This window comes from Cervus canadensis, chromosome 22 (genome assembly GCF_019320065.1).
Source record: "Cervus canadensis isolate Bull #8, Minnesota chromosome 22, ASM1932006v1, whole genome shotgun sequence".
NCBI classification, from domain to species: Eukaryota; Metazoa; Chordata; class Mammalia; order Artiodactyla; family Cervidae; genus Cervus; species Cervus canadensis.
Window position 1 is genome coordinate 36,989,489 of NC_057407.1, and position 72,089 is coordinate 37,061,577.

Genomic DNA, 72,089 nt, shown 5'->3' on the forward strand with positions numbered 1-72,089 from the left:
GTTAAAGCAATTTAACTTAGATTTCCTTTCTACAGGATGTTTTAGAACCGTTAACAGTGAAAGACTGTTGTAAATCTATAAGAAAGGAGTAATGCAGTAATATGAAGCTTTTAGAAAGCACTTTGCCAAAAATAAATCATTCTTTTTTAAAAAAGAGATTTTCAGGTAAAATAATGTTCAACCTTTAGCAAACTCTGTTCCAGAGAAAAACTTAGGGAAAACACCCCCAACACACACGATCTTAATGATCTGATGCTGTCAAGCTTTCTCCAGCACAAGCTCACCATTCCTTTTGCTCCATCCTAAAAAACTCCTGGAGGTTTTTCAGATTTATTCATCTTTTGCTCCACCCTTCTCATACTTTTTGCTAGACAAATTTCTAGCCTTTCTTCAAACATCTACTCAAAAGACAACTCCTCCAGGAAGCCTTCCTTGCTCATCTTCTTACCTCTCCCACCTGCCACATACCCCATAATTTTCTTTACTTTGACCACAGTAGTGTCATCCTGTTTATTTAACTTATACACAGAGCACATCATACAAAATGCCAGGCTGGATGAGTTATATACTGGGATTAATATTGCTGGGAGAAATATCAACAACCTCAGATATGTGGATGATACCACTCTAATGGCAGAAAGTGAAGAGGAAATAAAGGGCCTCTTGATGAAGATGAGGAAGAGAGTGAAAAAGCTGGCTTAAAACTCAGTATTAAATAATAATAATAAGATCATGGCATCTGGTCCCATCATTTCATGGCAAATAGAAGGGGAAAAGGTGAAAGCAGTGACAGAATGTCTTTTCTTGGACTCTAAAATCAGTGAGGATGGTGACTGTAGCCATGAGACTAGATAATGATTGCTTCTTGGCCGGAATGCTATGACAAACCTAGACAGTGTGTTAAAAAGTAAAGACATCACTTTGCTGACAAAGGTCCATATAGTCAAGGCTATGGTCTTTCCAATATGGATGTGAGAGCTGGACAATAAAGAAGGCAGAGTGCTGAAGAATTGATGCTTTCAAATTGTGGTGCTGGGAAGACTCTTGAGAGTCCTTTGGATAGCAAGGAGATCAAACCAATAATATTAATGGAAATCAAGCTTTGGGAGAATTGATGATGAAGGTGAAGCTCCAATACTTTGGCCACCTGACACCAACAGCTGACTCATTGGAAAAGACCCTGATGCTGGGAAGGATTGAGGGCAGAAGGAGAGGGGGGTGACAGAGGATGAGATGGTTGGATGACATCACCAATTCAATGTACATGAACTTGGGCAAACCTTGGGAGATGGTGAGGGACATGGAAGCTTGGCATGCTGCAGTCCACAGAGTCACGACAAGTCAGACATGATCTGGGGACTGAACATTACAACATTACAACAACAGTGTAATGTCTAATTCACTTAGAGTCTATCAACAGACTGAAAAGCCCTCAATGATGAAGGCTTAAGCAAACTGATAGAATCAGAGTGTAGAGTGCTAGTTACTAAAGTGGCTGTGGACTGGAAGAAATAATGAGATGTTGGTCAAAGGTTGCAAACTCCCAGTTCTAAGATGAATAAGTTCTGAGAATTGGATGTACAGCATGTTGACTATAGTTAATAATAATGTTTTATACACTTGAAACTACTAAGAGGGTAGATCTTCAACATTCATAGCAATCATATGACATGATGGAGGTGTCAGCTAAAGCCTGTGGTGGTGATCATTTTGCAATACATAAGTGTACCAAATTAATACTTTGTATACATTCAACTTAAAAAATTAATAAAGCTAGAAAAAAATGTGAACATAAAATATGACATTAATAAATGCATACTGGCAATGGAAAAAAATAAAATTTCTAATAAGAAAAAATAATATTTTAATGTTATAAAATCTTAAGTATCATTTGTTTTTATATGTTCAAGGACCTGGAATATAGGAGATAGTATTAAACATACTTTTGGATGAAAAAGTGGATGAAACTAATAATGAAAGAATGTCTTTCTTTACAATAAGCTATAAAATAAGAGAAAGTCACTACTATATTGCTAGCAGAAAAATTATTATTTAAAAGAAAAATAAAGTCAAGAGTTCTCTACATGAAGGAGATTTGATGACTAAAAGTATGGTTACCTTAACTATGGTTCATGTATGGTTACATTAAGTATGGTTTTGGGATTTCAAATGGTTATTGTGAAATAAAAAATTTGAGTTGAATGCTTATTTCTCATAATCATAAATCCTACTACACATTTTTCACATTAGGATGTAAAGTATGCCTTGTTTCCACTGAGAAAAGGTCCTGTCAGCAAACATGTAGGAAGTTGTTGTGGATTGAATTATTTATCCTAAAAAGATACATTTAGTCCAAACCCCCAGTAACTGTGAGGGTGACCTTACTTGGAAATAGGGTCTTTATAGAAGTAACCAAATTAAGATGGGGTCACACCTGATGGGGGGAAGGGGGCTCTGATGCGATGTGACTGGCATCCTTACAAACAGAGGAGATACAGAAAGAACACCATGCAAAATGGAAGCAGATTAGAGTGATTCATCTATATGTCCAAGAACTTCAAGGGTTACCTACAACACCAGAAACTAAGATAAAGGCATGGAACAGTCTCCCCTGGAGCCTACAGAGAGAGCATAGCCCTGCTGACACAATCTCCTGGCCCCCAGAACCGTCCAAGAATAAATGTTTATTGCTAACACCACCTAGTTTGAGGTACTCTGTTATAGCAGCCTAAGAAATTTACACAGATGTTCACTGCACCATGTAATTTATTTAAATCAGTGGCTCTCAGAATTTTGATTTCAGGTTAAATTTCTATAGCATCAGATTGAGTAGATCTGGGGCAAAGTTCAGAAACATATAATTAATAAACTCCTCTGGTAATTCCAATAATGATGGATTACAGAGAAAATTTAACAAAACATTGATTTAAACTGCCATGGTGTTTTGTTTCTTCCCTGACTTTTATCAAAAGCCAGGCCCTCCCTCCCGTGCTTTTTCATAAGAAATCTGGAGAACAAAAAACATACATGTGCCTTTGGGTCAATACTAACTCAAAATGGTCAACAACAATTTTAATAATAAAGCACGCATCCCCTAGGGCATTGGTGTATAAAAAAATAAATAAATAAAAATAATAAAGCAGTGCTAGCTGAGCTGACATACCATGTCCCAAATTATAGACCAGAGGGAAAAGAGTTGGCCAAATGGCTCTCCCACTGAATAGGGGAAATGATGGAAATTCTGATAGACCCTTATTTTGCACCAAAGGGAGCAGGTGCTGCAACAATACAGATGACTTGTGTTGCCAAAAGCTGTCCCCTCTCGCCCTGGTGGCTCACTTCGAATGTTTCAGGGTGTCCTCTGGCTCACAGACCACCTGCAGCATGACCAGCATGACAGCAGGGGGCTATGGGGCTCATCAGAGATTTGTTGCTCCCACAAAGCCCTGACCTAGAAGCTCAGAGCATGGTTGGCCCCAAGTTCCTTGCCTAAAACTAGTCAAACTGACCAGATGCTAAAGAATGTGAGAACCATATTTTAGGTTGAACTGGTTAAAGCTCAAAACTAACAGCATCAGGACCCAGATCTCAATACTGGTCAGATCAGTTAACGTGTGTGCGTGTGCTCAGTCATGTCCAACTCTTTTTGACACCATGGACTGCCAGACTCTTCTGGCATTTTCCAGGCAAGAATACTGGAATAGGTTGCTATTTCCTACTCCAAGGGATCTTCCTGACCCAAGAATTGAACATGTGTCTCTTGCATCTCTTGCATTGGCAGGAGGGTGCTTTACCACCATGCCACCTGGGAAGCCCTGCCATTCAAATCAACAGGCAAACCAGTCTCGACAGGTCAATCACGGGCTGTAGGGCCTGGGACTTGTCTTAGACATATCTCTACTTGGTGTGTGTCTTTAGCCCAAGTCATCTAACTCTTCTGAACCTCAGCAGCCCCATCTATAAAGTAATGATAATTCCTGCCTCCCAAGGGTTACTTGGAGATTGAGTAAGGCAGTGTATGAAAAATTACCTATCAAGCACTAGTTAGTATGGGTAGGCAGTCACACATATGTTCTTTGGCCATGGAATACACCATCAGCCCTAGGTGCCTACTTCAGAGAGCGAGCTCAAAAACACCTGCTCAACACACTGCCATCACTGGCTGTTCCCAAAAGAGTGTGTGCTGTGGATAGCAGGTGCTTCATGTATCATGGTAGGTACTTTAGACAGCAGAAACCCTCTACTGTCATCCATTGTGAACAGACAGGTGGTGGGTCAATTAATAAAAAAATACAGGTTAAACTGTGAAATCCTTAAAAATGATGCACATATACCTTATATTTATATTGCAATTTAAAGGAACAAATCAGATTCACTTCTAAGCTCTGGCTGTAGGGCAAGTTCTGGTGCTCTGGTTGACTTAAAAACAGTACAGGGATCAGAGTTCACACCACCTCTCCTGCATAAACAACTCAAACTGTGCGTCATCTACTAGAATTTCCAGGTTTACTTTCTATAAAGCAGAGTGAGAAAGTAAAGACCTTTGTGAAACAATCTCAGTGCAGGCTCTTCTAGTTTTTATGATTCCCTCCGCCCCCAAGGTTTTTCGAGTTGTCTCACCCACATCTAATTCCACAGCACTTTTAGCAACTCAACCTTACTGTTTCCAAAACATTCACTGAGTCAACAACTCTCTTTCTGAACTTATATTAAATCAGTTGTGAAACATTTAATTGAAATATGTAATTACATAACAAACAGAACTGGCATCAGTAGATATGGGCAGCAACACAGCTGACTCTTGGCAAGTAGACAACTGCTCTGCTGGGAAGAGAAGAACCAGGATGAAGCAGAGAGCAGCCCACTAGACGGGAGCGACCTGCATTCTTCAGGCCTTAGGCACCGTTTTACAGTAGGAATAGAAAGCTCTGGTAGATCAAATGGGTAGAAGGAGATTGGTTAAGAATTTCTGATACAGCAATCTGTCTAGTAGAGAAGCACTAGACTGCCAGCAAAGAGAGTCTCTGAGGCCAACAGAATGGCGTGAACCTGGCAGAGGCCATGGAGAGCTGCCTTCCTGGTGTCTTTTATCAGAGGTTAGGCAGAGAGCTCTGGAGCTCTTGGTAAATTCTGTTTAACAAATGACTTATTTCATTAGATCCCTGGATACTGAGAAATTTGGTCCTTGATGAGGCTTCTGCCCATCCTGACCTAGGAAGAAAGAAAGCCCCAAAGTATCCTGAGTATCAGACTGTGAGCACTGGCAGACAGCTGAGCCTCCCTCCCTCTTACTTGCAGCCCCAGAAGGAGTACCCAGGAGGAAATCCCCTTGCATTAGACCACAGGGCTCACCCTCAACCTGGGCCAGACTAGCTCTCTCAGGACAGCTTCTTCAACAAACAAACTCACCAGAGTCAATAACAAGAGCTCTTTCTTATGTTCAGTCACAACACTACGTGCTGTAGATACATTTTCTTACCTAAGCTTTACGATAACCCTATGAACATACTATTTACCCCCTCTCACAAATAAGAACACTGAAGATCAGGAGAGCAAGAACTTATGAACATACAGCTGGTATATTTAAACCTTAATCTGTCTTACATTGGGACAAACGTTTTTCATTACATGACAGAACAAGGAAGAGACAAAGGTGTGGTGATTTATTGGAACACGTTATTCTTTTAAAAACAACAGTTGTACATTTGTAATTATTCAAGCAGCATCCCTGAAGGCAGAGAGAAGCTTAAATTTCTAAATCTTCAAACTACAGGTGATGCAAAACTACAGAGTGTCCTGGGCAAGACAGGGGTGAACATCATTCTCCTGATGAGGAAATCTGGACTAATCAGTTTGGAATGATGATGATGACATAGTGGGGGGAAAAGGTACACGAAGAAAAGGAAATGTGTGTGTAGGGGGGATGTTCAATATCAGGCAGAAAAGTAGCCACTCCAATTTATTATTTTTGCTGTTCTGCCTGAGAAAGTCTCATTATAAAATGTTGCCCTAAAACATCACCTTGTCACTAAGTGCCTTCATAGCATCTCTCTCACTATGATCAACAGATGGGACCCTTATCCCTGGAATCACGTCAACCACAAGTTAAATGCTTTGGAAAAGACTTGGTCCTATTTAAAGAAAACTCACAGACAAAGGATTAATCTCAAAAATATACAAGCAACTCCTGCAGCTCAATTCCAGAAAAATAAATGACCCAATCAAAAAATGGGCCAAAGAACTAAACAGACATTTCTCCAAAGAAGACATACAGATGGCTAACAAACACATGAAAAGATGCTCAACATCACTCATTATTAGAGAAATGCAAATCAAAACCACAATGAGGTACCATTACACGCCAGTCAGGATGGCTGCTATCCAAAAGTCTACAAGCAATAAATGCTGGAGAGGGTGTGGAGAAAAGGGAACCCCCTTACACTGTTGGTGGGAATGCAAACTAGTACAGCCGCTATGGAAAACAGTGTGGAGATTTCTTAAAAAACTGGAAATAGAACTGCCATATGACCCAGCAATCCCACTTCTGGGCATACACACTGAGGAAACCAGATCTGAAAGAGACACGTGCACCCCAATGTTCATCGCAGCACTGTTTATAATAGCCAGGACATGGAAGCAACCTAGATGCCCATCAGCAGATGAATGGATAAGGAAGCTGTGGTACATATACACCATGGAATATTACTCAGCCGTTAAAAAGAATTCATTTGAACCAGTCCTAATGAGATGGATGAAGCTGGAGCCCCTTATACAGAGTGAAGTAAGCCAGAAAGATAAAGAACATTACAGCATACTAACACATATATATGGAATTTAGAAAGGTGATAACGATAACCCTATATGCAAAACAGAAAAAGAGACACAGAAATACAGAACAGACTTTTGAACTCTGTGGGAGAATGTGAGGGTGGGGTATTTCAAAAGAACAGCATGTATACTATCTATGGTGAAACAGATCACCAGCCCAGGTGGGATGCATGAGACAAGTGCTCGGGCCTGGTGCACTGGGAAGACCCAGAGGAATCGGGTGGAGAGGGAGGTGGGAGGGGGGATCGGGATGGGGAATACGTGTAAATCTATGGCTGATTCATATCAATGTATGACAAAACCCACTGGAAAAAAAAAAAAAAAAAACCTGAAAAAAAAAATAAAGAAAACTCACATGTATATTGTATCACTTTCTCCAATATCCCGGGGGGAATGGGAGAGAAGGTATTAAGTGAGAAGCTCCATTTTTGCAAAGACAAGATTTGCTCAATTTCACAAAGCTACTTACAGATACTAGAACCAGTTGTTTTCTCTAGGTACGCATTTAGTTAAAAATAAGAGGGCACAGGAGGAAAATAAAGGACTGACACAAAATGAATATTTCCTACTGATATTCTCCTAGTTAAAACTAAAACTTAAATAATAAAGAGATGACCACATTAACATTTTGAGATGCTTGGTGGAGGAAAGGCACATCACAGAAATTCAAAGTCTAATTTGGCACATTCATTAAATATGTGCTCATTAAACACCTGCTACGTACCTGTCAGAGTGCTGCGTATCAGGCACACGGTGGTAAACATGAGCGCAAGAGCTCTGCCCACGGCCCCTCACTGCTCTGCAGCGTCCAGCTCGTACCAACAGACCAAATTCTCTAAGACAGGTCCACGGCTGGCAGGTCCATGGCATCGACTAAACCTTGAAAATAAAGACAGAGCTTCGGTTTTTTTTGTGTATTTACTTTTCTAAGGAAAGGGTTCATAGCTTTTATTTATTTCCCCGATTCTTCACTTTAAAAGTTAACAACCAACGGTGAAAGAACCATGATTGAAATCAAGGAATGAACAATCAGGTAATATAAGTGGAGGGCCACTCTGCTCCTCTCCCTGTCTCTTCATCCCACCCCAATCTCTGGTCACATCTTATCTGAGAAATCCCAAGAGCCACTAGAGTGTAACTGTATGATACTTGCCTTGTAGTCTCTAAAGTACTATACATAGATAATAGTTAATGCTATGGTCATTATTGCTAAATTTGTAGGTTTCTTCCTCCAACGTTTTCAAAAAAAGTCAAATATTTCATGACCAACCACTGTCTTTCAAAGACACTACCTTGCAACACTGGTCATTTATGAAGTAAGAGAAAAAAAACCTGGCATTCAAGCTACTGCACTGGCCAGTTAAGTTTGATCTGCCTTTTATTTTCTCTTCTTACTTTCTATCCTGCCTTCCTGACTAGGTTTCCTTTTGAAGGATACAAAGACAATGAAAAACTTAGGTTTTACAGGATTTTTAAATGGTTATTAATTCTGGATAATTTTAAATGATATTAGTGTATCCTGAAGCTAAATGGGACCAAGTGGCTTTATGAATACAATAAATAAAGAAAAATGCATTCCCCAAAGAGCTGGGAATAAATACCTATGTTCCAAAACCCTTCTAGGAACTAAGGGAAATTAATGTTTTTCATCATAAGAACCCTGGGCAGTGTTCAGACTGCATCTGGAACTGCACAATGGTTGGCTAGATTTATCCTTCTCCTCCATCATTTGTTATACACTATAGTAAAAATCCTCTGAAGAATTTAAGCAAGCATTGTCAGATAATTGCAGGCTTTGATGACAGACACCTAAACAACAACCACATACACACACACGCACACACATATATACTGCTTTCTACAGCTTACATTTCCAGACTGCATTGCCTATAAAGACGGCTTATTTTTTAGAAAAATCACACATAATTTGACTAGTTTTGCTTTTTTAAGACTGTGTAGTTGTATTCACTGCAAAAGCATTTGGAAATGGTTCTATTTGTTTCTTCTATCTCAGCTCAGGCACTATCAGTTCATCTTGTGATTATGATAGAAATAAACACCCCACAGGAATCCTCTATTTTCAAAGTCGGGTAGGTGGGTAATGTCTCCAGGTTTTTCAGGATTTAAAGCAAAGTATAGGGTCGCAAAGATTTGGACACGACTGAGTGACTAAGCACACAGGACATATCTAGAGAAAGTGCTCCTGTTAAATTGAAAGGAAACTCGGTTATTTGGCTCTGCAGAACACAAGCAGTCCCCTTCCTCTGACAGCTCTTGTAACAGTGGCTGGGATGGAGGTAAGATCTTCAGGACGTGAAAATCAAATTCTATATAATCCGCTTACAGGGGAAGCAAATTAAAAGCTATTTTTGTGAGTTTTTGAGCCCCATACATGGTCTCCTCTGCAAGAGGAATGTGACACTCAATCCGTCCCTAACATCGGCCTGAGGAATGTAAATCTGTCAAGAAGCTTAAAGTTAACTAACAAGTCCACAGGAGCAATAGGCTCCCCAGCCCAAATTTAAAATATTTGCTTAAGCTTTCTAAACAAAATCTGTTTCCTACTTTTGGTTGGTAGTTATCCTGCAAATCACTCAGCCTTTCTAGGTTACTGTATTATCTCAAAAACAGCATAACTTTCTACCTTTCTCTCTTGGTCATAAGATATTACAAAGTCAAGTCTAAGCCAAAAACATAAGCCTGTCTGAAAGCAGCTCTGCTGAGATGCTATCATTTTGTTGTTGCTGTTACACTCAACCATGGAAGAGGCAGCAGATGAGCGCTGTGGCCTTCCTCAGGAGCTCCGGCCTTCCTCATGACGACTGTCTGCTGGCTCACTGTGCTGGCCATATTGCTACAAACCACACGAACCATTTAGAAATACAAAAGGCAAGTTGGATTATTTTAACCAAGCAGAAATTTAACTGGAGATATTAAAGATTTATTTTATCTTATTTCATTGGGTACATACTGAAAAGCAAATGTTTCTAAGGGTATAGCCTAATGGTTAAAAGTACAAGTTTTGTCATCAAATAGAATTGCTTCAATTCCACCCCTGTCACTAGTTAACTGTGTGGCCTTAGGGAGGTTAACTACACTTTTCTGTGCACAGTCTTCTATGTTTATATGAGAATAACAATGGTATCTCTCTCATACAGTCATTGTGAGGAACAAATTATATGATTCTATAACCCCTCCTTCTTGGGTTGTCTTTGGAAATTAGACATTCTCCAGCCTTATCAAAACAGTTTTAACATCAACAGAGGAATTAATAAAGAAGATGTGGTACATATATATACTGGCATATTACTCAGTCATTAGAAAGAATGAAATAATGCCATGTGCAGCAACATGGATAGACTTAGAAATTGTCATATTGAGTGAAGTTAAGTCAGACAGAGAAGCAGAAACACCACAAGAGCCTTTATATGCAGAATTTAAAAAGCAATGATATAAAGGAATTTATTTACAAAACAGAAACAGACTCATGGACTTGGAAAATGAGCTTATGGTTGCCAAGGGGCACGAGTTACAGAATCAGAGAGAAGAAGGAGCAGAGGATAGGAGTAGGAATCAAGGAATCCACTCTGCTGATGGACATTGTGATGTCAGAGAAGTGCTAGATCCCTCCAGTATTCACACTATATCAAAATCTCTGAGAGGGTCAAGTTCATGGCCAATGTTCTTGTCTCCTCTATTCACCCATGAATCAATATGATGAACCCTTGGATCCTTAAGGTAGCCTTGAGTGTCTCTTCCCTACAATCACATGCCTTCCAACACACTGGGCATTTTGTCCTCATTTTGTCCTCCCTGAAAGTGACTTTCAGGGAGCAGCAGTGGACTGTATCTGCATTTCTTCCTTACAAGGTAGCTGGGAACCATGCAGTCATCTTCAACTGTGAGCACATTCATGGCTTCAATCAGAGCCCTAGCAGAGGATGTCAGCTGGCATACATCCCTCCTTGAATCTCACTACTTCCCTAACATTTCTCCACTCCACTCAAAAACAAGAAATAAGTGGGAAAGAGTTGTGTAATCCTTGTTGGAACCCCTGCTTCTCAAAACTGCTTCCTCTAGTCCTAAGGAACAGTCCCCAAGGAGAATCACTTGAGCTGTCTCAGTCTACAGAGATCCCTACACCTTGACGACACAACTCTCCTGCCCTATTCTCAATCAATTCTTGAGCAGTTGGAATGGTGAGCTTGACTTCATGAGCTTGACTTCAACTCACCATTTCCTTGACTTCTTCAGCTGTTAACTACAGCTTTCCGACCCTGGAACCAATCGCTGTGTTAGTCTTAGCACATGTCTGCAAACTCCACACCCCGACGGCTTGCTGTGATTCAGCCTTCTCTACTGTCTGAGCCTAGGCTACCTATCCAGATTTCTCCACCTACCTCATCCCAACTGTAGAAGAGGGTGAGATTCTACTCAGCTTCTGCTCTAGATACTCCTCAGTTGCAGATAATGGCTCATATCCTCTTACCCAGCCCAGGCACCGATAATCAGTTAAATCTGAAATTTTCACATCACTGCACTAGGAATCAGAAAATCCAGGGTTTAGTCCTGAATCCATTCTTCTAGAATCTCCACAGTGGCCTCTTGATATGAAGACACTTCCTAAACCTCATTGATGTATTAATTTGCTAGGGCTCTTAACAAAGTGCCAGAACTTGGGTGCCTTACAATATTCCTTAGCTTATAGATGACCATCTTCTCTGTGTCTCTTCCCTCTATATGTGTTTGTGTTAAAATTTTCCCCTTCTATAGGACACCAGTCACATTGGGGTAGTGACCCATCCTACCCCAATATGACCTCATCTTAACTAATGACATCTGCAGTGAATCTATTTCTGAATAAAGTGACTTGCTGAGGGCCTGTGGTTTAGGGCTTTGATTTGTGAATTGGTGAGGCTGGGGAGGTAACAGGAGAGACAGAATTCAATCTATACCAACTGGTGATCCCTGTTTTATCTTCTTGCAAGATTGACGTGAGAGAGACTGAATATAAAAGCATTTTGCCAACTGTAAAGCACTACACAAACACAAGGAATTATTAAGACTTACAATAGTTAATGGAGTTTGTTTTTTGAGAGTTACAGCACACATCATCCTACTGATTATTCTGTATACAACAACAGTCAAGAAGTGGTCATGCTACTTTCATGAAAGAAAATTTATTTTTTCTGCAAGTGATGTTTCTTTCTCATTTGATTTGCATAAAATGCTGCTTAATGGCTTAAATATTTATATTATATGGACTCAGTAATAGCTTAATTTCCACAAAATAAAAAGGTACATTATCTCTCATTGCAGACAGTCCTTTTTTCCAAGACATTTACATTTCCTTCCCCCCCAAGACAGAACTTATGTAAATGGATGAGTAGCACAGAAACAAAATATAGTCTTTGCAGAGGAAAATTTGACTGGAAAGAGGGCTTGTACTTTGAAACTGAATCTTCACTCATAAGAGTTTCCCCAAAGCATAAGTGGGTAGAGGAAAACTTGAAAATCAAACTACCTGAAATGACAGAGATTTATTATTTCACCTAAGGAGGAAAGAGAGGGAAAGCTTTCTGATTCTATCTGGGTGCTTATCCTAGATGTTAGTTTTGGCCTGATTTTCTGCCTAGGGAAGGAATGATAATAATCAACCACCATTTTCACAGAGAAGCTAAAGAATTTTTTTTACACCTTTGAAAATTGTTTTTTAATTGTAGAGTAGATTAGTTCCCTGCAGCTGCTGCAACAAGTTACCACTAACTTAAAACAACAGAAATTAATTTTCTCACAATTCTGAACACTACAAGACCAATATCTTAGCAGGACTACGGTCTCTCTAGGGGCTATAGAGAAGAATCAGTTCCTTGTCCGTTCCAGCTCTTGGTGAGTGCCCCAGCTTTCCTGGTGTGTGGTGATATCACTCCAATCTCTGTCTTTGTCTTCACTTTGCCTTATCCTCTGCGTGACTGTTTCTCCTCCTCTTCTGTCTAGAATCGCCCTCTTCTCCCTCTTGTAAGGACAATTGTGATGGCACTCAGGGCCAATAGGAATAATCCAGAGTGATGTACTCCTCTCAAAATCCTTAACATAATCACACTCTCAAAGGCCTTTCTTTTTTCCAAATAAGGTAACATTCACAGGATGCAGGAACTTGAGGTGGGTATTTTCTAGTGGCAATGGGGCCACTTTTCATGTATCACACGCAAGTAGAAAAAGGAAAACTGCATCATATTTTTCAGTTCATTAATTTGCAAGCTTTTCTCAAGAAGCCTTATGGCTGCGAGATGGAAGAGCAGGAGTTGCAGAGGAAGGTGAGCTGTAAGCAATCCTGACCCCATCTCCCCTCCATCAGACTGAACAGTTCTGCACTTCTGTTGAAAAATGGCACCCCGTGAGAAATACCATCTCAAGAAAGGATTCAGGGGCTTAAAAGCAATGCTGAAAACTGTTGTTCAATATTGGTGACACTGAAAGTGCTTTTCTGGCTACGTAAAATTCACGTGCAAAAGAATTTTTGTAAACAGAACATGTACTCCATCATGGGAGCGTCTTCTTTGCTGGTCAGATGGGGAGCCTTGCAATCTATATTCTAAGAGGCACCACAGTGATTTGATTTCCTCACCAGGATTCGGGGTCACACAGATCCAGGTAAATCAGAGTCTTCATGAGCCTCTTCTTGATCCATTATTTGAAATTGTTGGCAACAGTGAGAGGGATCTCCAGCACCCAGGAAGAATAAGAGAGGGCTGGGGAGGCCATTTCTGTGATGTGAACATTTCAGGGCACTGTTTCTTAAAGGAGTATTGCCATTTGTTTAAAAACATTACAGTTCCCCACAAGGAAAAGTACTGTATGATTACATTTTTATTCAGTACTTAAAATAGCCCACTTTCATAGAGAAAGAAGAAAGGTGATGCCAAGACCAGGGGAAAGGGAAGACTTAAAAACTCTAGTTTCATAGGTACAGAATTTCAGTTTTATACGATGAAAAGAGTTCTGTGCATCGATGGTGGTGATGCACAATATGCCTGTACTTTACGCCACTGAACTGTACAATGATTAATGGTTAAGATGTGCAATTTTATGTTATGTGTATTTTAACACAATTTTTAAAAATATCTTATGAAGCAAGGTCATGGGCAATGCTGGTGCTCCACTTAGATCCCACTTGATTTCCGTTTAACCTACACGCACCCTTTTCCTGTAAGATTTGGATTCTAACAAGCAGAACCCATAACGTATCTCTGGAGAGCTTCCCTTAGGCTATAGTGAGCCACGCTTCACTCATGAATGCCCAGAAAGTGAGTGGGTGGCCCTTATCCAAATCAAGGGTACTCACTGATGAGGACAACTCTAAGACACAGTTTATAAGCCAGAGTTCCCTTCAGGGTCAGGATGAATGAAGCCTCTGCCAGATGCTGCTTGGAGACCTCACTTTTGCCTGACTTCCTTCCATAACAAGTCCCTGTCATACTTGAGAGCCTTTCCTTATGCACTTATGCACATGGACACACACACATACACACACATATACACGTGAAACAACATTACTGTTTGCATTCTGACTGAGTCTGAGAGAACAAATTCATGCATCAGGACCAACCATATGATTCATTCACTGAAAAGTATAAAGAATTATTCTGTCTTCTGGAATTTGTTGAGATTTTTTTAATGTTCATAAATGTCATCAGGAAGTATGTTAAGAATGCCTTAGGACTGATACAAAATGTTAAGGCACTTCAGTGTAGGAGGTAATAATTCAGGCTAGAATAACCAAGAATGGCTGCATGGAGGAAGAGACTGGCCCTAGGAAGATAAGAAGGATTTGGTTAAGTGAGGATTGGGGGATGACAGCTCAGAGAGTAGACAATCATGCCAGAAGTGAGGATGGGAAAATAAAAAATGTATTAGAGGAAGGTCCATGAGAGAAAGCATGTTACATGCCATGCTTCCCCAAGTTACTCGGCCCATAGGCATTATGGAAGAAGTCTGAGATCAGAAAGCAGTAGGTTATTGCAAGATTGAGACTTAAAGGTGCTAAGCTGGAAGAGATGGGAAAGCCCAGGGCTAGAATTGGCAGGCCACAGGGCCTAGATGCACAAGTATATGAAGAGACCAAATTCATAACAGACTTGAAACAAAATGAGATTCTGAGTATGAAAGGGTAATTTTTAAGAAAGAGAAAAATCATGCTTCTCCTGCAAATATAAAATTAAAATGCTCCAAAGATTTTATTTATTTCATTAAATAATGAGAGAACAAGATGTAAAAAACGAGTTCAAAAGAGAATTCAAAGAACATATATAGGCAGTCACGAATGCAGAAATAAAATTGCTAGCAGATGCATCTATGCAATTCCACCAGAAAAAAAAAAGTATATTTGTACCTCAAGAACAAGAATCATTTGCATTACTATTAGTTGTCAACAATTTGCAGATATATAAAATAGTTTGGTCAAGGACAGTAAAAGACCTAGACTCCTACAAAATCAAATAATCCAAAGGCTAAGAGGGTTAATGCTTCATATTCAATTGAAAGGACACCCAGAAATCTTGTGGACATTTCAAAGCCTTTCAACTTTTCCTGACAGTGATCAAATAAGTTTGAGAAGCACTGAGTTAAACAGTTATCAAGTGTCTTGTCTCAGTCTTTAATGGGTAATATACATTTAGAAACAACAAAAAGAGAACATAGTAAAGACTATTTCCCAAATGTATTTGTTCATGAGACCCTTTATCATGGTGCTCTTTTTAAGATATTATAAAATATCAATATAGAGCTGCTTAGGAAATCTGCACACAAGTGCTCTAAGCTCTTAGAGCTAACAGAAGGAAACAGTGGAGGACATCACTTCCTTAGCCTGAGGATCTTCATGGTTTTCAGAGTTTTTCACTCATTCCTGAGTGAGCAAATAGCTCCAACAGATTTCCTGTAACTTGCCCTTATCTTTTCTTGCATTCCCACCTTCCCATCCCACCACATGGTACACAACTTCAAAGTAGCACATGAAGGACTGAAAGGATTAGATCGGAGATGCTGGAGAGAAAGTATGCTTGTCCTTTCCTCCTCCCAATCCCACTTTTATATCGACATCTGTTATTTGTGTCTGGTGTGACTTGGGCTTGATTACAGTTGGAGACATTTCTCAAAAGAAAGGAATGGTGGCTAGGGTACACCTGCCACATTTCTGTCTATCAACTTAGCTGTCTATTTTGAGCCTGTAAGAGCACTCACTGAAGAGTGAACAACTGTTCTTGTCAGCAGTAAGCTGTTTGGAGACAAGGATATCTTCTTCTAACCTGGCTGAGAAAATAAAGCAAAGGCACCTAGCCTTCTTTCCGGGACAAACAGAACTCTTGGTCATTCTGTGGACCAGGGGACAAAGCTTGGCATTTGAAACCAGAAGACTTAAATTCAAGTCCTAAATTCCTCTTTCCTTAATTGTATAACTTGAGCCCCTCTTGGAGCTTCTATTTTTAGAAACTTGTTTTATGTTTCAAAAAGCAAGTATAAAAATAACAGAGTTCAGAGGGTTACTGTGAGCATCAAACTTGACATTGAGATAACATATATGAAGCACCTACTGTAAATCTGGCATATAATAATAACTCAATAAACAGCCCTCCAACTTACTACATTTACTTGAATACAATAAATCATTGTTATTTAGAGAACAAGCAGATGGTGTGCCACTGTTGATGGTACACAGATGGTTTTACTTGATATATATATTTATTTTTATACATAATGTGAAAAACAATACTTACCCTTTAAACCCATAGTTTCACAGATAATTCTGTTTAGGAAAAAACTAAAGTATCTAAGTTTAAAAAAACCAAATCAACTATTAATAAAAAGAAAATATTCAGTTGATGGAATTACAGGTAGAACATAGCTGCTGCTGCTGCTAAGTTGCTTCAGTCAGGTCCAACTCTGTGCAATCCGATAGACGGCAGCCCACCAGGCTCCCCCGTCCCTGGGATTCTCCAGGCAAGAACACTGGAGTGGGTTGCCATTTCCTTCTCCAATGCATGAAAATGAAAAGTGAAAGTGAAGACATTCAATCGAGTCCGACTCTTAGCGACCCCATGGACTACAGCCTACCAGGCTCCTCCATCCATGGGATTTTCCAGGCAAGAGTACTGGAGTGGGGTGCCATTGCCTTCCCTGGTAGAGCATAGATAGAGTACAATTGCAAAAGTGGTGAATCAGTAACAGAATTTTGTGAAACACTGATATTATACATGCTGAGTGCCACAAAGAAGTTCTAGAAGCAAAAGGTGGAAGCTTCTGGAATAGCACTTCACTACAGAAGAGGTTTCTAGGATACCTGGACAAAAATAGACTGGACCAGATAAGTACTCTGCTCTTAGAGACATTCCAGCGGAGGTGAGCAGACTTGTTGGCAGAAATGGCATAGCAGGGATTTACATGTCAGATGGACGATTAGAACACACTCCCATTAAGGCCCTTTTGAACCATATGTGTCTGTGATTAGAAGGACTTCTGCTGCGGAAGCCTACAGATCACAAACAAAAATACTTAATAAGGGACTCCTTGGAAAAGGTAGTCTTTGGTAGTTGAGGGCTTGGAGGAGGTTCTCTGCTGTGTCCTGAGGGTCCCGCTGATGCAGTCACTATGGCCTGCCTCCATCTCTCTCTGCATGCCAATTTCCTGTGAAGGTTTTGCACTTTCTATTCACTGAATGCTTCCTTTGAGAGTCAAGTCCAGAACCTCTGCTGCAGCCATTTCCTTTGGGTAAGAACTATGAGAAGGCACAGGGTAATTAAAGCCCACACTTGCAAGCCTGTCTGACTGACTGATGTGTACGCCCCTTTGACTGGGGTCTGATTTGAATAAGAATGCCAGCTGGCAGAGCCGAGAGAAAGCAAAGGCAGAAGGAAGCCTTTAAATTTTAAAAAGGAAATGTCAGACCAGGACCGGGTTGGCATCTTCAGCCACACTCCTCCACCTTCTGCCCATAAGACCGCACACACTCAAGACTGAAGACTTGTATAGTATTCCTGGGAGAGCCTCTACAGGAAAAAAAAATATATATATATATGTATACATATATACATATATATGTATATATATGACCTCCTGACCTAACTATCCATACAAAACACGTTTTATAGATTGTCGGAGTAGACAACTGCCCAAGTGGAATGCTTTCCAGGAAGCTAGAAAAACCCCTCAGATATCCCCTCCTGACTGAAATCCCTTTAACAACTAACCACATCTTTATAAAGCAACTGTCTCCAGAGAAACGAAATGCCATGATTGAAATTCAGGCTAAGGTGGAAATGACCAACTTGATCCTAGACCAGATATGATTTACACTAGGAGTATTACTGCCACTGATGCTACTACTAAGAGGACACGCCGGACACTATCCTAAGAAACGCTTCCTTTGCACTGACCCTTTTTGCACTCCTGCCCAAGAGGTACAGGCTTTCATTATTCCAACTTTACAAATGAGGGACTTCAGAATTGGGGAAGATGAGGGCTTGTCCAAGTTCACACACCTAGAGATTCTTAACCCGACCATCTGCCTGCAAATCTATCATTTTAAACTAAGAAAAATTAACAGATTATTCAGACCAGTCCCTTTCTTTTAAAAATGAGAAACAGACGTGAAACTCTAGAATTAATGTGTCCACCAGGGTGCAGCCAGTACGTGGAAGAGCTGGAACCCAAATCTAAGTATTTCAGGAAAATCCTAATTCCAGGTTCTTTCTAATAAGCAGGTGAAATGGGTGAGAGGCAGAGACATCAAGAATTCTGGGTGCCTGACATTTAGAAGCCAGAAAAGAGTGACACTGAGAACAACCAGCACGTAACACATCTCCCTGACAGTTTTGCCGTGATGGCAGGGCAGCGCCCTGGAGCCGAACCTTCTGCGCCTTTCCGGTTACATGGCAGCACCTTTCTAAGAGGAAACCTTGCGTTTTGGTATCAACAGAGGCACAGGCTAGAACTCCAGGCGTGCCACGTCATCCACGGGGCCTCAGGTACGGTACTTCCCCCGCTTGCCTGCAGGGGGAGCAGAGGCTGGCAGAGCGGAGGCCACTTGCCCACAGTCACAGGACCAGGGACCAGGAGCACACCAGTTCATATCTAGGTTTTCTGTTTACAGCAATTGGGAAAATAGAATGGAGTAAGTAATCAGAGTTTCAGTTGTTGCTGTTTGGGTTTTTTGTTATTTTTGCTCATTTTTATCTGAGAGTCAGGAGAGGCAGAACAGTGTGCTGGCCTTCCAGACACCATGGCCTGGCTGTACTCTCCGGAAATGGCTGAGCCCTGTGGCCCAGCAGCGGTGAGCCCACCTCCCTGGCCATCCCCAGGCACCTGGTGCCACTCTCCCCACCAGCCCAGCTCTCGTAAGGAGCGGCCTTTCTGACTTCCCGTGGGAAAGCCTGCCCCTGTGACCTGGAACAGACAAAAGGGTCACTTGGAAAATGGAACAATTAGCTGCCGGGGTTGAACTGCTGTCCTCAGTGACCTGGTAAGTGAAGGCCAAAGAGCCCTTCCCCCATCCCAATACTTCAGCCTTCCGGAGGCAAGCTGGGCCCGGAGGAGGTCTTAACCACTTGGAAGCTGACAATCCTAGCATCTGCTCTTACCCATGATGCCAGGTCCACCAGCTCTGCTTTAAGAAGCAACCCATGTGTTCCCAGGTCTTGCTGGCATTTATGGGGAGTGGATTTGCTCTAAGTAAGCAGCTGGATTGGAGGGATAAATGCCTTTCGGGGCCTAGGACAGGTCTAGGTCCCAGGGCCTCAATTCTTCACGCCAAGGTCCCATGTGAGGGACTGTAGCCGTTAATTAGACATCTGGACGATGTTCAGGGCCCCTGACTTCAATCCCTGTTAGGTCTTTTTTGTTTGTTTCTTACTTTTTTTGATTGTTTTTAAACAAATCAAACCCTTCTGAAACTGTCTGCAAATGGAGAAGAAATGACTAAAGGAGAGGCAGGTAACTAAATGGCAGAGTTCTAGCTCTGAAATCTTACAAACCTGGGTTTGAATCCCTAGTACCTCTCAACTTGTGTTGCTGTTGGGCCACTTCTCAATCTCTAAGCCTTGGTTTCCTTATATGTAAAATGAGAATAATAACACTTCTTATTTGTATTAGAATTGTTTTGAGACTACACAATAAATGTTAGCTGTTATCATACTGTAATGCAATTCCCTATTCTTTTGTCTGTATTCCCATGAGTAATGAATCAGGTATATAAGAGTAGAAACCACAGCCTCTCTGCTTACCACTTGATGTAGGCTGAGTTCCCCTAAAAGTCATCCCTTAGACAAGTATTTGAGAGCAAGTAGTTCATTTGAAGCTAATCCCAGGAAGCACAGGTAGCAAAGGAGGAAAATAGGAAAATAAGGCAAGAATGGGGGAAGGAGCTGATAATGAGAACGTGTATCGTCTAACCAGGAACTGACAAGGGCAGCTGAGGTTCCATCCTATTAGGAAACTCTAGGAAGTCACACCTCCATGTCCCACATCTCAAAGGGTGGGATTGGGGTGCTCATCCACCAACAACCTTTGGATGAAGGGAAGGGCTAAGCAGATGAGGAAACTGGGCTATTTATGCACTAACACTAGTCCACCACTGAATGAGGGCTTCTCCCAAGGGGCATTAATTCCCTGGCACTCTCTCCTGCTCTGGGCGCCGGGTAGAAAACCCTGGGGCAGAGAGTTATGGAGCTTCGTATGACAGCATCACATGGACTGCAGCAATGGATGCCAGAAGTCATGCGCAGGGCACCAGCAGTGTCTGCTACTCCTCTGTTACCTGGCCTTTGGTGCAATGCCTGACACATGGGTGGTGTTTGGTAAATACTAAATGAACGAATGGCAGAAATAGACACAGATATTGACAACTGTAACACAAGACAGTAACTGATCAGAATCATAAAAGAGGCAATTAAATTAGCAAGGAAGGTCAAAGGGAGATAAAATTTATTTTTATCTAGGAGTTATTTGAAGGTAAAAGGAGAACGGGGTGGCAGAGGATGAGATGATTACACAGCGACACTGACTCAATAGACATGAATTTGAGCAATCTTCGGGAGATAGTAGGGGATAGAGGAGCTGGCATGCTGCCTCCAAGGTGTCGCTAACAGTTGGACACAACTGAGCAACTGAACAACAATAGGAGTTATTATAAAGGTTTTGAAGAAGAGATAGCAACTGAATGGGGGTACTTAAGGCTATGTTATGTGCAGAAGTGTATCCCCCAAGAAATTCGTACATGAAGTCCTAACGCCCAGTACCTCAGAGTGTGATTGGATTTGGTGATAGAGTATTTAAAGAGGTGATTAAGTTAAAATCTAATCTATCATCAGTCTAATTATGACAGATGTGCTTAGAAGACAAGGAAATTTAAACTCAGACAGTTACAGAAGACAAGACCACGTGAAGACACAGGGAAAAGACAGCCACCTATAAGCAAAGGAAAGAGGCCTGGAACATATTCTTCCCTCATGAACTTCAGAAGGAGCCAATCTTATTGACACTTTGATCTCAGACTTCTAGCTTCCAACACTGTGAGGATAAAAACATTTCTGTTGTCACACCACTCAGTTACTGGTACTTTGTTATAGTAGCCCTAGAAAACTATACAGGATTTGTAGCTGAGATTCTGCAAGATTGGGTCTCAGCATAGCAGATTGCTTACATATCATAGAGGCTAAAAAACTTTATTCTGTGATGAATTTAGCTGAGTTGCAAGTGGAGGAAAGGGATTCTAACAGAGGCAAGTGCAATATAACGGCATGGAGAACAGAAAGTGTGGCAGCTGCTAGAAACAGCAAGTTCAGTTTGGCTAGAGCCTGAGTGTGGCATGGTGTTGGAATGCTAGATTGTGTTCAGAATGAAGCAGTACCATATTAAGGAGTGTTGTTTGGCCCCTAGGTCAAGTTTGACTCTTTGTGATCCTGTGAACTGTAGCCCACCAGGCTCCTCTGTCCACGGAATTCCCCAGGCAAGAATACTGGAGTGGGTTGCCATTTCCTTCTCCAGGGGGTCTTCCCAACCCAGGGATCGAACCCGAGTCTCCTGCTTTGGCAGGTTGCTTCTTTACCATTGAGACACCAAGGAAGCCCCGGTAAGGAGTGTGGACCTCATTAAAGGGTGTTGTAGCAATGACCCCCTGCGACAATTTACAGCTTCTTGGATCCCTCTTTTGATTCTGGGCTTGACTAGGTGGACATTAGCAAGTGTGGTACAAGCCAAGTCTTAATAAGCCCTGAGACAGGCGCAATTCAGACCAGCTATGCCAGGTAAGACGCCTAGACCCACCAGCCTACTCACATCCAGATACGTGACTGAAGCCATCTTTAGACATTCCAGCCCAATGGAGCCAACCCAGACCAGAAAAACAACCCACCAAATTGCTAAAAGTAATAAATATTGACTGCTTTAGTCCACTAAGTTTTGAATGGCTTACAGTGAAAGCCACTTGATATAATAGGAAAGTCACTGAAGGTTTCTGGAGGTGGCAAGGGGGTATAACTGAGGTTTTATGATTAATCTGGAAATAGTGTGCATGATTTAGAAGGCAACTGTTATAGCTCTTCTCTAATAGGATTAGGTAAATCAATCTTTTGCTCTGCCTTTGGTGAATTTCTCTGGCACCAAGACCAAGATGGGGCCAAGCACTGGAAACCTTGATTATATAATGGACCCGTCATCTAGAGCTACAGTTCACAATGACTATGAGATCTGCTTTTTTGGACCTAAATTTCTCAAGCAAGAAGCAAATGTCAGAGGTGGAATTCCAAGGTAACAGAACAATAGAATTATTATCAAATGCCAAAACAAGAAGGAGCAAAACAAAATAATGTAAAATTCATAGTGTCTGAACTGCAGGGGAAAAACAGTCTCAGCTGGAGTTTGGGTCAGACTAAAAGAATGGATCTCACAACTCAGAGACAGAGCACAGGTCTGAGCTGACTGTGGCAGGTTCCTTAAAACTGCTTGGTCCTGACTCTTTCAACCTTGGGAGACAGCCAGCACCACTTGGCATACCTGGAATGTGATGAAGATTTGGGGGATTATTTTTACTTCAGAACTATGACATAAGGCTAAGTGAGAAAGGAGATGGGGACTTCCTAAAGACTCTGCCTGTCAATGCTGGAGGCGCAAGTTCAGTCCCTGGGTTGAAAAGATGCCCTGGAGAAGGAAGTTGCAACCCACTCCAGTATTCTTGCCTGGGAAATTCCATGGACAGAAAAGCCTGGTGGACTAGGGTGCATATAGTTGCAAAGAGTCTGACATTACTGAGTGAGCACGAGAAAGAAGGTATAGATCATTTCCTGATATTAGCCATCACATTCTTCTCCCTAACTTTTCTAAGAACCTGATGCACTGTGTCATGCAAACAAATTCTACATAGAGACAGGATTCCATAATAACAGCGCTCTTCATTTTTGAAGACCACCATATTTCTAATCAATCAGAGTACCCCTCCCAGCAATTTTGTCTTACAGTGCTGGACTATGTGTTTCTGGTATTTACAAGCAACCCAACCAAAGCCATGGGGACAGTGTGACTTCCCAGAGGGTCAAAGCAAGCCAGAAGCAGAAGCTAAATCAGAAACCATATCTCCATAAATCATACCTCCTGTGTGACTTTATCCACAGAGCCAGTTCTACCCCAACTTAGCTATTCATAATTCCCCCAAAGATGAGAGTGAGGATAATTTATGAAACTAGAGAAACTGCATGCTTTGTTTTCCACTAAATTCCAGTGTACTCTTTAGCATGGCAAACCACAGGAGACCTCAGCTGAGATGCAGAGCAGAGAGACTGAAAAATTTGGGTCTAGCTCTGCTAAATTTGTTTCACCCTAAAAAAAAAATCATAATCCAGTTTAATTATGATAAAGGACCCAGAAATGATTCTCTTTCTACCCCAAATTCCCTCTACACACACATTTTTGAACTTCAAAGGAAGCTGATCCTCTGATTACTGGTAAGCAACATCACTGACGCATGTGTTGAAAGCATGAGTCTTTGTGTCTCTATGGAACCAATTATCTGCAGGGCTGGAAAATTAAGAAGTTGAATTATGTTTCCGTGGATGCATGTTCAGAGGCTAGACATTAGTGCAGAATTGAGAGCTATAATAATCCTCTTCAGATAAATCCTCATCAAAACACAGGACTTCAACAATCTGCTGTCTTCATTTGCTGACGATGTAGGGCTTCAGGTTCAGGCCAGTATTATGCACAAGGCCTAAATTTAGTGATATTTTCATGAATTTTCTCTAACAGAGTTTCACACATGTCTCACACAGATTGTTAAGGGCACATTTCCTTTAAGTGGGTACTAACTGGTTTCTGAACTTGGCCAGCTGCTCACGTATAGATATCTGATATCATACTCAGCTTTGAGTGAGATTGATAGGTTTTTGAATCTGTGACAAGCAAGCCCCAGCTGAAGCATGTGCTGTGCTGAGCTTAGTCCTTAGTTGTGTCTGACTCTTTGAAACCCCAAGGACTGTAGCCTATCAGGCTCCTCTGTCCATGGGGATTCTCCAGGCAAGAATACTGGAGTGAATGGATAGCCTTTCCCTTCTCCAGGGCATCTTCCCAACCCAGGGATTGAATCCAGGTCTCCTGCAATGCAGATTCTTTACCAGCTGAGCTACCAGGGAAGCCCCAAATGAAGCATAGTAGATGGATAACAATAGAGTCTTATGAGAAAGGAAACAACAATAGCCCTAAGTTTTATTATTAATATTATAACATTAAATAGTATGGCTAATATTATAAATAGTAATAGCAGATAATATCTGTTGAGCTCTTAGTAGGTGCCTACGTCCAAATACTAGCTTCATTATTTACTGTTGGTTTGACCTAGAAAACTTACTGTATTAGTTTCCAGAGTTGTTGAACAAAGTATCTACCTGGGTGGATTAAATACAAATTTATTGTCTGACAGTCCTAGAGGCTAGAAGTCTGAAATCAAGGTGCCTTCAGGGCCATGATCTGTCTGCTGGCTCTAGGGGAGAATCCTTTTTGGCATCTCCTAGCTGTTTGTGTTTGCTGATGATCCTCGGGATTCTGTGGTCTGTAGATGCATCACTCCAGTCACATGGCCACCTCCCCTCTGTGTTTGTTGATCTCTGTGTCTAAATTTTCCCTTTTTATAAGGACACTTGTCATACTGAATTAGGCCCCACACTAATGACCTCATTGTAGCTTGCTTAGCTCTGCAAAGACCTTATTTCCAAATAAGGTCTCATTCTGAGACACTAATAATTAGGACCTTAACATATGTTTGGCCGAGATGGAAGGGGACACATGTCAACCCATAACAGTTACCTAACCTCCCTTCTACACTCATTTCCCCTTCACAGAATGAGGATGCGATGAATACTGACCTCCCAGGGCTGCTGAGAGGATGAAATGAGATAATGTATGTAAAATGTATCTACTATATGCATAATGCCTGGCATATAGCTGGAAGGCAGAAAATGTTAGCTATTATTATCATCAAAGTGGGGATATAGATCCTTAAAGCTCAGTTTGTTTCACTTTGCTTTACAGAGGAGAAGCCCACGCTGATAATATTCTCCTCCAACTCTAAAGGCCATAATGATTTTTCATAACAGTATGAGTTGATTTTGACATCTCATATTTTACCAATGTGTTTGCAAAAAAATTTACTTTTTATTTGAATAATGCTATCTATTCAAACTATGATAAAATCACTTTGAATAAATACCTTACTCCTGGCAAGTAAATAAACTTTAAAGGTTAAAACTCTAATCAATTTTGAAAAGGTTAGTAAATCTTCTAGATTATCTCTAAAATATGAGAAATAAAGGCTCTAAAATGTAATATTAAGAACTTCCATTCCCCTAACAATGCTGATATATGTTAAATATATTGCAGATACTGGGAGACTGCCTCACAACACTGAAAACAGCATGACTTTTAGGTTCAAGTATATCTGTGCTCACCTTGTAATGCTACTGCTAATGACTCTTTTGGGACCAGGGGGAAGTTACTGAACATTTTTTATTTCTGGTTTCATCATCCATGAAATGGGGATAATAACATTCTCTCAAAAGTAAGACAGCCTAACCACTGATGGATAATGGATAAACAAAACGTGGTCTGCACCTCTAATGGAATATTATTCAGTGTTTAAAAGAAGGACATTTTGACACATGCTACAACATGGACGAAAGTTGAGGACATCATATGAAGTGAAATAAGCCAATCACAGAAAGACAAATACTGCATGACTCCACTTATACTATTCCATATGGATAATCAAATTCCTAAAGACAGGAGGTAGAATGGTGGTTGCCAGAGGTGGGGGGGTGGGAGGGGGTGTGGGAGTTATTATTCAATGGGAATAGAGTTTCACTTTTTCAAGATGAAAAGAGTGGAGATGGATGGTGGTGAAGACTACACGACAATGTGAATATACTTAATGCCACTGAATTGTACTCTTAAAAAAAAATAGTTAAGATGGCACTTTTTATGCCAGGTGTACTTTACTACAATTTTTTAAAATACATTTTCAAAAATTAAAAAGAAAATGTTAGATGGCCCAAGTAAAGTCACTGATTAGTATCTGGCATATATTTATAGCAGGTAGCAATAGACACATCCCATGATTAATACTCTCCTTCCTCCCCACCAACAATCCTTGCAAAAAGAAATGGTGTGTGTGTGCCCATAGCAAGGGATTCAGTGTAAAAGACTGCAGATAATCCACTAACATTTGATTTTAAAATGAACCTAATTAAGTAGGCAGAAGACACTGGATAAGGTGATAAGAAAACTAGTCCATGTGCTACTATCACCTCATTCTGTGACTGTGAGCAAGTCACTTAGCTTCTTTGAACCTATTTTCTCATCTGTCAAATAACAGGGTTGAACTAGGTGATCCATATTACATCCCAGTCCTTAGAAGTTTTCATTACATAAATAAAGCCAAGACATGGTATTCACAAATGAAGAGTCATAGCTTAGTATGCTAATATGTCCTCTTCATGAGGAAAATAGGAGAGGGGAAATAGATACCTTTTGTCCTGCTAGCGTGGTAAATTGACCAGAGGAAGAGAAATTGATTTAAAAACAGGATGAAATGAGCAACCAATGGCAAAATGTTATGCTACTTCAATGTTACTGTATTTAAAAGAATATAGTTTTGCAAGATGAAAAAGTTGTAGAAATCTTTACCCAACAAAATACATATAATAAACACCACTTTACTGTGCACTTAAAAATGGTAAAGATGGCATTTTTTTTATTAAGTATTTTTTTTTTTTTTACCATAGTTAAAAAAAAATAAAATAAAAAGAGTGTGGGCATATGATTTTCTTTCTTTGACCTCCCTTCTCACAAACAATACCAATGGCTTACAAATTTTCTTAGGCAGCAAATTCATTCTTCAAAGGAAGTTTTATGGGAGAATAAATGTTAAAAAAAAAAAGAAACTGAAAATGGAGTACTAGCTGGAGTGGGACTAAACTTCTCAGTCTGGGTCTCCCCTCCTTGTTCTCCGGCCTACCCCTGAGCCCGCTGAGGAGTCCTAGGTCTGCAGCAGGTGAGTTTGGAAATCAATGCTGTGTCCTCCATAAAGAAATGTAGACGCCTTCTCAGTGCACTCAGTTTGGAATTAATCAATAATGGTAGAGCTTTACCAGTCTAAGCCCTACAATCTATCTAACCATTTACTGTAAATAATGATTAAGTGAACCTGAGAGGAGATATTTTATCTGTTTCCATGAAGAGAGTTCATGGATGTAATGGAGGGGAAAGGAAAGCATCAGTGTCTGCTGCGTTCACTAACCCCAGAGTTTAGCACATACTCAATAAAGATATGCATAAATGATTACATTCCAGAAGAGACCCAAGCTCTAGTAAAGATATATCTAGAAAACAAGTGCATTATTTATTAATTCATTCAAAATAAATTATTTCTTTACCATCGACTATATTCCAGTCAGTTGTACACACTAGGGATAAAAACGTAAATCAGTTTCTACACAGAAGGAGCTCAGTGTCTGCTATGAGAGACGTGTTTCAGCAGATCATTCTAAAAAACTGTGGGAAATTCAAGGATAATCATGCACAGAATGTTATGGCAGGGCCAGACCAGCTGAGGAGGCGCCAGAGAAGGTTTGCTGAAGTAAGGAGAGCAGAGCTAGTAGGCCAATGATGGAGAGAAGATTGGGTGGCAGGCCCTACACATGAGTGCATGTGAGGGAACCTTGGAATATTGGGACCACAGAACATACAGAGAAAGAGAGAAATGGGAAAGATGAAGCTGAAGATCTGGGTTGTGCTGAGTCTGTGCATGAGTAGGGCTCTGACTTTGCCTGGCCTCTTTCATCCATCCTAGGGAACCTCCAAGTGATACTTCCATGAAAACTCAGAATTCTGTAATCCATAGTTTACTTGTACTACATTCAGTATGCAGGGAGAAAGAGCAAAGAAGGTGGCTTAAAAGAAAATCAAGGAACATTTCACTTCCTCAATGGAAGCAACCATAAAAAAAAAAAATCACAACATGACATTTTCCCATAGAAGGTTGATTTCCTTGGCCTCCAGAAGGCCTGATCCCCAGGTCTCAGATCAGTCCCTTCAGGTACTCTCAGTACTTTCTATTCTTGCGACATGTCACTTCCCAGCTCTCTTTAATAAAGACATTCACTTATGACCCCATTTTCTTACCAAACATTAGAAAACTCAGGCATCATTTCTCTGCAGGGCAGTACGAACACCTGAGTGATCTTCCTCTGGTCTGAAGGGGTGGGCAGTGACGGGGGGTGGTACTCTCAGAGTTTGAGTCAAAATTCTGGCTCTAAGCGAGGGACTTCTTGGTACCACTTTTCCTTTCCTATATGAGCGGTCACAGCTAAACATCAAACAAGCACAGAAAATGAAAATGACCTAGGGAAGACTGGAATTAAAATCTGATAGTAAAAACCTCAGAATTCTCACTACTGTTTCTAAGAAAAAAGAAAAAGAAAAAAAAGTATGTATATCTTAAGTTTTAAAATCCTTTAGTTGATAAAAATCAAAGGGCTGCTTTGTTCCATGCCAGAGTACATGCACTGTTCTCGTGTCAAGGCACACCTCAGATACCCAACAGTCCCATTTGCTACACGCAGACCACAGGTTACTGGGAGAATAGGGATTTCAGAATCAATGAAACACAAAAGCAAATATCCTTTTGGAGTTCCCAAATCAATGTTCTAGAATCTGAATTATATTGGTAACCAGGGAGAAGCAAGCATTCTACTTCATTGCTCAAAGTCCTAACATTTCCCTTGTGGGTTCAATTCTCTGTTTCAATTAACTAAAGAAGGAAGAAAAACATGTTGAAGTCTTAGACTCTTCTAGTGTCCCCCTTTTTCATTGTCTGAATAGCAAAGTGATAGTGAAAGTCGCTCTGTCTGACTCTTTGCCACCCCATGGTTTGTTTGTACAGTCCATGGAATTCTCCAGGGCAGAATACTGGAGTGGGTAGCCTTTCCCTTCTCCAGGGGATCTTTCCAACCCAAACTACTATATCATTCAGGACAATAGATTTTGCATATATTATCAGATAAACCTAAATCATTCTTGTGACTAAATTTAGATTATTGACTAAGTGATACATGGGGGAAAAAGTTTAATTGATTTTGGTACCAATACTGGGAAAGATGGAGGGCAGAAGGAGAAGAGGGCATGAGAGGATGAGATGGCTAGATGGCATCACTGATGAAATGGACATGAACTTGGGCAACTTCGGGAGATGGTGAGGGAGGTACCGGGAGGCTTGGCGCGCTGCAGTCCATGGGGTCGCAAAGAGTTGGACACAACTGGGAGACTGAACAAAAACAACCAATAATCAAGAAGAAAAATGCTTCTACCTTTTCAGTAAAACTACAACAAACTTTTTTGATAAAAATAGAGGCATGGTTAAAGTTTGAAAATAAAAGTTTGAAGCCTTCCTTACATTGAAAAACAAAAGACAACAGATCCACAATTCTATGAATTGGTGTAACAACTTATTTTTTTAAGGCTTTGTTTCTTAGAGCAGTTTTAGGTTCACGCAGTTTTAGGTTCACATCAAAAGTGAGCAGGAAATTCAGAGTTCCAAGGTACTCCAAACCCTGCCACATGTATGACCTTTCTCACCCATCCCCCTTCAGAGTGCTACATTCATTGCAATCAATGAACCTATACTGACACATGATTATCACCCAAAGTTTACATTAGAACTTGCTCTTGGTATTATATATTCTATGGATTTTGACAAATGGATCCAGCACTATAGTGTCACACAAAATACTTTCACTGTACTAAAAATCTTCTGTGCTCTATCTATTCATCCCTCCCATTCTTCATCCCTCAGACAACCACTGATCTTTTTACTGTCTTATAGTTTTGCCTTGTCCAGAATGTCATGTAGTTGGACTCATATAATAGTAGCCTTTTCACACTGACTTCTTCCACTTAGCAATATGCATCTATGTATGTTTCCTTCACATTCTTTCATGACTTGATAGCTCATTTCGTTATAGTGTTGAATAATATTCCATTATCTGGATGTATTCTGCCACAGTTTATTTATTCATTCACCTATTGAAAGACATCTTGGTCATCTCCAAAGCCAACAATTCATTTTTAATCTCCACTTTTAAAAAGTAGCTATCTTAGATCAACTGTTTTCTTTATTTCCTCATTGAATTTCTGAGGCAACCCAGCCATACTCTTAACAGATGTGTGAATTCCCAATGACAAACAAGGCTGCATGATTGGCTTTGCTTGCTTCCTCTAAAAAGTAACTCACTATTTTCATAAGGCAGCCCATTTTGTTACAGGATGTCCTTAATTATTATTAAACAGTTCTTCCTAATGGCTGACTTGTCTGCATCTCTCAAAATAGTCTTTGTTCCTTTCCATGTATATTTCTGAATGTATTTTTGATCGAAATCTCAATATTTTTTCTATTGTTTAAAGGGAAAAAACAGAATTGTTTTATTTTTTTATCCACTTTTGCAATTTATTTTCTTAAAATATTCACAACAATCACAGATTTTCAGACAACTAACGTGAACTCTGACACACTTTTTTTCTCCTAGATAAGCACTGCTAACCCTTGAAGCATCCTCTCACAACATCATTTTGAGTCTCCCACATCATTCTGGCCATCCTCTAAACATGCTTCTTTTTTATAAATATATTTTTTCTTCAGACTTGGGCACAATCTTCCATGAGTAATTGGGGGAATGCCGAGGAGAGGGAAACAATTATCTCTCGTGTGAAGAATATGCATTCCAATTACTGCAGTTGGAGGCTGCATCAGCTTTTCTGCCACACTATTCTGAGACCACATTAAACCTACGGTTAATTAAAACTCACTCCCTTTCCATCTGCTCCACGGTACCACCTCACTTCTTTGTCATATTCTCCATCCTAAATTTTGTGCTGTTACTTTTAGACCTGTTTTATTAATCTGAAAAGATAACTTTGAAAACTTTATCTACTATCCAAAGTATCAGCCCTCTCACTTTGTTTTATGGTACTTGTGGTTTTGATCAATTGCCTTTAATTCATTCATCCACTCATTCATTCATTTAGCCAGTACTAAGTGTCAATTCGGAGAAGGCAATGGCACCCACTCCAGTACTCTTGCCTGGAAAATCCCATGGACGGAGGAGCCTGGTAGGCTGCAGTCCATGGGGTCGCTATGAGTCAGAGACGACTGAGCAACTTTACTTTCATTTTTCATTTTCATACATTGGAGAAGGAAATGGCAACCCACTCCAGTGTTCTTGCCTTGAGAATCCCAGGGATGGGGGAGCCTGGTGGGCTGCCGTCTATGGGGTCGCACAGAGTCGGACACGACTGAAGTGACTTAGCAGCAGCAGCAGCAGCAAGTGTCAATTATGGTGTCAGGTTCTGGGGCTACATGACACACATAAGTCTCTATTCTTAGGAAGCATATGGTGTAGTGCGAATAGCAGATTATAACTGATCATACTAATACATGTGTAGTTACAAACTGATGTAACTGTTCTGAAATTTTTAAAATGAAATTGTATTAGTGATTAAAACAAAGTAACCTAGTATGGCTATAATCAGGGAAGTGGTAATGAAAGGCTTTCCTAGAGAAATGATGGTCAAGCTGAGGCCAAAAGGACAAGTAGAGGTTAACTAGACAAAGGTGTAGGGGTGGAAAGTATTTTAAACAGGGAAGTCCTGGAGGAGAAGGAAGCATATCATTATTCAGGGATCAAACCGAGGCAGGAGTGATCTGGAATACAGAGTGATGGTCACAGGAGAATCATGCCACAGACATACGCAGGACCAGGCCCCGTAAAGTCTCTGTAGAACGGGTTGATGATTTGGCTGCACTCTATGCTGTGCTATGCTTAGTTGCCCAGTCATGTCCAACTCTTTGTGACCACATGGGCTGCAGCCCACCAGGCTCCTCTGTCCATGGAACTCTCCAGGCAAGAACACTAAAGTGGGTTGCGATGCCCTTCTCCAGAAGATCTTCCCAACTCAGGGATCCAACTCAGGTCTCCTCCATTGCAGGCAGATTCTTTACCATCTGAGCCACCAGGGAAGCCCAAGAATACTGGAGTGGGTAGCCTATCCGTTCTCCAGGAGATCTTCCCAACCTAGGAATTGAAACTGTGTCTCCCACATTGCAGGTGGATTCTTTACCAGCTGATTTTTTACCAGTTGCTATTTGTTTGTTGTTACTTTTCTTGAATGCTACTTACTTCTGTACAATTTCTACACACAGTAGAAATAGCTAATCCATGTTTATAGGTTGTATAAGTAGCCACCTCTAAGAGTTCCCTACTGAATAAGATTACTCCTTTTGCTAGCACTGAGCTCTACGTAGTAGGCACAACAGTAACACGCAGTGATTATGAGACTCGGTTTCTTAGAAAGGATGCTGTGGAATCTTGTGTGTTAGGAGTTTTTATACAGTGGGGAAGCCGAGCTAGGGCATGTTCCCTAATGTTTTAGGACAGCATTTTTCAAAATGTGTTTCACACTACTTCGGTTGTTGTTCATTCACTAAGCTGTGTCCGACTCTTTGCGACCCCATGGACTGCAGCATGCCAGGCTTCCGTGTCCTTCACTGTCCCCTGGAGTTTGCTCAAACTCATGTCTGTTGAGTCAGTGATGTTATCTAACCATCTCCCAAGAAAAAGAAATGCAAGAAGGCAAAGTGGTTTTTTGAGGAGGCCTTACAAATAGCTGAGAAAAGAAGAGAAGTGAAAGGCAAAAGAGAAAGAGAAAGATATGCCACTTCTGAGTTATATTCAAAAAACTTAGTTGAAAAGGTGTCCCTTGACCATATATGCTTCAGAATATCAGGTTATGTATGAATTCAATTTGCAGAACTTCTCAAAGCGTTAACCTATTGGTAGGTATGTCCAGGAGACAATACGTCATTTGTTTAACAATACTAGCATATGCCATACAACAAGCTAACAGAGGTATTCTGGTAAATTTTTAAAAGCCAGCTCTCTAAGGAATAAGAAATCAGACCCTCCAACTTGAAGTGTTTGCCAATCTCTATAATGTATAGATTCCCACATGGTTGATTTCAAGCTATCAAAGTGACATCACCGAACTTGGAGTAAGGTTGAAATGCACACCATCAGCCCTTTCCAGCCAATTCAAATTGGCTTCAGCACAGTGGGTACTAACCATTGATAAATAAAACAGCCATGGTATCTACACTTGTATAGCTTACAGTTTAATGCAGGCAACAGAAAATAAACAGATTAATAAGCCAATATATAAATCTGAATTGTAAAGCGGATGGCCAAGGGGAAAGACAGAGCCCTGTGAGACAGGGAAGCTCTGGGGACTTAGGAGGTGTCACATGAGCCCCCTCCAAAGAAGACATGTTAAGGACTAGGTTATTAGAAGAAGCTTGTCAGACGGAAAGGGAGGAGAAAAGCATTTCAGGTAAGAGGAACAGCATGTGCAAAAACATTGCCCTGCAAAGAATATGGCCATCGAGCAGACTATGAAAACCACTGTGTCTGGATCAAGAGAGAAGGGAAGAAGGACAGCAGACAAAGCTACAATGGTAAGTGGGCTCCACATGCATGACCTTGGACTTCCCAGTAGGGACTTTGGATATTAAAAGGCAAAAAGAAGCATCTGAAGCTTATTTTTGTTTTAAGAAGAAGGAAAATATCCTTAGAATTTTACAAGCTCACTTTGACTGCTGTATGGAAAAGGGCCTGAAGCATTTCCCATTGGTAACTGACAGGGAGCCATGCTTTGTCTCGGGCTTTCTCTTGGAGGACTCTTAAAGTGCATTTTGGAAAATGTTATACTGGGAGTTTTGAAGACATGTGTAATTTTTTGTTGTTCCATTGCTCAGTTGTGTCCGACTCTGCCATCCCATGGACTGCAGCATACCAGGCTTCCCTGTCCTTCACTATCTCCTGGAGCTTGCTCAAACTCATGTCCACTGAGCCAGTGATGCCATCCAACCATCTTTTGTCCCTTTCTCAACATCAGGGTCTTTTCCAACGAGTCAGGTCTTTGCATCTGGTGGCTAAATTGTTGGAGCTTCAGCTTCAGCACCACTCCTTCTAATGAATATTCAGGATTGATTTCCTTTAGGATTGACTGGTTTGATCTCCTTGCAGTCCAAGGGCCTCTCCAGAGTCTTCTCTAAAACCACAGCTCGAAAGAATCAATTCTTCAGCATTCAGCCGTCTTCATGGTCCACCTATCACGTCCATACATGACTACTGGAAAAACCATAAGTTTGACTCCATGGACCTTTGTTGGCAAAGTAATGTCTTTGCTTTTTAGTGTGCTGTCTAGGTTTGTCATAGCTTTTCTTCTAAGAAGCAAGTGTCTTTTAATTTCATGGCTGCAGTCACCATCTGCAGTGATTTTGGAGCCCAAGAAAATAAAGTCTGTCACTGTTTCCATTGTTTCCCCATCTATTTGCCATAAAGTGATGGGACTAGATGCCATGAACTTTGGTTGTTGAATGCTGAGTTTGAAGCCAGCTTTTTTACACTCCTCTTAATTAGTTAACCTTATTTTTCAACCTCTCACGTGTCAAGGAACAAATTCTTAAGCATGATTAATAGAAGCTTGTTCTTTGCTGCTCCCTACCAAACCATCCCAAGCTTTCCCAAAAGGCTCAGTACAATCCCTACTACTTCTACATATGATAAAAATGAAAGCAGCTTTAAAAAATGTGAATAGAAAAACCTAGAGACACTGTGAGTTCCAAGTCAGATGACACTGGCTGTTGATGGTTATATCTAAAGCTTTGTTGTTGTCAAAAAAACAGATGAAGCTGGTTCCAAAGTGGCACCATGCAGCAGGATGTTCTGAGACAATGGGAAGTTCTGTATTTTCTCTGTGCAGCATCGTTGTTGCTAGCCACATGTATCTCCTAAGCTCTTGAAATGGGGTAATGTGATTGAGGCACTGAATAAATTTAAAATTTAATATAAACTTTGAAATTTTATGTAGCTTTAATTCATTTAAATTAAATTTAAATAGCCACACATTATTTTGGTTACTGCAAATGACGCTGCCATTCTAGAAGATATTAATGGTAAAGCAAAAAGTGGTGACATCTCACTTTTTCTGGCTAAATGAAACCCCTGCCCCCAAATAAAGTCAGTCCCACAGGAGAGTGGCATTGCAAAGGTCACTGCAATTTAAACTTTGATTGCTATTTTCTGCACCCCCCCCAACATCTTTTCCTGTTTAAAGCCATATATACACAGGAGAACTTATTAATATCTCTAAATAATAGATCAGTGTTATTTATTACTTGTACTTGTGTGCTCATTTTCTCCTAAAAATATCACCACATTTTAGACATAAAGCTTTCCTCTTTGGTGGAAGACAAAAGTTGGAAGGCAATAGAGAACAGAATTGCCTTGTGACTTTATTTTGTCAATATGTAGCTGCAACTGACGGACACAGCAACTGTTACCTGCACTCCTATTTTTCATGTCAGTACTCAGAGTTCCTTTAAATCTGCTTTAAGCTCCCTAAGCCCTTTTAAATTACATCATACCAAGTCAATACCCAGGATAAATGGCTGGGAATATATAGTCCATTAGAAATTCCCTACTGACCTTTTATTACAAGGTGTTTCTCAAAACATTCTGTTATTTGGTGAGATAAATCTTTCTTATTGATTTCGCTCTTTAGCACCCCAATCATGAAGAACTGAACTTATAAGTGGTCCAAGGCAAGAGGGTACAATTTGCTTGTTCAAATGACGCTACCTGTCATTATCTATTGCTTTCCTTCATTTCTTCATTTCTGTCCTTGCCTCCTTCCTCATCTGTTCAACAAATTTCTCCTGAGAGCGTCTTACGTGCCTGAAACAGCAGCAGGGGCTGGGGATACAACCAGTTAAGACAGAGAGGTCTCTATCTACATTCACGGAGCGACGGAACACTACCAGACACAGGACGGCGTGCTGAGCAGCGTGGGGACGTCAACAGACAGGTGTGGGAAAGAGATGAACGTATGTGTCTGAAAAAAGAAAAGAGGAATAAAGAGATGGGCTTACAGAACCGGCACACGGGGCTCAAATTTCATCCAGAAATTTTGCCTTTGTAACAAGGAAAAGAAAACTCCTTCCCAGAATTATCTTTAAGGTCCACAGAAAGAACTATTTGAAAGTTATTGAAAACAGCATCAAGGCAAATCTTACTTCATCATCACATAAAGCAGTTATCCTACAAGAGAATGGTAGAGCAGACAAAATTTCTTTTAAGAGGTTTATGGTTTAAGGTTGATGTGTGGACCATTAAACCATCCCTAATCTCATGCTGACCAGATAGTCTAAAATCCTTAACCAGGCATTCAAGACTCTCCAAAATTTAGCTCTTACCTTTCCAAAGTTGCACCTCTCTACCCTTCTCAGGAGCCTTTAGTTACAGCCAGATGGGTCTATTCACTGTGTCCTGAAATGTTTGAGGATTTCTTGGTTTTCTTCCCAGATTCTTAGCAATTCTTCAAAGCCTAATTTATGCCATCTCCTCTATATAGCTCTACCTGATCACCCCAGCTTCTAAAGGATGATCTCTTTCTCCTCAGAACTGGTAAGGTACCTTGTGAATATGATAAATTTTTGACAGTGATAATTTATCACTTTGCAGATAGCAAATTTAATAGGTATGTATGTCGAAGTCATAAGAGCAATGTGCCTCAGAGCCTACTTTTCATTAGTAACACATTTGCCTATACGTTTATAGTGTATAAAGCATTTTGACAAACCTTACCTCATTAAACGTAAGCCTCACTATAATCCAGGTAGGTTAGTTTTCTTCAACAGTGTGTAGAGGTGGATCCAGAGCCCAAAAAAGGAAGCCAATTCATCTGAGGTTGCACGGTGAGTAAGATAATGTGTTAGTCACTCAGTCATGTCTGACTCTTTGAGACCCCATGGACTGTGGCCCGCCAGGCTCCTCTCTGCATAGCTGAGTTTAAAATGAGGACTTTTGACTCTAAGTCAAATGCTCTTTCTAGTAACAGTGAAGAGGTTTTAAACCTAGGACTCTTGGTAACTATGCCTCTGTGTGCTCCAGATGGTTTTGGTCACGTAGTAGGTATTTTATGGATACATATGGAAAAATTGATTTATTTCTGATTAATGAATAAAATGAGAGAGGTCTCTTTCAAAATCAGCTTCTTCAGTACCACAAAAGAAGTGGGCATGGGGATTCATCTTTGCTAGTGCCATCCAGGGTAATTTTTGAATTTAAAAAACAACTACAGAAAGAATTGCCTGTGATTTCAACTGTGGCTGCTCCAAATACTTCTGAGTCACCTTATCTTTAGATCTGCTTTTTCCTAATGGTTTCAGGACAAACTATCCAATCCTTTATGATTTAACAGCTCCTTCATAAATAGAAACAGGTCAGAACCAACTATTAATACCCAGGCAGATTCAGAAACCACCCAGATGGGTAATTTCAATGTTAATACAAAATATTTAAAAGAGCTACAGAATGTCACATAGAGGATTGGCAATACAAAAGAGATAGAAGGCATATTTGAAAAGTTTTTTTATTTTTTTTCCTGTGTATCATCTGTACATTTTAAATCGAGCTTTTACAGCTTACACATGAATTCTACTTTCTAAGCAAGAGGCATCTTCCCTCACCATTAAGCGTGCCTCTGGGTTAGGCATGCTTAATCATAATAGCTTCCACTTGCCAAATGTGTGAGCTCTGTGTTACGCCCTGTGCAGGAACTTCTTTACTCCTCACAATAACTCTGCAAGCTCCATGTTATAAGCCTACTCCTGAGGAGGTGTGTGGGCTTTCCATGCCAATTAATTCTGACACTAACTGCCTGCACTTAGGGCAGATCCCACAGATTACAGGTTCATTCCCACAAGACTGCCCCCCACTTCAGATGCAGATCTGCCTCTTCAGATGGAATCTAAGTATTGGGTCCCCAGATGACTTATATTTCTGTCCCCTTTGGCTACAGATGAGTGATTCCTACAATCTCTACCCTTGAGTTCTGTCATTCACCAGACTGGTTCACAGAACTCAGGAAAAGTTTATTTGCTACTGCTGACTTAGTACAAAGGATATTTTAAAGGATACAAACGAATAGCTAGATGAAGAAGTACATAAAGCAAAGCCTGGAAGGATCCTGAGTGAAGCGCTTGTATGGGGATTTGGGGCACACCATCACCACCATCCCTGTACACGAACATGTTCACCAACATCAAAGTTCTCCAAACTGCATACTTCGGGGGTTTTTATGGAGACTTCATTACATAGGTATAATCAGTTACTAACTCCATTTCTGGGCTGGAGAAGTCAATGGCAACACGCTCCAGTACTATCGCCTGGAAAATCCCATGGACGGAGGAACCTGGTAGGCTGCAGTCCATGGGGTCGCTAGGAGTCGGACACAACTGAGCAACTTCACTTTCACTTTTCACTTTCATGCATTGGAGAAGGAAATGGCAACCCAATCCAGTGTTCTTGCCTGGAGAATCCCAGGGATGGGGGGGCCTGATGGGCTGCCGTCTATGGGTTCACACACAGTCGGACACGACTGAAGCGACTTAGCAGCAGCAGCATCAGTAACTCCATTTCTAACCCCTTTCACCTCCGTAGAATGGCAAGCTTCTAGTCATGGCTTACTCTTTCTGGTGACCAGCTCTCATCTAGGGGACCACCAAGAGTCACCTCATTCAAATAAAAGATGCTCTTCTCACCCAGGAAATTCCAAGGGATCTAGAAGCTCTGTGTCAGGTAGTCAGGTACAGGGGGAAGAGACCAAAATATACAAATATTATTATTTCATGGGAGGAAGAATTCCCAAAGTGACTACAGACTAGTTGAATGTAGGAGTATAGAAGGATTGTAACAGAGATTATACAATTGCAGTATGATTGAGGAGATTTTTGAGGTTTGATTTTTATGGTAGAAGTTGCTTTATTTATTTATTGATTGATGTGGGGAAAATTACTTAGAAAATTATATTTAAGGGAAGAATGTGTGACATAATAACTAAATTGGAAAAAATGATGAGAACTTAGTTTTGTTTTGTTTGTTTTTTCTCTTTTAACAGTGTCAGAAGCCTTTTGATTCCATCATTTCTTTATGTGGATCTCTAGGGCCCAACTGTTAGCTTCTAGTAAGTTTCTCTTAAAAAGAAACCTGGTCTTTGCAGAGAGTAACTGGCCCCCTGCCTTGGAACTCAGTAATAATATCAAGAAGCCTGGAACAGGAATGATGGTGCTCTTGAGACCATCAGGACAAACGGTCAGTTTAAAGAGACTCTTACCCACCAAGTTAAGGCAAATTGAGCATCAGAAAGAGAAAAATAATTTTGGCTAAATGGAACAAATTTGAGTCTATGAGAGACCGTGATTCTACCCCAATAACAAATGGGGAAAGTTAACAGAAAGTGAACTACAAGGTAGTTCTAAAGCAAAAATAAGAATGGCTATAAATATATATATTTACTTTTAAATTGGTTATGATAATTAAAAGCAAAACGATAGGTAGGTGTGTTGTTTCTTCCATTTATTCTCCTGTACAGCTGCTCATAAGGTATAGATGTGTACTTGCTGTCTAAATAGAGAAGGGTAGATACAGGAATACTGGATCAGTAAAAGAGTATTTTTAACTAAACCCCTAAATAAGAAGTACCTATTATGGCCACAGGTAACCAAGTAAAATGAGGTTAAGTCAACGGTCATACTCAATGATCAAAATAGAAAGAGGGTTCAACAGACAATTTTGAGATGATCAGTTAGCCAAATGTCCCCAGAGAGTTAGATGGCCCTACTGATATTTAATAAGATACTAATAAGACACAGATAAGTTGCTAGGAAGTTGCTAGATAAGTTGCTAGGATAGGAAAATGTGTAATTATTGGCAGGATAATTGATGATTATCAATTTGCTGGCCATGCAAAACTTAAAGACCGCGTCATTCTAGGGAAAAGACACAAGTTGCAAATATCTAAACCTGTGGGGGAAACACAGAATTAAGATCATGCCATTAATATAACAAAGTATAGTTTTAAAAAGGACTGTGCCAAACAATCAGTGGCTCAGGTTCAAATTAATTTGGGACAAGCAATCACCCCATTCATAGATCAGATATCAGCTTGCATTAGGTTTGTTTTGTTTTGGGGTTTTGGAGAGGGAACCACTAAAAAGCTTGCAATCTTGGGAACAAGTCAATATAAACTCTACTATAATCTATAAATTAGCTTAAACATTATTGTAACCCTATAAAGGTGTTTAAGAATATATATAAATAGAAATAATAAACAAATCAGAAGAACTGATAATTCTGAACAAAGTTCCATTACAGAAATGAGTTTAGTAACCATTATAATTGTTTTGTCTACCCTTTAAGGTATTTATAGTGTTCTAAAGCTTGTCACATTAAAATTTTAATTGTGATTTGTATTTTCTATGAGAGTTTAAATAACTGGATGTATGATAAATTTTAAATGATCAATCTTATCTTTCAAGTTTTGTATGTTAGGTATGTACATTTAATAAACTGAGCATTCTACAAAGTATAAATAGAAGTTTATGTTCCTCTCTGTTAAATCAACCCCTGGAAAAAAAATTAGCGGTAGAAACAATCTCAGAGAGGTTAATTTGTCCAAGGTCACACTAGAAACCTAGATCTATAGAAATATAAAGCCTGTGTTTATATCTGCTGAACCACCAACTCTTGGTAGACATCTTTTGGAGTCTCTTTTCTCACACTATTTAGGCAACTTTTAATTTTTTTTCATTTAACAGTAAGTGATTTTGATTTGCACAGACACAGTTGTCCAAACAGATTCCTCAGGAGCTGAATTAAGCCATTAGAACTATTTTTTAATAAAAATGAAAGAATTCATTGATAATATTTTAAGGGAAAGAATTTCTCACAGAAATGTAGATTTCTAGCTTCTCTTGAAAAAAAAAAATAGCAGATCTAGCAACAATGGGCTATTGTGTGACAAAAGTCAACAGGAACTTAGTGAGGGTTACCCTGGGAAGATGGAGAAGGAAATAGCAACCTACTCCAGTATTCTTGACTGAAGAATCTCATGGACAGAGGAGCCTGGCAGGCTACAGTCCTCGGGATTGCAGGAGTCGGACACGACTTAGCCACTAAACCACTACTACCACCACCCCTGGAAGGGGGCACTTACATCCAATTTTCCGCTAGGTGCATATAAGGTGCTATTTTTATAGCAGACTTGATGTACTGAAACCAGCTGCACAGAGATCCTCAAGTATCCGCGGGCTTGTAGAATCCGTCATCAAAGGGGACTTTTGATAGCACCTGGCACAATATAGAGATGCAACCTATTTTAAAACCTCAAAGATAATGTTTCCCATTCTAGGCTGCAGATTCTAGAATCATATATAACCAATCAATATGTTCTCCTAACATGGAATTGGATATGCAGATTACATAAACACACACATAATTAGACACTGACCGAATGAGAAAAAGCAAGTAGAGGACACGGACAAAGAGCAGCCAAAGAAGTCAAATGAAACTAGAAGAGTTCATCCATCCATCATCTCTCCATTCATTCATTCATTCATTCATTTACAAAGGAGCTCTGCCAGGTACATGAGAACCTTATAACTCTTTCCTGAATCCATCATTCATTCACCCAGCAGTTTTCAGTGCCCACTTTGTTCTAGGTTATGGAATATGTACAGGACACGCAGCAGTAAACAAAATGCATAGGATCCCTTCCATCACCTAACAGACCCTAAATGGTTAATCATGCAAATAAAACTGGTAAATCTTGTAAAAGATGCTTAAAAGTTTAAGTGGTTGCCTACCCTAATTTGGGGAGTCAGAGAAAATTTTTCCAAGGACAGTATATTAAATCATTAAAGCCCATAAGCCATTGGCCATCCCTTTCTAAACCCTGGGTGGCGTCACTGTACGTTCACTTACCAACTGAATAAATGGTAGTAGTTAACACAAACCAAGGATGTATCAGCTGAGCTTTGTGGTGAGTGTTTTACACAGATCAACTCTTCAACCCTTAATTCTATGTTAAGATAGATACTCTGCCTGTCTCCACTGTGTAGATGAGGAATCAAGCACAGTACTTGCCCAAAGCTGGTAAACTCAAATCAAAACTCAAATCCAGATCTTTCCTAGAGGTGCCATACCCTTAACCCTTGACTTTCTTTCTTTTTTTTTTTTTTAAGGAGCGTTATCTGGAAAAGTTAATCTAGCTGGTAAATAGTTGCATACTACACACACACACACACACACACACACACACACACACACACCAGAGCAGCATTTCCTGAAAGAATAAATATCAATATATCTTAATCCATTTTTATAGTAAAGAGTTACTCCAGCAAGAACAAGCAAATTCTTCCTATAATACCTCTTTATTAAGGACAAATATGAGCTGGGAGACATGGTGCAGTATCCAATCTCAGGAAGCAATTTTCAAGGATGAAGTATCTGCACTTTCTGTTGCAAAATAATGAACACATGGACACCGCAGAATGCTTATCCAACATAGTTTGCCATGTTAGCATTTAAAATAGGAGAACATGTGCTGAGAGATATAAAGAAACGTAACTCTACATATGATTTCTTTCCTGTTTGGCTCAACATTGATCATTTGCTGTTAAGTAAACACTTTAAAGTAAAAAGAGCCAGTGGGAATTTGGATCTTTCAGAAGAAATTACATGGCAAAAGCTCACCCTGGGGAGGTGAGAAAAGAGAAAGCAAAAGCCTTTATTGCTGAAGAAAAAGTAAGAGAAGCTGATAACCTTGGCTGAGAAAACTCTTTGAGATTGAGTCATATCCATATGCAAGGAAGATCACTTTTTATGCAGTTGCATTGTGAAATAAGGAGAAAGCTTTCCCGCTCTATCCAAGTGCAAAGAAAGATTCCCTAGGTTAACATTAGAAGTGTAAAAATACTGTCTCCCCAACTTTTCCTTCAGCTCCCAGCTCCAATGTCTCTTCTTAACACTTTGACACTCCAATTTTTGTAAATATTAATTCCTCAGAAAGTTTTTAATGTAGTCTAAATTCTAATTCTTGAACACTCTACAAAGCACAGGGAATACCTCCCCCAAAAGATAACATGCAAGCTTAAATTTTCTCAACATCTTTCAAAGTTAGAAAATCTGGACCTATTAATATGGTTAACATGACGTAACATATATACATTCTGTTTAAAATCAATGAATATTTGAAAGAGTTTACAAAAAGCTGAAGACGTATGATAGAACAGTTTTTGTTTGGGGTTTGGGGGTTTGTTTTTTTATACTGAGAGGGTGAAGAGAAACATTTTTTGAGTGCTATGATATGGTGTGATATATTAGAGCAATATTTCTGAAGTGCATTTAATTACAAATTGGCTTAAGCTTTCAAAAGGATGGACCTTGTGGCTAGACATGTCCTGGATATGAAACATTACTATATTAATGATGTATTAAATCATTTTTATAAAACAAAAAAACACTGCTTCTAGAGTACATTAAAAAATGTATACAAAAAATGTCCACAGCTCTTTGTATATAGTATGTGAAGGAGAGAGAGGAGGATTTGATAAATTTAAAACACCAGTGAGTTCAAGGGAATGGGATCATCTGACCAAGACTGTGTCCTCATTCATTTATCCCACAGATATTTATTGAGGGCTTATTAGGGCCCAATACTCTTCTAGGTCTTGAGGTCAGCAGAGAATGAAGCAAAGTCTCTCTTATCCTAGGGTGGGTGTTCTATTTTGGGGAAACATATTAAACAGAGAGCAAACTAACATTCAACAAAATGTCAAGGAGGGACACGGTCTTTGAATATAAGTACAGCAATGAAAGATAAGGGGCTGTGGAGTGGAAGGAGAGTGGGGGTAAATGAGGGAAGAGCTTATGAAGATAGTTTGCCATTGTCTCTAGCCTGAAGAAAGGGAGTGGTAATAATGTGAAAGAGCTCTGCTTTAGGAGCCAGGAGACATGGACTCCAGTTATGACCTTCTCAACAAGGATCCATTTTTGTTAGAAACTCATATGCAAGATCTTATGCAAGTATGGAAAAGTGACGAGGACTGAGAAATTCAGAAACTGGAAAGAGATCCTTTGGCACTGCTAGTTTGAAGACCAAGTCTGTTGCTTTATTGGAAAGCAGGAAAGAAAATAGGAGTTGGAAGCAGAAAGACCGAATTCAATCTCTTCTTAGTCATGTGATCTCAGTCAAGTTGCTTCATCATTCTAAGTCAGTATCCTCATCCATCAAAGAGAGATATGCACCTACTTCAGGAAGTTTCCATAGGATTAAATGAGAGCAAGCAGGCAAAATTAGCTCAATGCATGGTTCATAGTAAGCACATGATAACTGGGATATGTTATTAATTATTTGTTGTCGTTTGTGTTGTTTAGTTGCTAAGTTGTGTCCAACTCTTTGCGACCGCACGGACTATAGCCGCCAGGCTCCTCTGTCCATGGCATTTCCCAGGCAAGAATATTGGAGTGGGCTGCCATTTTCTTCTCCAGAGGATCTTCTTGAGCCAGGGATCAAACCCATGTCTCCTACACTGGCAGGCGACTTCTTTACCACTGAGCCACCACAGAAATCCAATATTAATTGTACTAGATAACAACACAACAGTGCCTTTGAAACAGAGCCAAAAAGTCCTTTCATTTTCTCAAGATGCCCCTTCTTATTCCCACGTGAAACAACTTGATTGTGGCAAATTGCTTTCTTTAGGCTGAATTATATCTGTCATGTTATGAACTGGTCCACTAAATACTGAGTTGGCCAAAAAGTTCATTTGGGTTTTTCCATTATATCTTACAGGAAAACTCAAATGAACTTATTGGCCAAACCCAATATTTTCATTTTTAAAATAACAGAACCTACTTGCAGCTATTCAGATAAGCATAAGGGGAAAAAAATATCCACTGGAAATGTGTGCTAGTCATTCAGTCACTGAGTCTGAATCATTTACAATTGCAGGGCCTGGATTTCCCCAGATATGGACTTCTATGCAGACACCGGCCATGGGGAGAGAGGAGCCCTGGCTGAGTACTGAGAAAGTACATTTATATGTGTCTGACTGGTTACATCCTAAAAACAAATATAAAAATTAACTTTGATTCCTTCTTGGATTATTATTACCCAGAGTCCTCTACTAAAGCTGACATAGATATTTAAGTGTTTACTTGAAATATATTTTTGTTATTTATATCCCCTTCTCAGAAACAAAAGAGAAAATGAAATACAGAAAAAATTTTAAAGCTTTGCAAGAAAACAGCTAAGAGAAGATTAACCATTTGGCAAATGAGGGCAGCTGGGGAAAGCTTATGCCAGGAATGTGGACAGAATATGACAGAGAGACATGGTGTATTGGGATAGAAGCCGTTCCCAAGAGGTATCTCTTACACATGATCCATGAAGCGACAGGTGTTTTTGGAAATAGGATCCTGTCTTTGTCTCAGGCCACGTCCTCTGTCACAGAGGGGACAGAGAACTGGAAAAATCACTGCCACACTGACAATTCTCATTAACCTCTGGCATGGAATAACATGTTCTTACCTACCAGCAATGGCTGCCCAGTCTGCAGCCTACCTCTTATCTCCATTTGCAGGCCGTGAAATGATCCCAGCCTCTGAAAATGCACCAACAGCAAACACTGCTACAACCTGAACCTCTTTGGTGACTAAGACCCTCCTGAGGCCCAGTGAGGAGGGATGACGATAAAGGTTTATCTTGTCGAGGACACATCACACTGCCTGGGCTTTTGAAGGAAGGCCAGAAATTATTCCTCTTTGTTAGAAAACTCACAAGGATTGAACACCAGTCAAACTAAATGAGGAAAGGAAAAGGGAGGACAGGTAGGTAGAAGTCTGTTGCCATACGCCCATGGCCGCCCTACTGCCTCAGTCAGAATTGTACTTGGGAGAGAAGTCACATCCTTCTGTCACCTGTAAGAAGACTCTAAATGGCCAGTCCAGGACACTGCCCCAGTCTCTCACCTACAAAAGGCAACCCTGACCAGTGAGCACTGTTTTACTTGGGCAACCATAAATAGCCAATTTCAACCCAGTAGTTCATGGACTCACTTACAACTGATCAGAACAGACACAGAAGAAATGTGCTTCATATATTTTAGATAAGAGTGTGGTATAATCACCACGCACCCTTTTCCCTATAGGGGAAGAAATCCTAAAAAACCTAAGCTTAGGAATTAAAAAAAAAAAAACAACATTCCTGGCTAGATTTTGACTCACATGACACCATTTTAGAAACCACATGATCTATAAAGGAAAATGTTATCACAAAGTAGCAGATGTGAAGTCTTAAAATGTCAAGTGGATTTAGAAGAAAACTATACTTCTAAATGGCAACAGGTGGTCTTTCCTTCTCATACTCATTTTAAGAGAGAAGATCACAAGAAAGAATACATTTTGCCTGTCAACATGATAATGGATAATCAGGCAGGAGGTGAAAACATAATGTTACAAGTCAAAAAATTTGAAAGAGTTTTTAAAAATATGTTTTCCATGGCAGTCAGAAGTTTTCAAATTTTTTTGTGTGTGGGGTGAGGGGTACATAAGCATATATTGAATCATTTCCAACATGATTCCTTTTCTCAAGTAGAAAAAATCTTTGCAGAGAAGGGTCAACTTGTATTTTACAAGCAAAGGAAATGTCTGACTCTTTGAGACCCCATGGACTGTAGCCTCAAACAAAGGAAATGGAGTTGGTAGAGAATGAATGACAAAAATAATGCTCAGGTGAAAAATATTGCATGTGTATTCTCTATAGCAGTAATCAAACTATTTGATGAAAGAGTTGAGTGTATTCAGATTTCAATATATTCATAGCTAATATCCTACCTGGAAGAAAACTAAGCCTTGCATTTAACCAGGGGTCACTGTGCAGCTAAGGTCATGAGGTTTTGTGCACAAGCAATTGTCTCAGAGTTCCTTGTTGGCTGCATGTTTCAATTGCTCAAATCTAGCCATTGCATATAAGCAAAAATTGTCTCAGTGCATGATATGATGAACTAATAATGTCTTATATTACAAAATACAAGAATTTCAAGATGGAGAAACTCTACAGAAGAATCTAACACATCTTCCTAACAAAAATGGCAGTCTTGCAAGTGCTTTGCTTGGTCTTGTTTTAAATATTTCAAGCAAGGAGAATTTTGACTCCCTAAAACTTCTCATTGTTCAAGAGGTTTCTTTTCTTACCTTTAAATGTGCTTGGGACTATATTCACCCCATTATGCCTTTCGGCTACCTCTCATTAGTGTCATGGCCTGGGTGCAGATTGGAAAAGAATTTCCAGACATGAGACAGAATGAGAGGGAAATAAAGTTTATTAGAGTGGGAGACGCTGTTAGAACAGTGGGCCAGCTCAAGGAAGAACCGACGTTGAAGAGGGGTCCTTAGTCTACTCTTAAACCCAGGGTACAAGGAGTGGGAAGGGGTCTTGCGGGTCATTTACTGATTGGATGAAGCACATATACCGGGTGGGGGGTTGAGGGGGTGGAGAGTAAGGCAAATATCTTCTCCCTATGCAGTAGGAGGGGAGACAGGTCATACTGCTCAGGAGGACCTGAAATCCATGAATAGTTACAACATGGGGGAGGCAAGGACAATATGGGTCTGGTTTTTTCATTCCTGCATTCCAAGACCCTCCTTGGTTTTATCTGCTCTTTTGTCCCTGGTCACCACAGTTAGCACCTAATTTGTCTCCAACCAAAATATGTATGGAGAGAGGGAGAAAAAACAGGGAAACAAAGCATCAATTGTCAGACACTTGGAAGAGAAAACACATACAGGAAAAGACAGTTCAAGATGTTGGTAGGGGAAAATTCTGAACTCACCCCTTCTCCCCAGACACAAGTCTATAGCTATATATGGAAAAACTCCCTCTGAAAAGAAGCCAAGAAGTAGCTGAACTGCTCCTCTACAACAACAAATAAAAGTAACACACTGAGATAGGAAGGAAAGGCAGAGACACCGATTCACCCAAAGCCTCACCCACTGCACTACAGTACGCAAGCAAGAGGGATCTTATCAATATTGAGCATTGCTCTGAGAAGTGAGACATTGGTGCTATGTTCTAAAAGCTTTATTAGTTCACCCCTCAATTCATTGAATCCATACCACCATACTGAGGGTTAGAAGAGCATTTTCCTAGGTGAAAACGCAGACATAGTGGTTGAACTCAGATTTTTCCATCTATAAAGACTTCTCCGTTGACCCCAGCTACTCACAGATAGCATGATGGGAAGCTCTAAGCTATTGGGTCAGGGAAAGGCCCTAGATACAGTTCATATTTGCTTTAGCAAAACATTTCACACAGAATCTTTCATAATCACCAGTTTTCAGGGGGACTGGCAATTATTTGAACCAATGAGTGCTGTGTAAGAGATCAATATTGAATTGGAAAGAAGTCTCTAGGATAGTGCCACAAAGTTATGTTTAGGCTCTAATACTCCAATATTTTAATCAATACATCTGGTTAAATGTAGAATGTGCTCCTAGGGGGGAAAAAAATCTTTAGAACAAAACAAATCTGGGAAACAGCCTTAAAATGGCTGACAAAATCATGTTTCAAAATCACCGCCACAGGCAGCAATGCTGGGCTGCAAACAATCAAAAGAAATTTAACAAATATGAAAGTAGATTCCTAATATTTAAATTAAAAAAAAAACAAAACTATATGTAAGAAGAATGAAACCCAGATTGAGAGTCTTTTTAAAAAATTCATGACTTTCATCATTCCACTGTCTGAGCTCCACTTTTGAACAAGAGCACACATGGGTTGATGTTATGGACTGAATAATTGTGTTTCCCCAAAATTCATCTGTTGAAATCTGAAGCCCTGAGGTAATGGCTTTAGGAGATGAGGGCCTCTGGGAGTGATTAGATCATGAGGGTGAAGTCTTATGAATGGGATGAATATCCTTATATAAGAGGGCCCAGAGAGCTCTCTGACCTCTTTCCACCAAGCACAGAGGGAGAAGGTGGTCATCTGTGAGCCAGAAAGTGGGTCCTCAAGTAACACCACATTTGCTAGCACCTTGAGGTCGGACTTCCCAGTCTCTAGATTTGTGAGAAGTAAATGTTTGTATTTAAGGCGGTCTATGGTATTTTGTTATAGCAACCTGAGCTGACTAAAACAGGTGAACTGGAAACAGGAATACGTGAGGCTAGATCATGGGTTGTAGAGATGTCTTAGAAGGAACACAATTGGGATCTGGCCATGCAGAGCCTTGTTGAAGTGTCCCACAAACAGGAGGAGGAAGAGCCAGAGAAAAACAGATGCAAGGCCATGGGACATGACAGGGACGTAGGTCTAAGGGCAGTGCTGGGCGATTTGGATGTGAAAAGGAGGCATAACCTTGAGGTACTAGAATGACTGACCATGCGGCTTTCCTAGGCCATAAAAGGAGTGAAGTTGTGTCCCAATAAAAGTTTATTTGGACACTGAAATTTGAGTTTCATGTAATTTTCTTGTGTCAAAAAAATATTATTATTCTTTTGCCATCTACCAACCATTTAAAAATGTAAACACACACACACACACACACACTCTTAGTTTTTGAGTAGCACAAACACAGGCAGCAAGCCTTAGTTTGTCAACTTGAGTGCTGGACTGTAGTTCAGTGGACAAATAAATGAAACTGATTTCTTAGGTGTTCTAGGGAACAGAGATCGCTAAGAGCAGGATTAATGGAAGATGAAATTCAAGAGGAGAAAATAATTCTATGATAATATAGATACTTTAGGAAAATTCTGGGGGGAAAATGATAATTCTAAAAAAGTACTAAAAATTCACAATTGTACAGTGGTTATCTGGACCAAAAATTCACCCCAGGAAACGTGAAACTTCTTCCTTCAAAAGAGAGCAATGTCATCATTCCATTCAGTTCAGTCACTCAGTTGTGTTCGACTCTTTGAAACCCCATGAACTACAGCACACCAGGCCTCCCTGTCCATCACAAGCTCCCGGAGTTTACTCAAACTCACGTCCATTGAGTCGGTGATGCCATCCAACTATTTCATCCTCTATTGTCCCCTTCTCCTGCCTTCAATCTTTCCCAGCATCAGGGTCTTTTCAACTGAGTCAGTTCTTCACATCAGGTGGCCACAGTATTGGAGTTTCAGTTTCAGCATCAGTCCTTTCAATGAATATTCAGGACTGATTTCCTTTAGGATGAAACGGTTGGTTCTTGCTGACCTAGGAACTCTCAAGAGTCTCCTCCAACACCACAGTTCAAAAGCATCAACTCTTTGGCACTCAGTTTTCTTTCTAGTCCAACTCTCACATCCATACACGACTACTGGAAAAACCATAGCTTTGACTAGATGGACCTTTGTTGGCAAAGTAATGTCTCTGCTTTTTAATATGCTATCTAGGTTGGTCATAACTTTCCTTCCAAGGAGTAAGCATCTTTTAATTTCACGGCTGCAGTCACCATCTGCAGTGATTTTGGAGCCCCCCAAAATAAAGTTAGCCACTGTTTCCATTCTTTCCCCATCTATTTGCCATGATGTGATGGAACCAGATGCCATGATCTTAGTTTTCTGAATATTGAATTTTAAGCCAACTTTTTCACTCCCCTCTTTCACTTTCATCAAGCGGCTCTTCAGTTCTTCTTCACTTTCTGCCATAAGGGTGGTGTCATCTGCATATCTGAGGTTATTGATATTTCTCCCAGAAATCTTGATTTCAGTTTGTGCTTCATCCAGTCCAGCATTTCTCATGATGTACTCTGAATATAAGTTAAATAAGCAGGGTGACAATATACAGCCTTCACATATTCAAGAGATAGGAATACCAGACCACCTGACCTGCCTCCTGAGAAATCTGTATGCAGGTCAAGAAGCAACAGTTAGGACTGGGCATGGAACAACATCATTTCATAGCTTATGACATTCATTGAAGCTGAGGTGAGGATGGATACATTAAATATATAGAGTTAAATATATACAAAGGACAGAGAATAGCTTCTCCGAGACAGGACTGGATTCCCAGTTACATTTTCAGACTGGCAACACAAAACTTTTCTCCCCAGAAGAAAGGCTTTTTAAAAATAAATACAAATTAAATTATTTTCTAAAACACTTTGGATGACCATAACATTAGTTTTTGTTTTTTTACACCAACTGATCCATTTTGACTTCATTTTCCTTGTACTTAGCAGCCGAAATGGCTGCTGCCTCTTTGTTGAAAGAGAAATATGAGAACAAAGCCAAGGGGTTTCTATTAGATGTGTACTTTACATGGAAAAACATGCTCCTGAGTCTCATAGAATTGCTCAGAATTGAAGATTTTCCAATGAATCATGCACTGCAACTAAACATTTGAATGCTATTTCCAACAAATATTGCTTTTATGTCAAATATGATGTTTGTAAATATGGCGTGTAGTTTACTGGTTTCTAAATGAACAATGTTAATACAAATTCTAGGGCAAGAGTGACAGCATGGTTGTATATTACACTGCACAGTTGCCATCATACTCTTTACATTAAAAAATAATGAGTCTGGTCTCATTTGCAGGTTTCTTAAAAGCAAGCATCACGTGGCCACATGAAAATATGATGCCACAGCTCATAAATAGTAAATGCAGACAGGATCTCCTTACCTTTCTGAACAAGTACGGCTGAAAGCTTTCTGGTCCTCAAGGGGCCCAAACTTATTAACAAAAGTTTGAAAGTTCAAGGGGGATTTTTTTTTTTCAAGACTTTAAGGAAAGTGGTAAAGTAAGGATTTTTTCTCCCTCATTCTCTGGAAACCTACCATTCTACAGTTTAATCATTTTTAGGATGGAAAACCTCAATTTGCTTATGTTTATGATTAAGTATCACAACAGCTCCTTTTTTCCCAGAGTAGCTTTACGAAGTTATGGTCATTATATTTATCGTAGTACTTGTATCAGTTTCTTATGACTGCCATAGCAAAGTACCACAGCTTAAAAGAAATTAAATGTGTTCTCTCACAGTTCTACCAGCTAGAAATCTGAAGTGTCAGGAGGGCTGTGCTCTCTCTGAGACTCTGGGTAGAATCATTTCTTTACCCCTCCTACTTCTGGTGGTGACTGTCAATTCTTGCAGATCCTCAGCTTTCAGGTCCCTCATTCCCATCTCCACCTTCATCATTACCTGGCATTCTTTTCCCTGGGTCTCTTTCTCCTCCTCTTATAAGGCATCAGTCATTCTGGATTAAGCATTCATCATACTCTAGTTTGACCTCACCTCAACTAATTACATCTAAAGTGACCCTATTTCCAAAAGGATTACATTCTGAGAATCTGGGATGTCTTGTGGAGAGGGGCATAATTTAACCATCACAGCACTTAAAGAAATTTGATCCTAAAAGATTTCAGACTCTGTGAATGAAGAATACTGAACATAAACCAAGACCATATCAACAAATATTCGTGTTGAACTTCTTCTGGGCAACAATAAGCCTGCCTACTTCTTCCTGGGCATCTTTTCTATCACAGGCACTATATAATATGCCCCTCACACAACACTGTAGTAGTTTGTTAACCATACTACTACACTTCAGGGAAGACTTTTCACTTCTGGTTTACAGATGAATGAAATGAAGATCTAAGTGGTACAATAACTTTCTCACTGTCAAGTCAAGATATTAAGAGAAGCAAGCAATGAACTTTCAAACTCAGGTTTGTCTGACAGGCAAAGCAGTGAGTAGACTTAAAGGGCCATGTAGTTAAATAACAATAAAAAATTATTATTAATTGGCAGTGGGGTAGTATGATTTAGAAGGATTGTAAATGTTGGGAAAAATCAGTGTATAGTCTGGAAGTCTTTATAATGTTTTATTCCAAACTCTATTACAGATTAGAATTACATTAAGAATTACCAATCTTTGACCATTTATTATCTACTAAGCCTTGCAGTAGACACTTGAGATATGAGATCAAACAAGATACAGTCTCTTCCTTCAAGATGCTCATTGCCTAGTAGGTGAGAAGGACAAGTAAATGGACAATTAAAGTTTGGTATAATCTAATAATAATAGGTAATATTTATCAGGCATTTGTTGCATTCTTGGGTCTATTGTGAGGGCTTAATGTACATTAATGTATTAACCCTCACATGTGCTCTGTGAAGAGGTGCTATTTCGAATCTCTATTTTGCAGATGAAGAAAGGAAAGGAAGGTTAGCTTAATGCAGAGGAACACTATCAGAGCATGGCCAAGCTAGGTTTAAGCCCACAGAGGCTGGCTCCAGAATCCATACCCTTAACTTGTTAAACTCTACTTGTTTCCCAATAAAATATGGAAGAATAGAAATAAGTAAAGATACCAAAGAAGCTCAAAGGAAAGAAGTGTAATGAAGGCTATAAGTCAAGCAAGGATGCCTTGCAGGGTAACAATACATGAGCAAAAACCTAGAAGCAAGTGAGATCACAACAAATTCAAAGATTTACAGTAAAATATGTGTACAATAATCTTATGTAGCTTCTGAGACTGTTACACATATTATACGGGACAAATCAGACTATGCCTTAGTTCAGTGCCTGACAATCAGAAACATCTGGTACATACGGGCTTCCTTTACCATCACCAACTTTATCCCCAGGCTGACCACCAAGAGGTGTGCTGTTAGAGGGAATTCAGGCACCAGGTGGGACAGAAGGAGGTGAATTTGATAAGGATTTCCCAAACCAGAATGGTTAACAAAAACACTTCAGGAGACGTTCTAAAACACAGATTTTAGAGACTCACAACAAACTAATAATCCAGAACCTCTCAGCGGTGGAATACAGGAAGTGCAATTTGACAAAAGAGTCAGGTATGAGATTTGGGAAGCACCGCACTCTATAACCTTTATCTTTCCAAGCCTGACACTCTATGATTTCAACCTAATGTTTGGTCTGGTATCTAGAAATTTGGGAAAAGTGATTCAAGTGGGAAAGAGTGAGGTAAGAATATTAGCATGTATCAAAGAGTAAACAACATGCTTCCACAGTTATTCTGGTGCGGGATTATTTGATGCTGCTCAAAAGAGAAGCCTTCAAATGTAATTTTAAGAAAATCACCCCTCAAAAACACGCTGACATATCTACTATGCTAAATTTCAACCAAGGGCTGATACTCAGTCCGCCTTGACCCTGACCTCACCTCCTACCACATACTTGACTCTCCCACCATTCTTTACTTTCAGCTATCTGTAATCTCACGCTGTTCTTCAGTCTTGTCCACAGTTAGGGTGGGATCTTGTCCACAAAAGGACTCAGGGATACAGTATGCCCAAGCATATCTGTTATGAATAATCCTTGGTAATTACATATAGTATTTTTTACGTGTGACATAGCAGAGCAAAAATTATTAAAGTGTGAATATTCTAAGCCTTACCTTCCTCAGTAGTCCTCTTGTGAGAACTCTGTCTTTGATAGCTTGGATAGACAGGATTTTGTGATGGAGAATTTGGGCAGTGTCTAGGCAAAGGCCAGATAGAAACAGATAATGACTAGATTTAAAAAAAAAAATTTTTTTTTCATGGTAGCACATAAAGGGAAAACAAGGACTTTCTTAAACTAAAAGAAAAAGTTTGGAGTGTTGACAGTGAGGAGATAAAGAAAATGTTAAGGTTAGCTACTGGACTAATGGGGAAACAGTGGAAACAGTGTCAGACTTATTTTTTGGGCTCCAAAATCATTGCAGATGGTGAGTGCAGCCATGAAATTAAAAGATGCTTACTCCTTGGAAGGAAAGTTATGACCAACCTAGATAGCATAACAAAAAGCGGAGACATTACTTTACCAACAAAGGTCCGTCTGGTAAAGGCTATGGTTTTTCCAGTGGTCATGTATGGATGTGAGAGTTGGACTGTGAAGAAAGCTGAGTGCCAAAAAATTGATGCTTTTGAACTGTGGTGTTGGAGAAGACTCTTGAGAGTCCCTTGGACTGCAAGGAGATCCAACCAGTCCATCCTAAAGGAGATCAGTCTTGGGTGTTCATTGGAAGGACTGATGCTGAAGTTGAAACTCCAATACTTTGGCCATCTCATGCAAAGAGTTGACTCACTGGAAAAGACCCTGATTCTGGGAGGAATTGAGGGCAGGAGGAGAAGGGGACAACAGAGGATGAGATGGCTGGATGACATCACTGACTCGATGGACATGAGTTTCAGTAAACTCTGTGAATTGGTGATGGACAGGGAGGCCTGGCATGCTGCGATTCATGAGTCGCAAAGAGTCAGACATGACTGAGTGACTGAACTGAAATGAACTGAAGACATATTTAAGAAAACTAGGGAAAGATGATTTAAACAAACAAACAAAAAAATTGGGAGTTTCAGATTGTGTCTGCCTTGACATTATTCAAGAGATTCCAGTAAAGATGCAAAGGGTTTAAACTATTTTTGATTTATGCAGTGTATTTTTCTTCTAAGGCTACACTGACAAGGACTGGATTATGTAGAATACTAGCTTTTATTGGAGTTACACATATTTCAAGACAGTCTTTTTGAAGAGACCAGATCTAAATAACTTGCCTAAAAATTCCAGAAGCCCAGGAAACTGGATGGACTCTTTACTCAAGCCTCAGTTTAGATCTTTATAAAGTAAGAGCACAGATCCCACTACCATATCTTCATAATGAAGAGGAGAATTTCTACTTAGTTATGTCAGTTAATTTGCCTGAAGACACAGACATCAACTGTACTTCTGCTCAATTTTTAAATTTAATGAAAACCTCGGTTTCTATTAGTTCTTTGCTTCTCAAGTGCTGACTTTCAAGTTTAAATGTACTTGCTAAAAAATATCTGAACTCAAATTAATTATGTTTGGGGTAGAAGTAAATATATTAATCACAGTAATTTTTCTGAGACCTAAACAGGCCACAAAGGTATTTCATAGCTGGCAATGGAGCTGCTATGAAAATAAGACACAGGTGGGTTCAAATCTTGGCTCTATCTTTAGCATGATACAGACAGCAAGTAAAGAGACGGAACCTGGTTATAGTCCATGAGGGGAAGAGGTTCTATCCAGGCAACTCCAGAAGTTACTCAAGAGCCAATGACCCATTAGGTGAGCACATGCATTTCTTTCACCAGGACACAGAGAAGGCAAGCTCCTGTGAAATGTATCTGATGCTCTGAACAGAAGTTCAAAGCATCAACAGAGAATTCAACCTGAGGTCACCATAAATCTACTCTGAGAAATCTCAGAAAAATAGCTTTCATCATCTTCAAATTAGCAAATGGAGTACAGGACCTTTTATTCCTCTCACCTGTCCCAGAGGAAATGTGAAATACTTTCAGGTCACAGGCTGTTGAATATACTAAAACTTTCCACTGTGATTGGAAAACCTACTCCTCCCACCAGAATTATATAAAACCCTCATATGTCATTCATTTGTCTTCACCTATTGATTACATTAAGTAAGCTGAGTCTTTCTTATTGTAGTATACAAGTGGCTATTTACTAAAAGTGTCAAGTTAAAGAATCCCTCTAACTATTGGCAAATATTCCTTGACTGGGGGGATCCTACTGATGGGAGCAGAACTCACCAGGGGCACGGAAAGTTCTGCAGAGCTCTTATTCATGTGAATTAGCTACTGTCTTGACAATATTTTTAAATTAAATATTTCATGTAAAATTCTGGATCTCCAGTTTCTCTTGGCAAAATCCAGCCCACATTCTCACCAGATGACAGTCTAATATTACGGACTAACAGCTGCCCACTTAAACAGGACTGTGCTCCCTAACATGCACAGTCCCTACCAGGCCATTTTACACACTTATCATCCAGTCCCCTGTAGACAACTTGGTTCGAGATTTCTGTAGTAAAGATTCTGACAACATTTTGAGGCAAACCAGAAAAGCAGCAGCCCACTCACAGAATTCTCATTTAGTGCTATTTTTATCTATCTCCATACACTACTTGTATTTGTATCTTTTACAGCCCAGTGGCTTCCACAGAATAGTTGTCATACATTTTAGTCTAATAAATGAATAATTTAAACTGAAGACAGTTGCTAGAACTTCTCCTCCTTTATTTCAAACATAATACTTCTTTTAATACAGCCTGAAGTCACATAAGCTCTTTTAGAAATTACAAATATTCTGTTGAACTCCCCCCTTCTCAGATCACAAATATGAAACACTGGGAATAACCTCTTATAATCTATGGGCACAAACTCAGAAACATCCTTCAAGCATCAGATGGTTCTAGTTATGCAATTTTAGTTCTCTCCAGGTTGGTTTAGGGAATATTCCCAAAAACCTGCTGATGAGCCATCTTTCAGAATCTATGGTGCCTTTAGTCATAGGTGTATCTGAAACATCTGATCCAGTCATCAGGAGAAGACACCTAATGTGAAAACCAACACAGCCATTGCACAATACCATATGTCAAGATGCTGAGTGAACATTTGGCATAAAATCAGTGGCAGAAACTGCCTAATGTGAAAGTGATGGAGGAAGACTGGATGAAAAGAGAAATGGGGAATTAATACAGGAAGAGTCAAGGTAACTGCTAGTGGGTGACATTTTCTCTGCTAGCTAGTATTCTTAAAGAAAACTCCTTAGAGTTTCCTAAATGGACAGAATGACTAACCTATTATGTTAACAGGGAATTAGAAATTACAAAGAAGCTATATCCCCACTTGGCTAATGTGGGGTTGTATGTGCTGGTTTGTCACTGCGTATAAACTCCAGAACCCACACTGTTAGGTTTGTCAAAAAATAAAATTCAAATTGTGTTTGAGCATCTCCTGTGGAGGTACAGGTCAGCAGTGGACCTGTACACAGTTCCACCCATCAACAGGGGCTTTGGGTGCGTCAAACCTGGGTATGGCATAAGCCCTCTTGGAGGAGGTCTCCATTAACCCCACCACAGAGCTGCTAGAACTTACACAGGACTGGGAAATAGACTCTTGGTGGGCACAAACAGAACTTGTATGCACCAGGACCCAGAAGAAAGGATCACTGACCCCACAAGAGACTGATTCAGACTTGCCCAGGAGCGTCCAGGAGTCTCCAGCAGAGGCATGGGTCGGTGGTGGCCTGCTGCAGGGTTGAGGGCACTGAGTGTAGCATAGGATCTTTTGAAGAAAGTTGCCATTATCTTCATTACCTTCACCATAGTTTGGTCCCAGGTAAATAGCAGGGAGGGAACACAGTTCCACCCATCAACAGAAAACTGGATGAAAGATTTACTGAGCATGACCCTGCCCATGAGAACAAGACCCAGCTTCCCCCTCAGTCAGTCTCTCCCATCAGGAAGATTCAATAAGCCTCCTATCCTTCTCCATCAGAGGTCAGACAGATTGAAAACCACAATCACAGAAAACTAACCAATTTGATCACATGGACCACAGCTTTGTCTAACTCAATGAAACTAGGAGCCATGCTGTGTAGGGCCACCCAAGAAGCCAAGACGGATGGGTCATGGTGGAGAGTTCTGACAAAATGCGGTCCACTGGAGAAGGGAATGGCAAACCACTTCAGTATTCTTGCCTTGAGAACCCCATGAACAGTATGAAAAGGCAAAAACACAGGACACTAAAGATTAACTCCCCAGGTTGGTAGGTGCCCAATGCGCTAGTGGAGATCAACGGAGAAGTAACTCCAGAAAGAATGAAGAAACAGAGCCAAAGCAAAAACAACACCCAGTTGTGGATGTGACTGGTGATAGAAGCAAAGTCCAATGCTGTAAAAAGCAACATTGCATAGGAACCTGGAATGTTAGGTCCATGAATCAAGGTAAACTGGAAGTGGTCAAACAGGAGATGGCAAGAGTGAACGTCGACATTTTAGGAATCAACGAACTAACATGGACTGGGATGGGTGAATTTAACTCAGATGACCATTATACCTACTACTGTGAGCAAGAATCCCTTAGAAGAAATGGACTAGCTGTCATAGTCAACAAAAGAGTGTGAAATGCAGGACTTGGATGCAATCTCAAAAACAACAGAATGATCTCTGTTCATTTCCAAGGCAAACCATTCAGTATCACAGTAATCCAACTCTAAGCCCCAACCAGTAATGCTGAAGAAGCTGAAACTGAATGGTTCTATGAAGACCTACAAGACCTTCTAGAACTAACACCCAAAAAAGATGTCCTTTTCATTATAGGGGACTGGAATGCAAAAGTAGGAAGTCAAGAAACACCTGGAGTAACAGGCAAATTTGGCCTTGGAGTACAGAATGAAGCAGGGCAAAGGCTAATAGAGTTTTGCCAAGAGAATGCACTGGTCATATCAAACACCCTCTTCCAACAACACAAGAGAAGACTCTACACATGGACATCACCAGATGTTCAGCACTGAAATCAGATTGATTATATTCTTTGCAGCCAAAGACGGAGAAGCATTATACAGTCAGTAAAAATAAGACCAGGAGCTGACTGTGGCTCAGATCATGAACTCCTTATTGCCAAATTCAGACTTAAATTGAAGAAAGTAGGGAAAATCACTAGACCATTCAGGTATGACATAAATCAAATCCTTTATGATTATACAGTGGAAGTGACAAATAGATTCAAAGGACTAGATCTGATAGACAGAGTACCTGATGAACTATGGATGGAGGTTCATGGCATTGTACAGGAGACAGGGATTAAGACCATCTCCAAGAAAAAGAAATGCAAAAAGGCAAAGTGGCTGTGTGAGGAGACCTTACAAATATCTGTGAAAGAAAGAGAAGCGAAAGCCAAAGGACAAAAGGAAAGATATACGCATTTGAATGCAGAGTTCCAAAGAATAGCAAGGAGAGATGAGAAAGCCTTCCTCCATGATCAGTGCAAAGAAATAGAAGAAAACAATAGAATGGGAAAGACTAGAGATCTCTTCAAGAAAATTAGAGATACCAATGGAATATTTCATGCAAAGATGGGCACAATAAAGGACAAAAATCATGTGGACCTAACAGAAGCAGAAGATATTTAGAAGAGGTGGCAAGAATACACAGAAGAACTATGCAAAAATGATCTTCATGACTCAGATAATCATGATGGTATGATCACTCACCTAGAGCCAGACATCCTGGAATATGAAGTCAAGTGGGCCTTAGGAAGCATCACTAGGAACAAAGCTAGTGGAGGTGATGGAATTCCAGTTGAGCTACTTCAAATCCTGAAAGATGATGCTGTGAAAGTGCTGCACTCAACATGCCAGCAAATTTGGAAAACTCAGCAGTGGCCCCAGGACTGGAAAAGATCAGTTTTCATTCCAATCACAAAGAAAGGCAATGTCAAAGAATGCTCAAACTAGCACACAATTGCACTCATCACACACGCTATCAAAGTAATGCTCAAAATTCTCCAAGCCAGGCTTCAACAGTACATGAACCGTAAACCTCCAGACATTCAAGCTGGATTTAGAAAAGGCAGATGAACCAGACATCAAATTGCCAACATCTGTTGGATCATCAAAAAAGTAAGAGAGTTCCAGAAAAACATCTATTTCTGCTTTATTGAGTATGCCAAAGCCTTTAACTGTGTGGATCACAATAAACTGTGGGGAATTCTTCAAGAGATGGGCATACCAGACCACCTGACCTGCCTCTTGAGAAATCTGTATGCAGGTCAATAAGCAACAGTTAGAATTGGACATGGAACAACAGACTGGTCCCAAATAGGGAAAAGAGTACATCAAGGTTGTATATTGTCACCTTGCTTATTTAATTTATATGCAGAGTACATTATGAGAAATGCTGGGCTGGATGAAGCACAAGCTGGAATCAAGTTTGCCTGGAGAAATATCAGTAACCTCAGATATGCACATGACACCACCATTATGACAGAAAGTGACGAAGAACAAAAGGGCCTCTTGATGAAAGTGAAAGAGGAGAGTGAAAAAGTTGGCTTAAAGCTCAGCATTCAGAAAACTAAGATCATGGCATTTGGTCCCATCACTTCATGGGACATAGATGGGGAAACAGTGGAAACAGTGACAGACTTTATTTGAGGGGGGCTCCAAAATCACTGCAGGTGGTGTCTGCAGCCATGAAATTTAAAGATGCTTGCTTCTTGGAAGAAAAGTTATGACCAACCTAGACAGAATATTAAAAAGCAGAGGCATTACTTTGCCAACAAAGGTCTGTCTAGCCAAAGCTATGGTTTTTCCAGTAGTCATGTATGGATGTGAGAGTTGGACTAGAAAGAAAGCTGAGTGCCAAAGAATTGATGCTTTTGAACTGTGGTATTCGAGAAGATTCTTGAGAGTCCCTTGGACTGCAAGGAGATCCAACCAGTCCATCCTAAAGGAGATCAGTCCTGAATATTCACTGGAAGGACTGATGCTGAAGCTGAAACTCCAATCCTTTGGCCACCTGATGCGAAGAACTGACTCATTTGAAAAGACCCTGATGCTGGGAAAGATAGAAGGCGGGAGACAAAGGGGACGACAGAGGGTGAGATGGCTGGATGGCATCACTGACTCGATGGACACGAGTTTGAATAAACTCCGGGAGCTGGTAATGGACAGGGAGGCCTGGAGTGCTGCACTCCATGGTGTTGCAGTCAGACAAGACTGAGCAACTGAACTGAACTGAACTGAAATGTGAAGATCTAATTTGCTTCATTTCATGATCCAGGCATCAGGCAGCATCCCATCTTAGCAGACAGAAAGGGGCTCCAAGGATCTGTACAAAATGAAAAACTTCTACAGGTAGAAGGAAGCAGGGCAAGGAATCTATTCTAGCAAAAAACAGATTGCTTCAGGTAAGATCACCTTCCTTTGGGAAAAGGCAGGTGTCTATCAGGCAAGTTACGTCACTCGTACTGACCAGGTAATTCCCAATTGGCTCGTTAGAGGTCATATTTCTGGGAGAGGCGAAAACTGCAATCAGGTTAGGCATGGAGTTTCGGTTTTCTGACAGGGGACTTAGCACAAGGGGGTCCATTTTGGATCTGTTTCATTTTTTTTAAACAATTTCCCCCTTATGGTCAGATTCTTAGTTGAACTGACAATTTATCAAAGTTTAAGGCATTAGCACCACTCTCAGCTATCACTCTGTGTTCTTGCAGTTTTTGCTAATATGCCACATGGTACTCATGGGTCATGACATTTTTGCTAAATCTCTGTGGTATTCACAACTCATGACTTTAGGTTTATTCTCTCTCTCTCTCTTTTGAAGTTGGTCATTCTCTTTGTTTCTTTTTTTTTGGAAGTTCCAGTCTTAAGATCATTTTTTGGTGATTAGCACCTGAAAACATTCAGTTAAAGATTCTGAGAGAATATAATATACCAGGGGGAACATTAAGACTATTATAAGCAGGATAATTCCCAGTGTCCGGAATGTACTTCAGAGCCATGATTCCCAAGGCCCAAGCCAATCAAAATCAAGTAAGTCAAAGAAAGACTCTGTTGAAGGAGTACATTTTTAAGCCAAGTGGATTGCTCAGTGATCTAATGCAAGTGAGTTTCAACCTCCCCCAAAGTGTTAATCCAGGTACAGCAGGTGGTGTTGGCCAAAGAACAGACACTACCTAACTCCCCTAAAAGACAGTCAAGGACAGTCCTGTTATCAAGAACAGCTTTGGCCAGAGAGTCCTAGGATTTTTGTTTGGCAGCTATTATTTTAGCAGCGGATTCTATAGTACTTTCAAGAGTTAGGGAGAGACTCCTGATCATAGCCTCATGTGTATTTACTCCTAACCAGGGAAATAGAGACCTGTGAAAGGAAGCAAATACTGATTTATGAAAGCATCCTGATAAGACTGTTCTAACTCAATGATGTAAAATCAAGGGAGTGGACTAGTGAGATGTCTCAGTATGTCTGTGAATATTTAGGGGCACAGTTAGGTAACCTAAAAGCATTGCTCTATTATACTCAGTCACCCAAAGAATGGATGCTTTTGAATTGTGGTGCTGGAGAAGAATCTTCAGATTCCCTTGGACAGCAAGGAGATCAAATCAATCTTGAAAGGAATCAACCCTGAATATTCATTGGAAGGATTGATGCTGAAGCTCCAATGCTTTCACCACCTGATGCGAAGAGCCAACTCGTTGGAAAAGACTGCCATGTTGGGAAAGATTGAAGGCAAAAGGAGAAGAGGGTGGCAGAGGACGAGATGGTTAGATAGCATCATCAACTCAATGAACATGAATCTGAGCAAATTCCAGGAGACGGTGAAGGAGAAGGAAACCTGGTGTGCTGCAGTCCGTGGAGTCACAAAGAGTTGGACACGATTTAGCGACTGAACAACATCATGTAGCCATTCATTTAAAATATATATATATATATAATTAGAGCCTTTTCAATTGTATCCAGCTTGTTCACACACCAACATTTCTTTCCACAGATTCTTTTCCCACAAACCTCCTATAATTTTTTTTTCTTACATTCAGATTCTATTCTGGTTTTTTTCTTCTTCCCCACTCTGAAATAACAAGTCTCACATTAGAACAAAATTACCTTCTTTTCTCTCAATAAAATGCACCTCTGTTCCTCATTTCTTCTCTTGCCAAAAACACAATCCTACTTTCCATGTTGCCCTTTTCCTTTCTAAAATCATTAAACAGTTGTGAATAGTCTGTTACTGACAAATTTATAAGTACATTCCATTAATTCCCCAAAGTATATTTTCCTCATAGTAAATTTTCAATGTGGCACAAAATATGTTTACCATTAGATCCAAATATCTTTAGTTCCTCTGTTAAAGGAAGCCAAAAAAATGTGTAAACCTGTTTTTAGTAATGTTTCAGTGTTTTATTTGGAAATAATCTAAATATTCAATAAATTTGACTTAACTCATCATTTAAATTAACTTAGCAAAACCTTAAGGCTACAAGTAACCAAAAAGTTTTGGAAACTCTGGTGAAAAGTTAACCTAGAAACTTTAATCCCATTTAGATCTATTATATTCATTACATCTTTAAACCACTTGTTCTTAATTATGTTTTGAATATCTATGAAAACTTCATTGGACATTAGACAAAGGTAATCATCTTCTTAAGCTATTTTTCTTGCAAGAAATGATGCCGGAGGTAACATGAATTTATTTAATTAGAAAACCCAGGTAGAATGAAAGTATTATATTTAATGCTAATAACTCTAAAGACATACCTGTTTTAATTAAACCAACAACCTTATACTAACCTTTATTTTCTAAAGATCCTATTATCAGGTTGTCAACTAAAAAATAGTCACAACCTAAAAGTTAAGAACTACATTTTATTCGATGGGAATTTTTAGGACTTCAAGCCCCAGGCGACAGCATCTCAAGTGACCCTGAAAGAACTGCTCCGAAGGGAGGGGGGTAAGGGGGACTGTGTGTGATCAGGTTATACAGAATTTTGTAACAAAGGGTAAGTGCTCCAAACATGAAAAGTATTTTTGTGAATTAAAGAAAATCCGATCTCTCAAGTTAAAGAATTTAGTGCTTTTCTATGTATGGGGCTTCCCTGGTAGCTCAGCTGGTAAAGAATCGGCCTGCAATGCAGGAGACCCCAGTTTGATTCCTGGGTCGGGAAGATCCACTGGAGAAGGGATAGGCTCCCCACTCCAGTATTCTTGGGCTTCCCTGGTGGCTCAGATGGTAAAGAATCTGCTGCAATGTGGGAGACCTGGGTTTGCTCCCTGTGTTGGGAAAATCTCCTGGAGAAGGGAATGGCTACCCACTCCATTATTCTGTTCTGGGTCACAAAGAGTTGGACACAATTGAGCAATGTTCATTTTCACTTTCATGTATGGGAAGATGTAATAGTCTGGGCTCACTGAAATCATTCCTTTCCTATGTATCTCAGCTATCTGGTGCCAGCATCCAGTGATCTTTCACACCCTAAGTTCCTCAGTTCTCACTGTAGGGAATGACTGCAGCCTGATGGTTGCCTGATCGCAGGTATTGTTCTCCTTCCTGGTTGTCCTTAGGGCTAGAAATTTACATTTGAAGGGTCAGAATTGCTGATGACTGTGACATCCTTGTTTACTGATATGGCAGGAAGTACTCCATTTCTCAAGGTGAACTTGAAAAACATCTGAGTTATACTTTTGCATTTCCAAGAGTTTTAAGAAACTTTCACCCATATAAGAACTTGATTTTCTTCAAGCCAACGAAATGGAGCTCTTTTACAAATCAATGTACAGTAATACCATCATATCATCCAGAGGTAGAAATTAATATACATCTACAAAATATACACATAGATACAGAAATGTACAGACACAGATAGATACCTTATAGCTTCTGTTTAAAAAGTTTAGCCATGAATTAAATACAATAATACAAAGCTCACTAGTTATAAAAATGGTGGGATTCAAACTACATTTCTGACAGATGGAATAATTTAAAGTTACCTCCTCAGATGGCTAAAGGCCTTTATTAATATTAGTGGAGAAGACACTTAAGATTCTTCATTTGCCTAAGTGTCAAAATAACCTTTCCCTTTTTAGTTTTTCTTCTAATAAGAATTACCTCCCTGAAGTTTTCATTTCAAGAGGATGGCCTAGATAAGAGTTCTAGGAGAAGACCAGGTAGATTATCTACATCTCAAAGGCACAGAGAAAGAATGCAGTTCCTCCAAGGACTTCTGTTCCCTAAAGCCAAAATTTTTACAATACCTGCAATTTGTTTGTCTCTGTAATGTTTTACTACATCTTTTCACAAAAGCTTCAGGTTTTTCTTTCCATCTGGGCACATGGTTTCATTTTAGCTTAGGGGTTCATTTCAGCTCAGTCGCTATGTCATGTCCGACTCTTTGTGACCCCATGAACCGCACGCAGTACGCCAGGCCTCCCTGTCCATCACCAACTCCTGGAGTCTACCCAAAGCCATGTCCATTGAGTCAGTGATGCCATCCAACCATCTCATCCTCTGTTGTCCCCTTCTCTGAAGGCCTTAAAAGAAAAAATTTCCTATCAGGCTATGAATATCAGCTTCAAATTTAGCCAAATTCTGATGTGAGAGATACTTATAAAAAAAAAGAAAAGAAAAAGAAAGACATCCTTTCAAATATCTTGAAACTTTTTAGCCAGGACAAACAGTAAATAATTTTGGTAACACAGAGTAATCCTTTTTGGATTAAAGAGATATCCCCAAAAAGGATGCAAGAGAGATTTTCTTTTCCTTTCTCTACCTGGTATTACAGACAGAGATTCAAGAGAGCAGATTCTGGTAAGAATTCTCAACCTTTACTGACTTCTGCAGGATCCTACTTGCAGGCTATGACTGGGGATTAAAGCAGAGTGTAGCTATGATATCACCAGAATTTGGCAAGATTTTTTAATTTTAATTTTAGTTTTCTTTTGGTGGTTTAAAAATATTACTGGTAGCAGTTTACTAGTCCCAGAGAACCCCATTAGCTCTTGAAGGGGCCCACACAGGGCCTGTCCTTTGAGGGTATAAGTGTTAGAGGAAGGACACTGATTGAAACCTTTCACCCTGGCCAGACACCATAGTAACCATTTGCATAAGTTGTTTTATGACAGGAGGTCCTTGTAAGGAACATGGAACTAATAAGCCTCCACCAACCGGAAGAGTTTGGGAAAGGTCAAAAGAAGACACCACATGTCTGACCACCTCCCAGAATCCTTCTCTCTAGCATCCATCTTGGCTGAACAAGGCGTGCACCACCAGGAAGGACACTGAGTCAGAATGATTGGCTAGAGACAACCTGGAAACTAATCCCATCACCATAAAACCCTGAGACCTCAGAGCCACATGGCGGAGCAGGTCTCCTGGGTTTCCTTACCCTCCTGCTCTCTGCCCGGGCGCCCCTTCCCAATAAAATCTCTTGCTTTGTCAGCACGTGTGTCTCCTCAGACAATTCATTTCTGAGTATTAGACAACAGCCCAGTTTCGGGCCCTGGAAGGGGTCCCCCTTCCTGTAACATAAACAGCAGAATTGGAGATGACTTTGAAGATTTTTCATAGAGCCTATGAAGACAATCTTTTTTTCCCAGTGTCCTAGTTGATTACAAGTGAGACATCAATCCCTGGGCCAGCATTTTGATGATGCTTGTGAGGGTGTGATGTAGAAGACCCGGGTGTTATTTTAGCTGCCAGGACTTGAAGCTGTTGTAGTTGTAAGGTCAATAGCTTAGCCGACTTTTGCTTGTGGTCTTGTTCCAAAATACTTTCAAAGTGCACAGCAATGGTCATGAATTCAGTCAAACCAATAGTCTCCCACCCTATCTTCTGCCCTTTTATCAGTCCATTTATGTTAGGAGATAATTTATTTACAAACAGGGCAGCTAGAGCAGGTCTGACTCTTTGTGGGCCTATGGACTGTAGTCCACCAGGCTCCTCTGTCTATGGGATTTTCCAAGCAAGAATACTGAAGTGGGTGGGCATTCCCCCCTCCAGGGGATCTTCCTGACCAGGGATTGAACCAGCGTCAGCTGCATCTCCTGCAGTGGCAGGCACATTCTTTATCACTAGCACCACCTGGGAAGCCCAGAGCAGATGGAGTGACTTCATTTATTGAATGAAACCTGGAATGCTTTAGGTAAAGCACTTCCAGACAGGTTTTAAAAATTGCAAAAGAATCATTTTTGTTTTGTTTGCATCTTTGAATAATACACCAACCTACATGGGCAGAGAAGACTCTAGGAATGGCTTTTAAAAGATTGGTTGCTATTTCATGAGCTTTATTTTTTGGTTCCTGAGGGAACCGTGTTGATGGCCGAGGATCTCATTCTCAGGATTATGTCTTTCTGCTTCCCATATCCACTTTTTGGCGTGGATTGGCATCCTACCAATATGTGCACCAGCAGAGTACTTTGGTAAAGGAGAGAGGGGAGCAATAGGAGTCATGTCAGATTTATTTTCTCTATTTTAGGTACCTCTTGGGTCTTTAATTTTCTACTAGGGTTTCGTAGCACATTTTTTGGTGAGGCTATTTTGGAATCTTGAAGACTTTCGGATGCTTGTGCACACCAACTTAAATAGGTATCCCATTCTGTTTAATTCAGGAACGCTTACTTTCAACTACACTTTTTAAATGACCGATCTTATCCAATTGGAACATTTGCCAAAATGGCCATTGTAATTATAGACTGTTTTTAGTAAGATTTTGCCATTTTTGTAGATATTTATAACTTCTGGGACCATAGTTCTTAGACATAAAATAAACAGGTGTACCAGAGACAGCATGCTCAAATTTTTTGGAATTTAAGTATCCCATTTTATTACTGTTAATCTACTTGCTTATTCTAGCTAAACTTCTGAGTCTTTTGGAGCCAAACTGTACCTAACAGGGTTGTGCCTCTGGGTTGGGAATTGTGTAATGTTTTTCAGTGTACCTTGCTGCACAGAAATTTCCTTGAGATTGACAGGTTAGTGTCAATCTAACCCATCCCGTGACCAACTTAATGTAACACAGGTGTGTTAGGTGATGAGCACTCTAAAGGTTTTTAAATGCTTGGCTTATGTACATTTCTATGACTTTCTGAGATCCTGATTAGCAATAGTTTCTACTTCATGTGCACATTAACATACCAGCATTATCAATGTTACTGTGGAACGGCCACCAGGAAGTCCTATCTACATCAGCAGCAATTCCCATGAAACTGGGGGCTAAATAAAGAAGCGAACCAGTGAATCCCAAAGAACGGGGGCTGCAGGATGGGTCTGCACAGCAAATGCTGGCGGTGGTGGTGGCTGGGGTGCTGGGGGGGGCTGCAGACTGAACTGCCAGCAGCTCCCAGGGTGGATCTAGAGACAGAAGCAAAGGCTGAGGCGTTCCAGTCAAAGGGGGAATTGTGAACTGAACGAAAGGCTTGGGTTCTAGATGGAGCCATCTGCTCGCTCATGCTGACCTACCCTGGACTGGAAAGCCAATTAGATCAGGAGTTCAACACAAAGAGAACAGAGCTCAGAACCACAAGGAACTTACCCTCAGCCGTCAGAAATGGTGAAAAAGAGAACTCAGAAGATTTTCCAGGTACCAGGCCTCTGTTTCTCATTTTTCCTGAAACCATTGGAAGCGTTAGCTGCTCAGTCATGTCTGACTTTTTGCAACCCCATGGACTGTGGCCCACCAGGCTCCTCTGTCCATGGGATTCTCCAGGCAAGAATACTGGAGTGGGGTTGCCATTCCCTTCTCCAGGGATTTTCCTGACCCAGGGATTGAACCTGGGTCTCCCACATTGCAGGCACATTCTTTACCATCTGAGCCACCGGAGAAGCCCCATTGGAAGTCTCCTTCAATTCCACCACGGCCACTAAATTTGTTAAGAAAAAAAATTCAACTGAGTAAATCTGAAGACCTAATTTGCTTTATTTCATGATTCATGAATTGGGCAACATCCCATCTCAGCCAATAGAAAGGGCTCCGAAGATCTGTACAAAATGGAAAATTTATAGACAGAAGGAGGCAGGACAAGGAAGCTATTCTAGCAAAGCATGGATTGTTTCAGGTGAAGTCACTTCCTTTGGGGAAAGGCAGGGGTCTTTCAGGCAGACTACCTCAGTAATACTGACCAGGTAATTTCAGATTGACTGATTAAAGGTCACATTCCTGGGAGAGGTCAAAATTGCAATTTGGTTAAGTATGACATACTAAAAAGCCTGTTGATGAAAGTGAAAGAGGAGAGTGAAAAAGTTGGCTTAAAGCTTAACATTCAGAAAACTAAGATCATGGCATCTGGTCCCATCACCTCATGGAAAATAGAGGTGGAGACAGTGGAAACAGTAGTGTCAGACTTTATTTTTGGGAGATCCAAAATCACTGCAGATGGTGACTGCAGCCATGAAATTAAAAGATGCTTACTCCTTGGAAGGAAAGTTATGACCAACCTAGATAGCATATTAAAAAGCAGAGACATTACTTTGCCAACAAAGGTCCATCTGGTCAAGGCTATGGTTTTTCCAGTAGTCATGTATGGATGTGAGAGTTGGACTAGAAAGAAAGCTGAGCACCAAAAAATTGATGCTTTTAAACTGTGGTGTTGGAGAAGACTCTTGAGAGTCCTTTGGACTGCAAGGAGATCCAACCAGTCCATCCTGAAGGAGATCAGTCCTGGGTGTTCATTGGAAGGACTGATGCTGAAGCTGAAACTCCAGTACTTTGGCCACCTCATGCGAAGAGTTGACTCATTGGAAAAGACCCTGATGCTGGGAGGGATGGGGGGCAGGAGGAGGAGGGGACAACAGAGGATGAGATGGCTGGATGGCATCACCGACTCAATGGGCATGAGTCTGAGTAAACTCTGGGAGTTGGTGATAGACAGGGAGGCCTGGCGTGCTGCAAATCATGGTGTCGCCATGTCATCAAAGAGTTAGACACGACTGAGCGACTGAACTGAACTGACTGATGATGTATTGGTTTGCTCACATGGGGCTTAACACAAGCAACTCCATTTTGGATCTGCTGTTTCTTTTTTTTTCCTTTTTTCTTTTATTTTTGACACTTTAACTGTGTTTTCTCAGGCTCATGGCACAGAAAGATTCCTGCCTAGTTTTCATGGCAAAATGTATATATCTATCCTGTCTTTGTCACCTTTCCTTTCCACTAAATTTGCGCATGGCATGGAAATGGGATTAATGTGCATGCAGATAATGGGATTAAGATGCAATAATTTAGGTAAGGGAGGAGGCTTCAAAAGCATATGATCTGAGCTACCTCCTATGATCTATATAAAAATAACATTCATCATGGTAGATCTACATTTTAAAAAGTAGATTATAAAAAATAATTAGAGTATTTGCTACTTATTTTATCCTTAGGGCATAACAAACTAACCTCAGTATTTTGTGTTCCCCAAATTTTACCATGTTAAGTTCTAGAAGCTTTCAGGAGATACCCAAGACATAAAAAGATCACACTTGCACTTGGGAAGGTTATAGTTTTGTTAGTAACTTGGAATTCAACTAGTGAAAACATTTAAAGAGAATTTCCAGAGCAATACACAAGCACGGATGATGGAAGACAAGTACATATACATGAAACTTCTTATTTTTAAGCCAGTACAGTATGTTTCCTTAATCGAAGATAGAAAATTCCTAAAATATTTTATTTCCTTTCTGTGCAATACATGTGTACTATCTCATTTAACCTATTCAAACACATATAGGATAGATATCTAAATGACAATTGCTTATATAGATGAGGGAGCTAAGGTTTGGAGAGATAATTAATTTGTCAAGGGGTCATCACAATACCAACAGCTAGTACCAGAATCTCAGTTATCCTTTTGAATCCTATTCCAGACCACTTTGGACCACATCACAGCTACATCCCAATGCAGTTTCTCATTTTAAACTCAGGGAGTTAAATTCCTCAAATGTAGAGAGGCTGCCTAATAGTGGATATAAAACCTGCTAGAATGATCAGCTTACTCTGGTCTAGCCTGTCTTTACTGATTTTAGGCATCAAAATATTACATCCTGGGAAATCAGTCTCCCTTTAAAAAAGAAAAGTTTTCTGCATCAGTAAACCCCTTAGTTGCAGGCAAACTTGACAGTTGGCCACTTTACCCCTGGTTTTCCCACATATATAGGGGTAGAGTCAATCCTAGCATCATTCTCCCAAGTCACCCACAGCCTACATCCAATCCCTTAGGGCCTACCTAAAGCTCAGAGCCAAAAACAACCCCTAAACATAGGAGAAAAGTAAAGTAGCTCAGTCGTGTCCAACTCTGCAACCCCATGGACTGTAGACTACCAGGCCTCTCCATCCATGGGATTTTCCAGGCAAGAATACTGGAGTGGGTTGCCATTTCCTTCTCCAGGAGATCTTCCCATCCCAGGGTTTGAGCCCAGGTCTCCTGCATTGTAGGCAGACGCTTTACTGTCTGAGCCACCAGGAAAGCCCTAACATAGGAGAA